Consider the following 72,089-nt stretch of genomic DNA (forward strand, 5'->3'; position numbering starts at 1 on the left):
TTTCTGTACAAGGCATATCAGAAACCAAACATTTGCAGTGTGGAGTGTCACAAAACCCTGTGCTTGGTCCACTCTTACACGCGTATGCTGTCTATACACATCACCACTTGGAAAGCTAATCCGACATCAAAATCTCAATATGCAACAACATGCAGACGACAACCAGATTTACCAATATATTTCCCCAATCACATACGTCAACTACAGTAACTAAGATGGAAACTGTTGCACATGATATTAAACGACCCAAAATAAGCTAGTTTAATGATGGCAAAACCGAGGTCCTCCTTATCACGTCTCAGTTCAACAGGCTTCCTCGTCTCATGAACCACATCAACATGGGATCGTCTTCTGTGCAGTTAGTGGATTCAGCATGTACCATTTGTGTAACAATTGATGACCGTTATAACCTCAAGAAGCACATCTCGTTGACATGTAGATCAGTTCTTTTTCACCCCCGAACAATAGGTCGCATCATTGACAGTGGAGGGGGCCCCTCCACTGTCTATGGAAACTGTTGCACATGATATTAAACGACCCAAAATAAGCTAGTTTAATGATGGCAAAACCGAGGTCCTCCTTATCACGTCTCAGTTCAACAGGCTTCCTCGTCTCATGAACCACATCAACATGGGATCGTCTTCTGTGCAGTTAGTGGATTCAGCATGTACCATTTGTGTAACAATTGATGACCGTTATAACCTCAAGAAGCACATCTCGTTGACATGTAGATCAGTTCTTTTTCACCCCCGAACAATAGGTCGCATCATTGACAGTGGAGGGGGCCCCTCCACTGTCTATGGTCGCATACGCCAGTATCTTACAAACGGAGTTTGTCAGAACCTTGGTCATGCACTTATATCATCGATACCTGACTACTGAATGGCCCTTCTGTATGGGCTGCCAGCTAAAAACATTGTCCCTCTTGAACATGCCCAAAATACAGCAGCTAGGATTGTGTCAGGTACAAAGAAAACAGATGACGTCACATCGGTTCTTTCAATAACACAGTTTAGTTAGAAATCACACTGGCGTCAAGTGCAGTTACATAATATACCAGTAGGTAGGGCCTACATGTACATGTAGTCTCAGGTCACTACATTGTGGTCTGAGATGTAGTTTACACCACTATGACCTAAGAACTTGAACCAGGGCTGAGGAGAAGTGGTCTGAGGTTAAAGTTTTGCAGCTCTCGTTCAGCAATCTCAAAACATTTCAGCCTACTTCCCGTAATGAACACTTGTCAAGCATTTTTGTAGCTCCCATACTCAAAGACTACATATATGTTTATATACGACTCAAAATATAACACTGAAATTTACTTTGAACACGTTCAGTTTCAGTAGACCTATTAAAACCCAAAATCTCCACTGTATAATTTAATATCGGTAATAGTTTACAGTCAAAAACTTTTAAATTTAGTTTTGACTAGGAGGTCCCCAAGTTTTGCAAGTTGACTCATGACCGCAATCATTGCTTTACTCGCTTGAGCTGCAAGCGCTAAATACCATAGACCACTGCTTGACATAATCACGCCTAGATATTCATAAAAAGCGAACAACGTCGAGTTTATGACCACCAATAACCACTTTTCAATTTTCTTAAGAATTTCATCTCTTAGTAAATACAATAATTTTAGTTTTGACATACATGTAATTTACTTTCAAAAGACAATGTTAGAAACCCCTACCCCATTGATTCCTGCCTTTCGTGAAGAAAAAATGGTTACATAACATGTCTACAAGAATTGTTGGAGAATGTCTATGTAGAATGCCACACTGATCCCATATCCACACCTTGAGTTTTATTTTTATTGTTCTTCAATGATCTCCTTCAAAGTAATAGTCTGGATGCCAATATGGTTTCTAACTAAACCACGTCTAGCCAAAAGCCCCTCAAATAGCACAAAAAGTTGTTCACCCAATCAGTGAAACCTAAATGTTTTGGTGATGTAAACAGTATATAAGTAGCATCATGGGCTGACAAATATACCACATTTGAACATTACTGTCCCAATAAACACTAACTTTATGAGGGACTGTGTTATTGGTTAGAGTTTTGTGATTTATTAACAAAGACATGATGTTAATGACTGTGTGGGTGGCTGTAAATGAATTTTAAATTGCATCTCATGCATTTCAAGACTTCTAGAGTAACGACTCTGACTATACTTTGAGTGGAGGTATAAATGGTAATGATACAGTATAGGAACTAGACTATCAAAGTAATTACCTTGTCCAAAAGACTACAGTCGGATATTAATCTCACCATTAATGCCTGAATTTATGTCTATCAAGGTGGATCTGATAAGATCATGGAAATCGAGAAACTTTCATCACTTTGGACTTGAGCATTGAATACATTTGTGAAGTACTCAGACCATGATTCATGTTTTTTTTTTAGAGATTAATTCCACTAGATCGCCCACTAAATCGTCCACGAAAACAAATACATTCTATCATTCCACCATGTCACTCAACAACGCGCATCGAATTCTATCACTTGAATTTCCGTTATTTAGTCGTCTGAAGATCGTAACGGCCTCCGTACCATAACTTGTGTACTTTGTGTAAATACAGCTCTACTTCTCAGTATTGAGCACTTTTCCTTCAGTTTATGACTTACCTCTTATATATATATATATATATATATATATATATATATATATATATATATATATATATATATATATATATATATATATATATATATATTACCATTGCTCGGTTGACGGCAACGCGGTCAAAGATATCGGGTTCTTTGCACAATACACGTGTATATAGAAATGATGTCCCTTAAATTTCCCCTCTTTTCATTCTTGCTCTTTTCAACTACAATATAGATTTTGATAATTTCCATAGGTCTCACGAGATATACTCTTCAAGGAAAAACAAGTTCGTGTCGGAGTTTGACACGAGAATAGTCTGTGCTTGGAGTAATTATACTGTCAGTATAATTTCTCAAAGGTATGTGTTATCGTGGAAGTTTAAACATTATTTATACTTTAATGGTGTTATAGATTTTGACCCAAGCTATGCATGCCACGGTCACAAGCTATATTGCGTCAGATCGATTTGCCAAACAAGTTTGCCAGAATTAACGCATCCCATCAAACCATGGACCCTCCACAAAGGTGGAGTGTCTATGGTCAAACAAATGACAGGTCGCAGAAACTATGGTCATGGAAGTATGAACGTCGTTTATACTTGTACGCCGTGACATACAATGAGCGCAGTGCCATGATTGACCGGATTATTCAGTGTCGACAATCCCAGTTAATATAATCCCAAAGGCAAACTTGTTTTATTTACCACCTTGCCAAGCAACACAGGGTGGTGGCGAGGCGAAGTTGTAATGTACTGTCGCTTTGATATTCACGATTTTGGAAAGGAAATAGATAACATCGGGTTAGATCTTGAGAGTAAATAAGAAGAAAAGAAGAGTTAATTTGAAATCAGTGATAAACGAGTTGTCTATTTTTAAGAAACTAAATATAAGGAAAGCTATGGGTCCTGATAACATATGTGGTAGGTTACTGAATGTCTATGCATCGCAGTTAGCTAGTGTTTCCAGTAGATTGTTCAATTGGTCGTACAATGATCATACGATATCAACCATTTGGAAAACATCTACCATCTGTCCGGTCCCTAAAAACTTCCAAGGCATCGTCCTGTAGCACTGACTTCCATTGTGATGAAATGCTTCGAGCGTATTTTACTTTGTCAAAACCCACAAAAACATTCACACCTTGACCCATACCAATTTACATATTAAAGTAATAGAGGTACTGATAATGCAACTCTCACATTACTTCACGATGCGTATACACATCTTGAAAAACCAAGTTCATTTGTAAGACTATTGGTTATTGATTTTTCATCAGTCGTTAACAGAAGTCAACCAAACATGATGGCTCATAAACTTAGTTATTTAAACGTTAACCCCAAACTCATCCTCTGGATAATGGATTTTCTTGTCAACCTTTCCCAGTTTGTTCGCTACCAAAAATTAAGTTCAGCCTTCCATTCAACATTTAGGGGTGCCTCACAGAGCACGATACTCTCACACAAACTATTTACACTTTACACAAATGACTGCTCATCAGGTACCGATACAAATCCACTTATCAAATATTCTGATAACTCTGCATTAGTTGACCTGTCAAATTCTGACCGTACTTATTTCGATGAATATATATTATAAAATATTATATATATATATATATATATATATATATATATATATATATATATATATATATATATATATATATATATATATATATATATATATATATATATATATATATATATATATATATATATATATATATATATATATATATTATATATATATATATATATATATATATATATATATATATATATATATATATATATATATATATATATATATATATATATAGGAACAGTCTTGGATAATAAATCAAATGTTAAGGCCAACACAGATTTCATTAACAAGAAATGTCAATCTAGAGTTTACTGTCTACAACAATTGAGGGGCCTAAAATTTTGTAAATGCCAAGGTATTACAGACATTCTATCGGAGTTTTGAGTCGGTTTAACATTTTCTTTTTTGTGCTGGTTTGGTAGTCTAGGGACTAGCTACAAGAGTGTCTTGAACAAAATTGTAAATGTGTTTAGTAAAGTATTGAGTGAAAAGTAGACTAATTTGAATGAAATGTTTACATCTCGTGTACAAAACAAAGCTGGGAAAATGGTAAATGACAAAGGCCACATTATGTCCCAACACTTTGAACTCCTGCCATCAGGGAGACGATTTCGTGTCCCTAAATTCAGAACAGTCAGAACCAAATCAAGTTTTGTGCCCACTTCAACTAAATTTTAAACCAAACTAAATAATTCTATTTCAAAGACATCTGCTCTGCATTCCAGATTGGAAGAACCGCGTTTTTTTATTGTCTTTTTTAAGTTGATGACCATTTCTGGCAAGACTTCACTCACAATTTTCTCGATTTTACTGATTTTTCTTCTTTATTAAAAAGGTTTAGGGTCGGCACCGGATTTCTAGAATGGAAGCGTTTGGGGAGTTATGTGTGATTTATTTGTTGAGAAAGGTTCAAAGACAATAAATATCGCCATAAGGTGGCACTTGCCGTTCCAGTGAGGAACGACTAGTGCCACCACGGTAGTACTCGACAATTCGATGGACCACGGCCAAGTCCGCCATTCACAATTTTCAAATCACTTGAAATAAAGCAATCTCGCAAAACTCGCCCATGTGCATTTACAATCTTGTCGCAACTAATTCTAGTAGGTAAAACCATAGACCCTCCACCCTGTCTATGGTAAAACCTAGTCGCATTCATAACTTTCATCGAGGGTAAGGTAATTTTAGTCATCAACTTCTATAAAGTCCAAAATGAAACGATAAAACATGTACATTTTGGAAATTATCCCATGTATAATGCCAGATTATAAAGTGACAAAGAGTGGTTCATCTGAGTGGATAGCTTAACCTCTTGACGATTTATAAACAATGGGAAATAGGCAGCTATCTTGATGTTCATTTTAACCTATTTTCCCGGAGAATATTTTCAGAACTGGTATCCAAATTACCAAGATCACGTTTTTCATATTTACTGATATGCCGCTTTAGTTATGGCCGGTTTTGTGGGATGTTTTGCGTGCACAATGTAAACCACAGACAAGGCATGTAAACTTCTACTTGCAAACCCGTCTATTTCAGGCTTGGCCTCTTACCACTCTTGGAGGAATTGTACTGACTCCTCCAAGACCACGTCTGACACAGTGGCCTGAAACCCATAGTCTACCGCGAGTATATTGTCTACCCTTCAAGAGACACACATTCTCTGCCAGTCACCCTTTTAAAAATACGCTTGTTAAACGTCTGCTCCTGGAGTTAAATTTGGTTCAACTCATGAGCAAAATATTTGTACGTGACTCCGGGCCCCTTTCAGACAATCCGAATTTTCACGCACGTCCCAATTCGTTTTTTTCCCGTGACAACAATTTTTCTCCTGAGCCTCCCCCTACCCTAATCTAGTTCCTGACGACCGTATTCCAATTTTACACTACATCTTTACATATTACGTATAGTCAATGTCATTACTCTCGTTGCCGATGTGTTGGCAATTATATACATGTATATATATAATATCCATAATCACAACATATTTCCTGCTCAAAGAAGAACTGTTTCAGCTTATTCCATTTCGATATAAACAGACAGAGAGTCCAGGGATAAAATACCCATGTACTACTCCTTATATTACTGGCTAGGTAATGTCAACCGTAAAATAATCCAAGCACCAGCGTCCCTAAAATCCGTGAAACAGTGTCGATATTACAGTATTTTGCTGACACTTATTACTTTCTGTAACTGGTCTATATTTGTGATATCATGGTAAATATGCTTGGAATTTATGGCCTAACAAACCAGACATTACGTAGATTTGAATATTGAAGAAAATCAAAAACAAAAACAAGGCCATGGCCATGGCCGGTCAGGTACTGATATTAGTACTTTAGACATCAGTGGGGGTCACACTTGGTCATTGAAACTATATTGACCGACCAAAATTCTAAACATCACGGATAAATAATTTCATATCGAAATGTATGTACGGAGATTCAGGTTTTTAGACCACGTGGCTTTGACATGACATCATCAGCTAAATTTGCAATACGAAAGTAACGTAAAACATGGATGTATCTAGTAGGGAGCAAAGTCCGCATGTCTGTATGGATGTTTGAAGATTTACTATCGGTATATGGGAGGCATAGAGGGAAATATTTGAATAGCGTTATTTAACGTTACATAATTCATAACTGACTACTAAACTACCGTCAAGAGGATTGTTTTTGCTTCCATTTATCTGTATTAATTTTTTTTAAAGGCAGTGATGGTGACTGCCAATGCCGGTAGTGAAAATATGGCCCGCACATTCTGAAGATTTTTGTATCATACAAGTTCAATGTTGTAGCTGAGAATGTGATTTATATTTATAACTCAGTAGAATGGGTACCGGTACTGATGCGAGGGATGTGAACCAACCTTTGTGTTGCGTGCTTTTTAATATCACCGTGTGTGTGTGTGTTGTTGTTTGTTTGTTTGTTTGTTTGTTTGTAATGTAGATTCGTCGTTGATATACTGCTACTAGATCAGACCGTGGGTTATACTTCCATGATCAGAACATGACCAGACACAACTCTCCACGGCACCATTTTGGTTTTACAACTTTGATTACTTTGTTTTGAATAGCTTTTGTCAAGTTCTTGACTTTCCTGATATGACAATAAAGCAAGGGCGGTGAAATATTATTATAGTAGTCCTTCAAAAAACAAGACAATTTTGAAACTTTTAGTGGAAAATGTTAGTGAAGACACAGTTTACCCGCATAAATTAACTAACAAAATACAAAAGAAATGTACACATGGTTCATTTTCTAGGTGTCGACCTCATGAATATGCACCAAGATTTAGAACCGAGTCAGCTTTAAATGCGTTCACACCTCCAAATCTGGTCTGGACAATATTGTCTGGGCTTAGTCACCCTTTTATGCGGACTACAGAGCGGCCCTGGTGCGGACTATTTCTGCCACCTATTAATGCCTGAAAGTCAAGTGGCATATGCTGAGGTTGTGTACAACCAGCAACCCATAACATTTTAGCAATCTACAGTTCTACCTCAGTATGGCTATTAGCCATGCTAGGTAGTTACTATAATGATTAATATAATGGTTGTCTTGGTAAAAGTTGTCGACCCCCCCCCCAAAAAAAAAAAAAGAAGAAAAAAAAAAGAAAAAAAGAAAAAAAAAGATCAACAAAACATTCTATGATATTGAAAGCGCTCCTGGCATGTAATTCCATAGAACAGTTCCCTGTAGGGAATGGCAGCGATTTCATTCAAACTCAAAGACAGAGATGTTGCTAACCAACGTGAACAGACATAAAAAATTGTATGTGAATGAGTATGACTCTGAGATCCCGCTAACGGTTTCATTGTTGTCGGTCTAACCAGAGACACTGGAGAACTTCACTGTCTATGATCTAATCGTATTGCTCAGTGTGAAAACCGTGCAAAGCGTTACTATTTTGGCGTTGTATTTTCGCACATTTTTGGTTCACAAGGGTCCAATAATTTAAGCTTGAGTTAGGAAATAGGCCTATTAAAAAAATTGTGTTGTTCCGATTAGGCAAAATAAATAAATAGGTGGGGTAGGTAGATTTATTTTTATTCATGTGCGAGTGTCTAATTCTGGTTTTCCATTTTTTCCAAATGATCTCTGTGTTATTGGCTTCTTTCCATTAGATGTACAACCATTACAGATTGGAGGAACAGTTTTATATTGTCTTTTTAAGTTGATGTCAGTTTCTGCATCCACTATGTCTCGTGAGACTTCACAATTGTTGCGATTTTGTTAGTTTTTCAAGAACACGTAAAAAAAAGTTAAGGGTCGGCAGTGAAAAACTAGGTGGGTCGGGTAACAGAAACCAAACAGTTATTTTTTAGGCCTAAGGCATAACGTAGCATATAAATCTACCCAACCTGCGCGAGCAAGATCTGCATCGGTCAATGTAATATTTACATGGTCTATTACAATTTGGTAAAGTGTACCATTGTATATGCTTGTGCGAGACGTAAAAAACATCATGCCGTCTAATTGTACGAAACGATTTAGTCACTATGGTTTTGAAGTCAGTGAGATAATGTTTGTGAAGTACCCGGTATCGTGATGTTATCGCTTGTATAGAAAAACCATCACTGAGGCAAAATCTCACTTTTATCATCATTCATTTTTTAAAGTCTTCAATCATGCCAATTAAAAATATGGATACTGCAGTCATTTATGTGACTTTTTTTCCAAAAATGTTTATCGTGCATCTCGATTATATTTTTTTTCGTCTTCGTAACATCTTTTTTTTTATTGTGCCAAAAGTAGTAGCTACCACATATAGAACAGTGGAAAAATACCGAATGAGACTCAGAAATGTAAAATCATTTACTTCAATGTCCAAATCAAATGCGGACATCAGAAAATGATGCATGCACGTTGTGATGGACTCGTGATTAGCTCTAGTCCAGATGCCAATTGGTATCTAACTAAACCATAGACAATAGAGAGGGTCCTCTCTATTTTCTATGACTAAACCAAGTTTAGTGAGTGGAGGTGTAAATGGTAACGATACTGTTTAGGAACACGGTGATAGGAACTAGACGAGATTAGCACTGACAACACACGCTCCGCGAACTCCAGCAAAGAGGCCTGGTGGGGTATATAGAGACTTGTCAGAGTTGTCGGAGCTACTGTTCATGTACATATAAGTTCCACGTATTCTCAATTTATTTCGTGCTGGATAGAAAACAGTCAGTATAGTCCTTGTGTTCTCCAGTGTATAGCCGATGGATTGGATAGTGAGAGTCATGATATGTGTGATACATTGTAGTTTATACACCAGAACTGAATTTTAGACTGATCCCGTCGGCATCTTCAGAGAAAGCATCAAGCGGGTACCACAATAAACTGAAAACGTAACGACTATAAGCATAACTATAAGTTTTAATTTACATGGAACTACGGTCATATTTGATAAGCTTATCCCCCACTTCCACATATGGTCTCATACCCCTTGGTCAGCGAAAAGCCAATCATGTTCATGTCCGGACATACGAGTTATAAATGGGGCGGTCATATGGGTTAAGTTAGGGTGGAATATAATATATGGAAAAAGTCTGATTGATACTGGCTGTGATGGGTAGTAGAGCATTTTTTAATTGTCAAAAACAGGGTTGGGGGCCGAATGATATGATTCAAAACGTCATGACTTTCTGGTATATCTTTGTTGTCATGGTGTGTTTCCAGTTGAGGATGGCTGTCTTTGACTGGCTACAACAGTAAGTGACTGATTTTGAAAGCAAAGAAAGTGGAAGAACATTGGTGTTAGTTAAAAAACTATTGTTATTAAAGATATACAAGTAAACGCAGCAAAACAATTGAGAGTCGGTACGGAAAGGAACAGATGACCACAGGAAGGTGTTCAGCTGTTCTTCATTGTTCTTTTCAATTTGACGACCGGGCGATCACATACTAGTAGTTGTCAGTGTTTTCGCTAAAGCAAAATACACGGAGATGGTTCAAAATCACTTGACTATCATTTCACTCTTATTTAAATCTACAAATATCTCATTAATATTTTCTCCCAGCTTACTTCAAACTATATGACATTTTCCATGAAAAAAAGGTGCGTATCTGGAGCAAAGAAGTGTTTCAGATATCAGAGTGTTCACGTTTGCGTGACCAAGACATAGACATAGACTGGCAAGCGACGCCATGAATTGTGATCGAATCCCAGGGTCGGATCGGTTGTAGATCAGTGTTCATGATAATTCATTTGCGTGTTCAATTACTAAGTCATCGATGTAGGGTTATAAATTCAGTGACTACACCATCAACAAAGTTACTTCTTACTATAAATCATGTTGAAAAAGACCCTAGGAAAATGTCTAAGCAACAATGACGGGTGTTACTTTTTTGCAGTGTTTATCCAAATAGTAATCGTCGAATAACGTGACCCTGGCTGAAAACTGCGACAGTGAGTGTACCATAAATTCCCAAAACAGACTGACCAGAACAGACATATTGACACACAAAAAGTGTGCAAGTTTACATCTTGTGACAGGTTTGGTTGGGGTCACCTCCATCGGCTAATGGTCGAAATCGTCATTGTAAAATATTTTTAATTACCCTCAACTACAAATCAGCGTATCGTTGACGATCATTTCAATCGTAAGTGTTTAGAACTGATTCAGAAGTAAAACGTAGAATTATTAATGACAATGGTATGCAAAGTTTTGTTGTTTAACAATCATCAGCGATTTGGCATGTTTGCACAAACCACAGATACTTGTTAGTGCATACACTTTTGATACTTCTATTCTATAAGGTAAAGGCTAAATTTAAAAAGACATGATCCCAGTATTAACTTTTTTGTTGCGGCTATATTTCCTAAGTGAGGTGTGCCAAAGAAAGTTTTCCCATGATACTTTGCGCCAGTGCGACTTTTTGACATTGTACGTTCGATGTTCCCAATGAGTAAATGGAATTTTATCGAGAAGTCTATTCATATTTGTTTATGACAGCAAGATATTTTCAATTTTCTGTTTTTGGTCATTTTTGGGGTCAAAAACTGTCATTTGTTTTGTAAATAAAAGAATTCAAAGTAAAAATGAATGACAGCCGCAAAACTAATCGATTGAATGGGCTGACATTTGGTGTGCAGGTATGTTAGAGTATCTTGATGAAGAATTCTTCAAGAAAATTTGAAGATGACATTGATATGCAAATACGTCTAAAACGTGCTGTGTAGTATCATATTATAGCCATGTTATTTTACAATACTCGTGAGAAAGTAGAATTTATTGGTGAAGTAAAGTTGCTCATACACCTAAGAAAATTTGACTACACTTGAATACATAATGAGCAAATGAAATGATCACAACAATCACATATCTTTGTAATGTTATGACTATACAAGATCTAATACAGGGACGAATGGGGTACTTATCAAATAATGCCCTCCGGAACTCAGAAATAAATGTAGATGCGCTGTACCATGCAGTTACGATCAGCGGTTTTGAACTATGGAGGTAGGAAGGAAGGAGGTAGGAAGGATTATAGTCCTACCACCATTTCTGAACAAAATCATTGTCCTTGAATTGGAATGGTATGCTTTTAATACAAAAGTTGCACAAACATATGTTCTTGCTTTCAAAAGTTTTAGAATTAACACCATGATTTCACCGTCGCCCATACTGAGGTTTTCCTGCATCTATTGCTATGGATTTTGTTGGTGGGACTTTGCTGTACTGTATGAACACTTGTTCAGACTCAGGCCACTAAAACACAATTGCAAAAAAAAAACGTAAAGACACGAAGTATCGTTTTGCACAACGTTCGGCTTGAAGCAGGTTTGAAGGGTAACCATGCACGACAGAGAAGATGGGTTTAGAGCCCCATTTACACCTAAAACAAAAAGCGATTCTAGTCTGTTCCTATTATAGTGGTCTGAGGTTCAGATCAAAGTGCCGCATTCATCCACAACATAAAAAATCATAGACCCTACACGACTGGCGTTTGTAAAAGTCAGTTTTAAACCATAATTACTACACCTCTTTATCTTCTCGGCAAGAACATGCAGTGCTGCAATCCAACGTGAGGACCTCTCACCAACTTTCAGATCACTTCACATTGGGAACGTTGGTGAGAGTTCTACTAATATAATTCAGACTGAGGCAAAAAATATAGCCTTTCTGAGTTGAAATCCGAGGTTTAAATCCTGATATCTGAAAATTCCCAATCAACCCAGATTACATTGAATAAAAAATAAGTCTAACAAACAATTTATGATTTTTCAGTCCCGAAACTTGCTATTATCCATACACTGTATACAAAGCTAAATACACGGTGATTGGTGTATCGCACTCCTTGACTGAGTGGGTCGGAAAAAAAATAGGTAGACTCACTTGTCATAAATCGATTTATAAATCCACAAAGGCACTGTGACAACTAAAGCAGTCCCTTTACAGACCATTTTTCTTTAGAAATAAATAGGCTAAAACAATACTGAATGACAGGCAGTCCAAGGTATGCGAAACCATAAGCGAGCGCGTACTCACGATGCTAGATTAACACACTATTTTACCTGCGCATTGAAGACGCACAGTAAAAAGACCAGTTTTCAACATTAATGCAGGAAATACAAAGCTAACAATTCAAAATTGTATAAAATGTAAGAAAACAAAAAACAGGCGACAGTCAGAGCATGCATGAACTTCGATTTACAATACCATTATTAAGTTCTTGCATTTTGGGGCTAATGAAGTCATAGAGACTAGAGTGGGCGAGTTTCATCACAGTTAGTATAATCAATGGCACCGTGATAATTCTGACTTTCACTTGAAACTGGACCAGAACAGTCTAGGTCGGACGAGTCGTCATCATCAATTCAAAGGCGACGTAACCAAATATACACCGTGAATTCATCTTAGATCGCACCGAGTTGAACAATCATGTCTGTCATTGTAGAATGTAGACCTTTACGCTGTTTGACCGACTATTGAAGTATAACCCACATAGGTGATATTTCATTGACCTACATGGAAATGCTTGTAAATACTTTTTGCAAGTAGTAGTAGCTCAGACCACTCTAGTATTTTAGTGGTCTGAGGTAGTAGTAAGAGTTTTTGCTAACGTTTACATGCTAGCGTAGTTGTACATGTACGTATACATGTCAGTTCGTATGTACATGTACATTAAATGTAGCTCTCATCATATCATACACTGTACATGTGTGTAACCCTTTTCTTTTGCACCCTCCCCCTCCGCCTTCATGTGGTCAAACACAGACAACTAACTAACTAAATAGTGTTACTGTTAGTTTTCTGTGGGTCAAACAATTAGTGTACACGCCTTGAATCACATGCAGGCGAGATAGATTTGAATATTCATTTGTTTACTGCCCGGTTATGGGGGTGAACTCATGAATATATTCTGAACTAAATGCAAATGTATTCAAATCACTTCCGACTCGCAATCTGAACTATTTTTCAGATCGAGTATAATCCGATTAGACAGGCGCTAATGGGAAAGTACAGAAACGTCCACCTCATCAGCATAAAAGTACAGAATTGAACTCAATCTGAACTATAGTACGGAAAGTGTCGTAAACTGTACTATTTTTTCTACTAGTGTATTCTGATTAATTGATATGTTTTTATCGCATGTAAGCATCAATCCCACCTAAATGAATGGTATCAACCGTTGGTGATAAAGTTCATTCCTCGTTGTAAACTGACATGACAGTGTGTGGTTGCAAACCTCATCAGAGCCAAGATAAACACAGGGGGGTGCCAACTACAATCAACAGTGGCCACTGAGAAAACCAATGTTTCTTTGTCTGTGTAGACATAAAACTTGTTTACTGCTACGTAGAGATCGCAACGCCGAGCTGCCCTACTCATACCCATCTGTGATTTGCAAGAAAAAGCTTGATTTTTGGAATTCTGACCAGAAGATCAGGGCCAAGGTAAAATTATATTATACTAACAGAAAGATCATATTTTATAATATAGGGGTAGACACTTGAATTGTGTCTCTATGTAGTATAGTTCACAAGAAACTTCCAATAACTGATATTTACAACAAACATGGCCGCCATTTCGTCTGTAAGAGCGCCCTCTATAGTTTGCACCTTGTAGTATGTCATAAAAATTGGCAATAGACAAAGAGTAATTCTTATTAGTGTAGGAAGTAATCAGAAAAAAACAACCTAAGTATTAGTGGTAGAGCCAAGGACCTAGAATATATAGTTGGAATTTTAATCATTGTGGTGTATTTATGCATAATATTAAAAAGTCGTATAATTTCCAAAAGCTACTCATTTGGAATGTCCACCAAGCATTTTTGATATTAGAATAGCATTATACATCACTGGTGAAAATATCGTTTGGTACCTCGTTTTGGTACCAATAACCTGTCTGGCTCATGGACTAAATGACATCTGCCCCACATACACACTTGCCTTGAAGTACTAAACAAAGGGAAGAGTAACTACCATAAATAGTACATTGAGTGACATGTTTGTTGAGGATAGTAAATAAAAATGTCCTCGCACCACTTTAGACGAATTCCCCTGATCACAAACAGTTCTTCTCTTGTTTGGCCTTAAATCAAGTTCATCTCTTCGATAAACAAACAAATAGGACACCATCGTTAATAAGAAACCAACAATTCTCCTCTCTGAGTGCTGTTGTATACATACAAGTCTTACCAAGTTTATTATCTAATCAGTTTATGCCGAGGTCATAGCTACCTGTGCATCACATACCTGTATCAGGTAGTTATCCATATTTTAGTGTTGTGATTTAAATTTAAGTGTCTATCTTACAAAACGGGAAGTTCAACTACCATGGTAATGTTTGCATAATTTTGTGCCATTTCCGCAACAAACTTAACGTGACACCCTTTTTCCTTACGACTCATCTTATTGTGCAGGAATTTCCGCTGAACAACACTTGGCTGACTAAACAAATTGTAAACTGCAGCTAATAACTAAATACATGTGCCAATTTCAATCAAACCTGTCACAACTGGAATATAGCATTGTCTGCATGTGTGTGCACTTCACTTTGTTTCACGTTCAATGTGTCCATATCACATTTGAAACGAGTGGGTTGCTGATAAACCCGAGTCAATTATAACCAAACATAGAAAAATGTCAAACATTGAGCACAGCGTTTGAGCATTTCACTTGGTTTCACAACTTTTTCGATAAAGTCAGAATGACAACCATACATATAGTAATAAGGTTTCATAATTTGCTCATACTGGACGTACATTATATAGCGATTTCATTGTGGTGTTTATGTCAACAGATTTCCTGTTAGTAAGAAAGTAAGTAGGGTGTTAATACGTTAACGTTGTGAAGTATATTTTTGAAGACATATATCATTATGTCAACTAGATGAGTAATGAATTACCTTCCTAAAAATAGCTACATTGCCGACGCCCTTTATGAGCACATGATAAAAGTGTCTGTTTTTTATTTCTATTGACGTTGTCGACATTATGACCCACTTGAAAGAATTCGAGCACATGCCATCGTAGAGTAAGTGTCCGTCTTCTTCGATTTTATAATAAGAAGAACGGTCTGACAAAGAAAAGACGGGGAGTGCAAATACACAAATAATGCTAAGAATTTCCGTGGTTGCAGAAGAACAAACTTCGTTTAAGGTGACCGTTATTGATTGCATACCTCGACCAGAGAGTCATAGTTGAGATAAGAGCAATGTGAAATGAATGAATTCAATAAACAGTACAAATATACAAAGTGATATAACATGACACATTTTGATGCGGATACTTCATATATATTGTTGGTTTATAAACAATGACTTGTCAGCTTTGAGGACACCTGTGTACTGATTAAGGACATAATGTAGGTTGCATAGATTACGGGTATAATTTGACGATATTTTTTATGAAATCATCTAATAAAGTTTGTAGTGGTGAGTCACCATTCTGCTTCGAGGTCAACATATCGTAATCTCAACAATGGCCGGCTTCACGTAACACCCGTACATGTACGGTATATGTAATCCTGTTTGTAAATGATTTAGGTCCATCATGTATATTATCCGTCATTTTTGTGCACTTATTTATTTTCATTATTTTTAAGAGCGCACGTGAATAGGTACTTTCCGCTTTTTACATATAGTAATATAAATTAACTGCATCTGAATGTTGTGAAGTACGTACTTAAAATCAATAAGATAGTTGCGTTGGCAAGTTGTGGTGAGCACCTAGCAACTAATCAATATCAAAGCATTTAAATGCAGAATATCATATACGTGTAAGTGCTGCTCTGCTCTGGCTACATTGCTATACGTACACCTGTATTGTAGTAATGTTTATAAAATGACATCCATTGTCTGTAACTTAATTTAGTGGCTGGAAGCTGTCTTTGTTTAGTTCTTGTACGTTCAGAATCCCTGGTGGGAGGTCGTTTATCGTTCTAGACTTTGTAGCGACCAACTTACTTTGTCCCCTGGAGACGCTACTGTCTAAGTGAGTTTTGTTCGTTTAATTTTCAAATCAGAATCTTACCAAGCAATGTATCTATGCATCTATGTGACCCAACCTGATTATATATATATATATATATATATATATATATATATATATATATATATATATATATATATATATATATATATATATATATATATATATATACTTAGTATATGTGAAATATCTATACTGGAGTAAACAATGCTCAATACAAATGTATGTAGAGGGGTGTAAATAACACAGCATCAAGTAAGATGCACAGGAGCCGTTCGCGCGATGTTGTGGTTATCAGAGACAATTAATAATATAGTTCTGTGAAGTTCCAAATTCTAAGTTCAAAAATTACATATCACGTGATACAGGTGCAACAGTAGAAGTTGGTCAGTATGTCAATATATATCTATTTTCATATATCCACACTTTGATATCAATTCTGAACGTTTATTTAACGAAGCTAATTTGTCAGTATTTATGATACATAGCTTTTCTGCCAGGCAAAGGTCACACTGCATTGTGTGCTGTTATGATGGATGATAAGTTCTCCATGCAGCTATAGCTCACTTTGATGTTACCCTTCTTGAATATTTTGTGCATATTTATATACACCCATATTCGCCCCAAGTTGTGACATCGAAGTACAGCATGATAATGAAGTCCATGCATTTCATGTTACTATACTGCTGACGTCAGAGGCATATGGCACAGTAATATGGTCAGAACTTCTTTTCATTGTTTAATATACTGTTGATAACTGTTGTTAAATATGGATATGACAATTTCGCAGTGAAAGTGTTGTTTTATAAATAATAAGACATCCAGGAAATAAGGTTTTATAATTTGTATTTTATCGAATATTGGGCATTTGCATCAAATAAACAACTGACAAAAACTCATCAGACTGTCAGTCACATCGCCTTCTATCTCAAGCATAGAATATGTTATAAAACAACATAGATATGGCGTCACATGACATTCACACTAAAACACCTTTGCAAACCTAACCTAATCAATTTAGGCTTGTATTAAGACCTTGGATCTGCGCTTTGGGAGTTGTTGAATTAAGCTCACGTTAATGAATACAAGCGCCCATGCCAGACAGAGGTACTCATTGCCTGTTAACTTCTACGCTTGCGCCCTCAGTAGCGACCTTCGATCACCCTTGAAGTAAATAGCCTATGTTGAGTTAATGAATGAATGAATGAATGAATTAATTAATTAATTAATTAATTAAGTAATTGATGTGCATAACATAAACAACTGCCATGGGACTTTTATGCTGCAATTTTGAGGATGCCTGTGCAACCCCATATTTGCTATAAATAAGTTTAAAGTTGTGTGTTTGATGATAGCATTTCATACATAAACGGGAAGCCCTTTAAGCTATACAAGGCTATGCATCCACATACAGGTGGTATACACAATAGAGACCAGCACCTCCACCTGGTATATCTCTCTGCCCTCTTCTTCTTTGGAATCTTTGTTGTTGAGGTGGCACACAGCTTGGTCCTACATTTCCAAGGTACTCACTGTGAAAAACAATTCAGGTGATGGAAAACCTGTCAATTTTACTCTTCGCAAACAGAAACTTCAAGAAATCATGCAGTTAACTTATGAAACAAGTATCTTCCATCAACAACATCCAAAACTATGTAAATGTTGATTGAAGTATTTGCATCCGTTTAAACAAGGCTGTCCATGATAGACAAGAGTGAACAAACATACCAGGTTCAGTCGTTGAGAACTCATTTACTACTATAATGTCGAAGCATTTCTTCCTGACATATCCTCCCCCTGCCCTTAAATTAACATGTTGGTTGTTTAAGCTGCCTCTCCTCCTTTCATACATGACAAACTTGTAAGAAAACAATTACTGGTACTTTCAAATACAACTTACCACTTTATCTTTTCAACTATATGAGAACAGAGAAAGAGATAGCCAGTCCCTGTGTTAATAACTCTTTAAATCTGCAGGTTGGCCGGCACACGAACAACCTGCTTTCAAGCACTTCCCCTCACAGTTTGTGCAGGCCCACGTCTATTTTCCTCCCTGGTGACTACATCATGGAGGCTGTCATGTATTTCCCCAAGCTTTGGGAACCACACCCCAACAGCAGTTGGGTCATGTGGGTTGCCCACTTCTGGATGCACATCCATCCATATAGTTGTTGAGGGACGAACACGAAAAGCATGATAGCTATATAAAAAAATTGTTTGGATCATAAGAAATTCATGGATCATAGCAAACTCAAACCATGCATGTAAAGTAGATAAAATTAATTAGAATAAATTATAGAAATAACAGAGATGACACAATGTACAAAATGACATTACTCAAAATAAACAAGATACTGGTAACTTTGGAACTCTAACAAATCTGGTAACATAATGTGCATGGTATGGTTAACAGTACGTTGCTGTTGTTGTTGTTGTTGTTGTTGTTGTTGTTGTTGTTGTTGTTAATACAATTATCATATCTTGGATTACTTTGCTTTATGTGTGTTCTGGTTTAGTAAGTTTATTATGAAGAAAAACAAGTTAAGCAAAGTTGTAATATTAAGATATTGAAATACGTGACTGTGATATCTGAAATATGTCTGACATACCCTCTTATGCTACTCTCAACTTGTATGTCTCCTGGTTCAATTAGCTTTGGCCCTGCGGATTGTGATTGTGAGATTGACGATGATGCTGTTGTGAGGGAAAAAACATAGACAAATATTGAAAGTAGTTGGAAAAAATGGACATAAATCATTTATTTGTAATAATATTACCAAGTGTCAACATAAATTTACATTTATGGTTGTGTACACATGCTTTGCATACAATGTACACCTTTTCTACCATCCGTTTATTCACACAGTGTGACAACCCATAGATACACGGGCAAACGTACCATCTTATGATATGTGAGGATTATAAACATGATAAACGTTTGTACAAGTCACGATCATTCCAAGGTATTGGTAAGATGTATGCGACGACTGACCACGATCACAACGAAGCTTTCAACCACTATCACGCATGTAAATACATTACCGTGATTACCGTTTTTACACTTTCAAGAAAGTCGATTTACAATGATTTGGAACTGTACTCGATTCGAGATAGATATTTTCTCATCGAAAAAAATCTACTCAAGGGAAGTTAACAGCTGACAGACTACGTGTACGTGTACACACGTAGTGTTGAATTTATAAGTAGACGCTCTCACTCCGATCTCCTAGAATTTACACTGCTCCCGAAAAAACGCGCCCCACCGCGCCCCATTGTCCACCAAAAAATTATGACCCCTCGTTGTAAAGCTTGGAAAATCCTCTTTCAGACTGACTACAGCGATATATGCAAAGAAAAACCTCTAAAAAGACATTTAGTCTTACATATGCACCCATGAACTTAGCCTGGACTTTTGAGTAAAATCTGACCTCGCTGTCAGATAGATCAATAGGTCAAAAAGGGGAGATAACTCGTACTTACCGCTTTCAGCAGCTGCCATCTTTCTTCGTACGTCGTATATAGTGGCACATGTGGCATGTTTACATCCGAAAACTGACGAATCTTATAAACAAAGGGCGAAACTTCTGCCGACAAGTTCCGAAGACTTGGGGGGGGGGGGTAGCGGTGAGCCGTGCTCATGAATATTCATGACATTTCGTGACGCTTAAAGATTCCAGTTCACTGAATGGTCGAGCGTGTGGCAGTGAACTGATGACATAACGGGAACTGCTTACGGGAGGTAAAAAAAGGCTACGTTATGTCTCAACACTTTGAACTGCTGCCACCAAAGAGACGATTTCGTGTCCCAAAATTCAGAACAGTTAGAACCAAAGGAAGTTTTGTGCCCGCTAAACCAAACTTGATGATTTTTTCAAATCAAATTTACTCTGCATTGCTTTATATATCTGACTTACAGAGGTCAAAGTTCGTATTTATATATGACATAAATATTCTTACATTGTATTTATTGTATCTATATTTTATTATGTGTGTAATGTATTGAACTTCGTCAGCGTAATTTCTCTACGTGAGATATTCAAGTGTTCTTGTATCTTGTATATTGTATCTTAATGTATAAGTTCATTAGTTTTGTATGCACACAAATAGTGTTGTGAGAGGCTTAGCGTTATTTCAGTTCAGCATACGTCTACATAAAATAAACAGAAACTCGCATAATGTCTACTGTGTTAATATTATTTTATTTGTGAAATTAAAAAAATAATACTGTATAAATAACAGCACCTCATCAGAACTAATTTAAATTTCTTCATTTCAATGCTAAGATTTACTTTACGCAAATAGTGTATATTGTGTAAGTATCGGCTTCTTCCTTATAATTAATAGACCTGTCCAATGGAATACAATTGTAACATTTACTTTAGCCGAAATACACTACTTAGGGCTAAACAAAGCAAGCAAATCCATGCAAAAATATCGCGAAAAGGATAATATATAACATGGATGAAGAGGTTACCAATCAAGAATATTTTCTGTCATTATTTATGTCTAGAGTCATTGAAGTATCTCACCAGGAATTGCATACTAATAATCAAGAGGATAAAACACTTTATCACTACAGAAACTTTAAGTCACTTTTAGAACCAGAGAAATACATTACAGATTTACCAGACAAATATCTTATTTCAGCTATTAGATGTGCACGTATTATATGTTCATGTGATAGTCAACTGGTATGTGTAAAAGGAAGACAATTGAATATAGAAAGAAATTAGTGGATTTGTAAATTGTGCACTAAAAGTGAGGTAGGTGATGAATTTCACTTTATTTTGACATGCCCCTACTCTGAGGAATTACGAACCAAATATATTTTACCCCATCATCTAGAAAACAGAACCTATTACACTTTTATTAAACTTATGCAGACAAAAGACAGATATGAAACCATTCGACTGGCTAAATTTATTTTCTAAAGCTTTAAGAAAAGACAAAATAATAGTGAAATGTAATTTTTGTTTTGTATTGCTACCTATTTGTACAGTGTTCTTATTTGTGAAATTTATTTTTTCTGTCAAGTAACATTTGAACCTATGAAGCTTATGAGGCTGTGAAATGTAGCGAAAGGTCAGTGGCCTAGTTTATGCAAATAACCCTTAACTAATTAATTAATTGAATATATAAACTCTTGAATAATAATGCAGACATTAAGACCTGTTAGCAATCCGGAGCCATATCGTAAATATTGACAATTTTTCAAATGTTTCCAAAGATATTATTATGTTTTGTTTTCACCTTTCACCGTTATATTTGTGTTAAATATACATATCCAAGTGAAGTCACGCGAGACAATTTGATATGCATAATTTTCTACGCTATTTAAGACATATTATTTTTCTTTTCATTGCCGCATATTACACGTTTTGACTTCATACTTTGTATTCTGGATAATATAATTCATTTTCTTGCTCACAGTTTAAACAGAACAGTGTAGAAAAACTTACTTTTATGATAACTATTACAATAGTAATGTGTATAGTTTTCCATTTAAATGATTACTGAGTCTCGGTTAAATAAATAGAGAGAGATAAGCAGACAATTACACATGACTACATGTAAATTGGGTATCTAATCTAAAGAACGCATCCCATGATGACCCATCGGTGCATATGTTTTGAGTTGATTGTTTTATACTATCCGAAATATGAATATTATCTGAATATTACATCGAAGAGATCTCCCTGAATGCTACATTATGACACGTCACTTAATAAGCTATAATCGATAAGCATGGCGTTTCTGTTTATTGCCATGTTTTATCATGGTTTCTTTTTTCGGGAGGGGGTGGTTGCCGTAATGTATAAATGTTATTCCCAATATTTTTCTTCGTTCAACCAAGGAATATATGAGTGACCTAGGGGAGCCTTTGGCACTACGAGTTGCTAGACTGAATGGGGAAAATTCTGGGAAAGTAGTGGCAACATTAAACGTCTTGATTCATATTTCAAACACAGCAAAACCAGTGACGTAGACACGCTTTGTCACGACATATACACGAGCTGTCGTGACTTTGAACGAACAGCATGTATATGCCATATTTGTGGCTTATGCATGGTACATTACACTATATAACTGGTTGATAAATTTGTTTAGTATATTCACGCTTCTATATCTCCCAATGGATAAATTAGCTTGTGTCAATAAACAACACAGCTATATTACTTTTATGACCACATTACCTTATACAATAGGAGAGATAAATAGTAAATCTAAACACAATCATAGTGAAATGTAGGTGCACAATTTGTTAGAGTTCAATATCAAGACGACTAAATCACCTTTTAATGATGTATAAATGGACACTCTGATTCTGCCTATACCATATTTGTTATGGGTTTTGATATTTCCAGGTTAGTACTCACATTTAAATGTGTACATGACGTAAAGTCAAAACTCAGATATAGAATAAAAGACCCCCTCCCCCATCCCTGACCTCCATATTTTTCTGGTACGATACGGTTGTTCATAAGGCGTCAGTATGTTAATTGTCTGTCACAGGTCAGCTGATAAAACTATCTTTTTATTTGCTATACCAGTTGAGAGAGAGAGAGAGAGAGAGAGAGAGAGAGAGAGAGAGAGAGAGAGACAGACAGACAGACAGACAGAGAGACAGAGAGAGACAAAGAGAGAGAGAGAGAGAGAGAGAGAGACAGACAGAGAGAGAGAGACAGAGAGACAGAGAGAGAGAGAGAGAGAGACAGAGAGAGACAGAGAGATTATTATTGACACATTTCATTTTGGTACATGTAGCACAGAATGCAATACAGTACAATGCAATTCAACCATTACCATCCCACACAATACAATACAATACAATACAATGCAATACAATACAATACAATACAATACAATACAATACAATACAATACAATACAATAGAAATCAAAACACTTTACAATGCAGTCAGTATAGAATGAACCAATACATTACAATGTATAGCGTTAGGATACACTGTGAGAAATAATCTATTCAAATACATTTGAAACGTTAATACAGACCAAGTAAGAGAAAGAGTCATAAATTGAACAATTTATATGAACATTCCTTACCTCGGTCGTACGTAGCTCGTTATTCAAAGTTTGCAGATGTTGCAAACGAGTCCAGATAGGCAAGAAGAGCGTCGTAGATATATTGATACTGGGCCTGAAAAGGAATAGTTTCCTTAGTGGCAGTGTTATTGATAAAAGTCAAAGGGTCACTCATGTCAATTATAATCCATCATGTTACACTACCTATTGGCTGACTATAAGATGTTACGTAACAGCTATTTCCCTGAAAAATATTTGTTAGGTAACATCGCGAGTGGCGTTGTGATATCTAATATTGTTCGAATTACTTCAGTTTAGATATACGGGCACTACAGCCGGTTGCGTTCTTTTGCCTTTGGGCAAAATGAAACCAGCAAACAAGTCATCCGTGTTTTTCTTCCTATATGGAATCAATATATGCCTAAAATTGATATGCGTTGTATAAACCATTCACTAATGGTATAAATGGTATATACCCTTGTGATGTTATAATATCAACTAATCCACTTGGCTTTCCACACAAGGGCAATAGTTACGACATAACACCCCTCATGGAAATTGGCTTTCCACACAAGGACAATAGTTATGACATAACATCCCTAATGGAAATTGGCATCTAGTGGACTGAGTGTCCTTGTAGCCAGTTGCTAAGTGTATAATGGCACATTACATTTCCACGCATGTATTGTTGCCATAGTTAAAGCAAATCACATGTAGGAATACAGCCCTACATCAATAGTGTCGTAGGGAAAATAGAAAATGAATAATGCCCTGTTTATGCAAAGTGTGGTCACGAGAGTCACTGGATTATACCATGTGACACGGTCTAATCATTAAATATTTTCTGAAAACGATATGTTAACTGACTTTATCACATAAACACGGGCAAATCTTCTGTGTGACATCAAACGGGGCACATAAAAAAAACCCATATCACCCCTGTTCTACCGAACTATTTTTTCTACCTACTGTTTCGAGTGTTCCTGCCATTCCTATGCTACGATCAAGTTATCGTATTAATTATGTGCTTTCACATCGTGAATGCACACACTACGTTACATATATCGTTGGGTGGTGTGAGTTTGATACATTGAGGTATTTTTATTTTTATTTGATAAATCTATAAACCATGTACATTATCGATGTACCAGCTGGCAAGCTTACCTACTTTTTTTCCGTCGAACTCATCAGAGCTCCGAACTTACACATTCCCAGCAAATATGAGTAAAATGACGGACCAGAAGTCGTATTCAGACAAATTCTACTTACGTTTTAAACTAAAATTGGTATCACATCCATGTACATCGCAAAGTTATAACAAATACTTTTGGTTGGGAAACTACAACACAGTATGACAGGTAGCGGGTAGGTAAGATTGCTCTCGCGATAGGTCACGCGATTACTAATTGGCAAGGCCGTGTGGCACCATTTCTTAAGCGATAGTGGATAGCGCGATGATGCGACGCAGTATTCGTAAAATTCGATTTAAAATTTCAGTATGGAGGAATACTTAGTTATGAGATAGATGTATAAGACCATGAAATCAATGTTACTTTAATTACGTCATAATGCTCCGCCTACCGGCTCGAATTTGTATTAGTCCGTGGAATCATACTTGGAGCATTATGATGTTAAACTAACCTTGATTTTACGGGATTATATATAAGAACGCCATGGCTCATTTTCGGGTCCACCGTGAATGTGTATTTCATGATATCATAATATTGTTACGTGATTGAAAAAGAAAAATATGTTCGTTATGATATTTTTACCAATCTATCAAAATTAGTTTTAATCGTGGAAAATTCAGAATTTCGAAAACTTACTACAGTCTCCACCATTTGAGGTCTGTTTTCTCTTATTGTCTTGACTGCCTGGAATACATTCACGATTTGTTCCATCTTAACCTGTCCATAGGCAGCGAAAAAAGCACAGAAGACACCACTGCGTCCAAGTCCATTTCTGTAGAAAATAAATACGAGTTTTAGAACTTAGATTTTCACCTCACTGACTGTGTCAATCTTGTTGATAAGTGACACGAAAGTGGACATTTGAAGTGGCTTGTTAGATGTATATTTGACACACGCATAAGTCTTTACAATCAAAACACTTACAGGCATTTACATAGTATCCATGGATACAGCATATTCCAAACTCAAAACATCTGGCCATGCCACTATGGGCGTTGCTTTTGCAGCTTCTGAGCTTTGATACTGATGAGACCTCCTTTGAAAAAGTATTTCTAGTTTAGAATATTGATTATGAATTTAGTCGGTGTAAACATTTCTGCTTATTTTGCTATCGATTATCTAATTAATTTGTAGCGAGTTATTGTATTCTTATACATTCGACCCACTATTTATTTTTGTGAATGGGATCTAGAAGCAATGTCTTAATAGTTATCACACTGCACTGTGTCTGACCAGATTATAATCCTGTTAAGTTCTTCTGTTAATAGTGGAATTTGTCCACCACGACTAATTCTTACAATGCCCATTCCATGCTTGTATATATATAAGAAATAATTATACATGAACCTGCAGTGAACTGTTATACGGTTGTCATCCGATTGTTGCTGTGCTTTCTCAACCAACGTTACCATTTCAGACAGAAAGGATGTAGAATAAGGTATTTCTCTGTTAGCTGGCCATGTCGTCAGTTGTAAATGTGTAATGGTACGTTTGACAACAGTTTGATGTCGCTGGTGACAGGGAAGTTTGTATGAAAAAAAAATAGTGGACATTAAGGAATGGTATATTATAACTGGGAGTTAATAGTCACGATATGTTTTGAATAACATATATATTTAGCTTCATATCATCTCACAGGTTACAAGTCAGTGACAGTTCTACAAAAAAGAGTCTTCTGTGGTACACATGTGATAGCATCTTAATAACATGAATATATAGATCGAAAACAAAGAAAATAAATCTTAAAATATAATTTTAAACGTATATAGACACTAACATGAATCTATTGTGTTGCGCAAAGTAAAACTGATTTGTTCAAATGATACCCGTGGGACAACAGGTCAAGGGTTTGTAATATGTGTGTAAATAAATATGATATATGTAACGTATACTTACAATAGCATGCTGTGTTCAATCTCATCACGTTTTCGTGTAACAGTGTGCAATTTTTCATTTACTGTCATTAAATAGCAAACGATTTATGGTAAACCAGTCAATCATTTAACAATATTAACAGCAAATGGTATAGGGACTAGTTGATAATGGGTTTTATTAGAATACGTTAGTTTTTATCATATGTGCAAATAAGGCAACACTTAAAAATTCACCTTGCTAGAATGGTTGGACAAAGTAATAATTCTCTCAATAATATCATCATTATCTTGAATTTGAGTAACTTCTACTTCAAATGGACCATATCTCATATTTTTCTCGTCACACCAGTATTGTCCTTTTCTCTATCAAGACAAACAAAATATATTTGAAGAATGATTGATTGGTTTGGTGTTTGAAATTATATCGATATATATGTCTTTATCTTTATGTATGTATGTATGTATGTATGTATGTATGTATGTATGTATGTATGTATGTGTGTATGTACGTGTGAATGTATGTATGTATATACAGGTTCCATATGCATTTCTATGTATGTATGTATGTATGTATGTATGTATGTATGTAGTATGTATGTATGTATGTATGTATGTATGTATGTATGTATGTATGTATGTATGTATGTATGTATGTATGTAGTGTATGTGTGTACGTGTGAATGTATGTATGTATGTATGTATGTATGTATGTATGTATGTATGTATGTACAGGTTCCATATGTATTTCTATGTATGTATGTATGTATGTATGTATGTATGTATGTATGTATGTATGTATGTATGTAGTGTATGTATGCATGTATGTATGTCTGCACCTGATTAATAAATCTATCTACTTACCTACCTATCCATCTATCTATTTAATCACTTTCTATTTGTAAATATATACACACACACACATATATATATATATATATATATATATATATATATATATATATATATATATATGTGTGTGTGTGTGTGTGTGTGTATATATATTTACATATATATGCGATATATATAATATATATATATAGAAAGAGTTCCAGTACTACCAAAACTACTGCGCTCTGCCACTGCGGTATAGAGCACTTTCTTAGGAGATTGATACTCACCGAGTTATATATATATATATATATATATATATATATATATATATATATCGCGCAATGCGTGAAACTCCGAGTTACAACCAAGAAAGAGTTCCAGTACTACCAAAACTATATATATATATATACATCAACATCTCCTGACAAGTGATTTACTCATGAAACAGGCTTGTAGACACGAAAAACCCGACTTGATTTTCTTCTACCCTCAACACATATATATATATATATATATATATATATATATATATATATATATATATATATATATATATATATACAGTAGACCCTCGCTAACTCGAGGGTGTCCGGGTCCATCAAGAAACCCGCGACTTACATATCCATCTATAACAATACCAATGCAATGTGATTAAAATGCGATATATATGTCGGCTAATCGTTCATTGCTATTTTACCTGCGAGGTACATGTTTACGTTCTTATTCTAATCGAGGATGCGAGGATAAAAAGTAAACATATACCACGAAGGGCAATTCAGGCAAAATAACGAAGGTAAAATAGCAATAGATTGAATACCAATGGTGACTGTTTTCATGTGCTGTTACTTACCATGTATCCACTGTCAATTTCATTTAATATATCAATGGTCTTTGTATTATAGCATTACTTACCATATCTTCACTATCCATATCATTTAGCATAACAATGGTATTTGTCATGTAATCATACACCATTCTCCAGAAATCAACAATCGTGTGTGACATCGGCATTTGTGTGGCTATGAGGGCATCTTTACGTGTGTATGCCTGGAATTGAAACAAATAACACAGGATGCAAGAAATAAACGTTTAAATACAAGAAGAAAATTCGGCCATATACCCACTTATAGTGTAGTTCAGATTTAGATACAACTATATGACTTTAACTAGTGTTCTTAAAGTCCAAGCTTGGGTTTAACATTATCATCCGTTGTCTGGCTGGCAGTCGACGTCTGTGTCTGAGGACAGATGACACTTTAACCTTCTTAACAGCCGTCTGTACTTATTCAGTTTTGGAAATGAAGTTTATATGTCATATCATCAAGTACTTTATCTAAATATTTTAATTGGATACGACTAACTGCATTGAGCTTATTGTTCACACATCATGTTGCATAATCACAACTGAATTGATTGCTAAAGCCTTAAATTTCATAAATGTAATACAGTAGAAACCGTGAGCAATACATATCCGATTCGTCAGTAAAAATTAAATAAATCAACAAGGTACTGGCAAAATAATCCTCGAAGCAAAATTTACCATGTAATTACAAGTTACTAAAAGGTACTCTTACTAACACATTTAGAAAATCACTTACGGTGAGAAAGCTGGCATTGATATAGTCAGTGGAACCATCGATGTATACGGGTGTTGTCAGCCGTGGTCTACATCGATCAACTGTAGGTAAACAATTTGAGAAAAAAGTTTTTAACTGAATATCGTCATTTCCTTCTTCACACCAATCTCAACAGATGCGTTATTACTCTTGTTGTAATTGTCGTCCTGTTGTTTTTTCAAGTCAGTTTGTCAAGGAGAAATATAACATATAGTCTAGTAACAATAGTAGCTAATCAGTCAATACAAATTTTATTTTGCCTTCAAGGTTAACATTTTGTTCTAGCTGCATGAAAATGTGCATACTAGTGTGATATTGTATGTGTGGGTGTACTTACTTGGTATTACGTCTGTGTATCTATTTTTACTCTTGTTTTTAGCTTGCCTCCCATCAGAACATTCACTGTCATTTGGTAGACAACATACCTCATTAAGGACCTTATCAAAATGGGACAAAAATAGAGAATGATTCCAAGCATTCGCATATGTCTGCTTCTGCAACACTGTGTCTAACTATTAACTATAGACTATAGACACCATGCACAGCGCGTGACATGAAATTGTACTTTCAAAGATAAAGATAAAGAGAGAGAGAGAGAGAGAGAGAGAGAGAGAGAGAGAGAGAGAGAGAGAGAGAGAGAGAGAGAGAGAGAGAGAGAGAGAGAGAGAGAGAGAGAGAGAGAGAGAGAGAGAGAGAGAGAGAGAGAGAGAGAGAGAGAGAGGGGGTAGGCAAGCAGTCGGGTATGTAGGCTAGCTCAGACAGACTATTAAGCGTGGAATTAAACGTGCTTTAGTTATATTCAGGATTTACTTACTCGGAATTCTTTATCTAAAGCAGACAAGTTTGTCCCTTTATCCTTTATCTTCAACACAGTTAGCTTCATTCTGAGATCTGCTGTCGGTATTTCCTTGTTTCCAAAAACAATTGCCTCTAATACTGCAGTGTAGGCAAATTTATATTGGTCCTATATATGAACGATGAAGAGGAAACGGCTATATATGCATCTAATATTGACACAAACAATTCAACGATAATCATATCGAAAATTCGTAGATAATCGTTTGGTATTTTTATAGTGTACTACCTTTTGTTCAATTAATGTAAACGAGACTATATAAGTTGATCCCATAGAAAATCCTTCTTTGATAAACCAGTTACTTCTGTCTGTAAAGAGACAGTTATTATAAAATGAACGTTAAGTTAAAAAGATGTTTCTCCTTAGGTACAATTTTACATACAAGTGTCTGCACAAAATGCATCCGGTCTTGCCTGGCTTGATATACGAAATTGAAAATGTCGACTTTGCCTTCGGCCTCAGCCATCTCTAACATGGAATCAATTGTAATAAATGTCCCAGTACGCCCAACACCAGCACTAGGTAAGTATGTGAGACGAGAATGCATTAGATTTCTAGTTAGCGAATATATAATAATAATAATAATAATAATAATAATAATAATAATAATAATAATAATAATAATAATAATAATAGTTTTAAGATTGATCAGATGTCATTTGCATCCGCCATTACGACATTCGTAGGCGGCAGCAAACTAAATGCCTCCCGTAAAGATGCAAATATCGCAATGTTAACACTACTAAATAAAAGTGTCTTTTTCCAGAAGTTAGTTATGTAATATAATCTATAGAGAAATTATACTGATGAACATGCTTTAAAGGCCATGTATATGCCTTGTCACTATCTATGTATTTATTGTATTATATTGAATGTGCAAATTCTTTATGTTGAATTTGGTAAGTTCAAATTATGATAATAAAGGTCATGTGTCCAGTAAATCATGTTTATTGATGTAGTCTTTCACTTCCATGAGTCACATATGTACTTTATTTCATGTACCACATCTCAATATTATTAACCCTGAAATAACATAGATAAGAATGTGTTATGCATGTTTTTGTTCCCAGATGGATTTTGACAATTATGAATAAAATGTCAGTATTTTAGTTTATACTCACCTGCAGTGAACTACTAATGGACCAGCATTAGATGGATTGTAGGCTCTGATACGCCGAAGAAATGACAACACAGCAGACGGATATTGTGGAACACCCATGTCAGGCCATACGGTGAAGTGAAATTGCTTTATTTCACGAACTTTAGTTTGGTCCACCTAAAGAATCACACAGGTAAAACAAAATTATTATATATTTTAGTCATACATTCGAAACGCTGGGTGCATGGTTAGAAATGAGTCTCCTTTCTTTTGCTAAGTCTGTATGTTTTTGGAGGTTTTTTAATGCTAGAGACAGAAAAACAAAAAAGTATGGTTGTTGTAAATCGATGCGTTGATTAATGACATTAAAGTAAATTCACAATTAGATACCACAACTAATAATACAAATCTAGCGTGCCATTTCATCGACTAATTTTGATGTGTACCTAGAAGTTTGGCGATCACAATACACCAAATGTGTCATTACTACTAATGATCGACGTGATAATATATAATTAATCTCTCTGATATGAATCATTATCACATAAATACGTGCATATCTGCTACTGTGTGACGTCAAACGGGGTGATTTCGGAGCATATCACCCCTGTTTTACCGAACAATTTTCTCTCCGTACTGTTCGAATGTTCGTGCCAATCCTCCACTACGATCAAGTTTATCGTAATAATTACGTGCTTTCAAAACGTAAATGCATACATTACGTTACACATATCCAAGTTGGATGGCATGAGTTTGAAACGTAGAGGTACTTTTATTATTTTTATTTGATAAATTTTATTCTATTTAAAAATCACGGAGATTATCGATGTAGTACTAGCAGCCGGCAAGCTTACTTCCGATTCTTCGTCGAGCTCAGATCTCCGAACTTACTCAACCCGAGAAAATATGATTAAAATGACGGCATAAAAGTCGTATTCAGACAAATTCTACTTACTTTTTAAACTAAATTCGATATAACATGTACATCGCAAGGTTATAACCGATAATTTTGTTTGAGAAACCACAGAACACTATGACTGCGACCGAAGCTTGACCTCGCAACAGGTCACGCGATAATGTAATTTGCATAGCCATCGGGCGCCATTTTTTAATATGTGATGAAGAATATAGTGCGATGAAATGATACAGTATTCGTAAAATACGATTTAAAATTTTAGAAAAATATGAGGAAATACTAGTTATGTGATAAATATATAATTCCATGAAATCAATGTTAGTTTTACGTCATAATGCTCCGAGTATGATTCCGCGGAGTAATACAAATTCGAGCCGGTAGGAGCATATTATGACGTAAACCTAACATTGATTTCATGGGATTATATATACGTGTCGCCGTGCCATAGAATAAACTAATTTGACTCAGTCATATATAATTTACAGTTTACCTTTTTCACATGCAGAGTTCGGATCATTGAATCTACAAACACTTCTTCACAGACATTCTTTACTGATATATCACCATACAGTTTTTCACCTTCAGGTTGGTCTGGCCAATACTTAACACATTTCTCCTGAAAGTAAACAAGTATTTCTTTTCTAATAGCGTAACCCGAACTGCATTGACTAGCGCATCCTCCTCAAAAAGTCTTCATCTTTTAAAAATACTTGTCAATGGGGTTTGGCTTTAGACATGTAACGAACTATTTTAACAAATTGAGGGGGCCTCTAATGTTAAGTAAACCTCCTTCAATGTTACTCTCTCTCTCTCTCTCGCTCTCCACTCTGTACACGGGACCGACTTGGACTTTTAGGGAATTAGCTCAGACTATACACAATGTTCATGGTTAACCTGGATCATTTGGAAGTGGCCACGGAGCAGATCGAAGCTCCTCACCTCAGACCGTCTCTTCCAAAGACTGAATCCATCATTTTATTATTCCATCAAATTCTTATAAACATAAAATATACAATACTCAAATGATTGGGTAATAAAGTAATCAGCACCATAAATGACTAAGACGGAAGTATTGCCGTCGCCTTAATTCAATGCAAATGATATTGACAAATATGAAAACTAGCCAAACAATGTGATCACGTCATTGTTCTTCCAACTGTCTGTAATCAGTCATTATTTGGCACTGTTGATCTTTTAATAACTTAATGTTGTCATCTTAGAAGAATACTATTCGCGCAATGCAAACATATTGTTCTAAGTGTTAATTCATGACAGCTGAGAGTTCACGGTGACCTCGCAAAACATCAAAACTTAGCGAATATCAAAAAGTTGTATTCTGTCTTCCGTAACACTATCACCTTTTCCCAAAGTATGGCGTCCCCGCCACACATTAAAATATTCAAAATAATTGCCTTTCATAAATGAAACATTTTTATGATTTTGTAAATCGATAGAAAAGGAGAAAAGTACAAACAATTAAAGAAATTAAACTTGGAATATTATGGATGTGTGCTCATTTCTTGAACAGCAGTCTGATTTCGAGACAGGCAGTTTAATTTCTAAGATTGGAATTGCAGCGATTATCTTTTTCAACATTGACGATAATGCGAGTGGTTATTCAACAAGTACCTTTAGAGTCCTCGTCATACAGTGTCTAGCCAGACTATACAATCACTCACACAGCCGTGCCTATATATCTTTTACCCAGCTAAATATGAAACCCTTTTGAATTTTGACTTGTAAAATCTATCATACAGGTACTCTTCAATGACAACTCATAATCGTGAAATAGATGATATTTTCATTAAACAAGTTATGTCATTCTTTTTTGTGAAAAAAACAACAACTTTACGTCGTGTATGATTGAAAAAAAGTTGGACTAGCATTTATCATACGGGTTTTTAGCATTTGAGGAATTTCAGAAATCCCTGCGGAATTTGAAAGGAATTTTTGCATAAGACAATAATACAACTCATTTCGGTCGAATCTCTGTTTTACACTCAAATTCGAATTCAAATGTTTATCTTGTACTGTAGATTCAATAAAGCACTATATCAACATGGTTCCTTCCTTTACTGTAGGAACTTTAAAACACAAAACCAGATTCAACTTGTGAGCAACGCATTCATCTGTAGCGTTTCGGCTCACTACAACTCAGAGTCAAAAAAACTTCGAGGAGTTTCCAATACTCCATACTACTAATACTTTAAGAAATATCCTTATTAAAACTAAAATGTTCTCCATAGATAAATCATCAATAATATTCTTTCTGCTTGTACGCGACTGTTGAGATGTAAAACAGCATCACTGAAATGGTTCTGTTAAGAACACAGATTTCAAAAAGTGTTCATCGTCAAACTAAATCGAGCATACAATTATTATTTCTTACATATTTCTCTGTACACACAGTAAAAAAAATTGCTGATCATGAATAGAAATGAATTCGAGGAATAAAATAATGTCAATCTTTAGCAAATCTCTACAACCGTATGATTAACGAGTTATTTGTCCTTCAAAAGTCTTAAACATGTAGTTCACATGCGAACTGCTTGGGTCTGCATCAGCGTCGGATACGCGATATCTCCAATCGCCTGTCAGCTGTTCGGTCCTCGTTGAAGGTTTCACTGCTACGTTTGTCAAAGTCTCTATCGTTGTCTATTTATTCACAAGTCCACGTTTTGAAACACAATTCCTCCTTCTGAGATGTCTTAGTCTGTCACTGCAATATTTACGAGTTCTAGTTCGAGTTGAATTCCCACCATTGTAACATAATCATTAAAAGTTTCCTTTCGAAAAGTTCTCGAGTCATCGATTTGTCACTCACCCAGCGGCGTTGTGTTTTCTTCTTCTCAAAGGTTGTCAATTATTTTTCATAAAGTTTACATTTGTCTCATTACGCGCACAATGGTCCTTCTAGTCCAAGGCCGGTTCTTCCACCAATTTAACAAATTGGTAGATGGGTTACCTCTACTGTTAAGGTAACCCTCCTCCATGTTACTCTCTCTCTCTCCACTCTGTACACGGGATCGACTTGGACTTTTAGGGAATTAGCTCAGACTACACACAATGTTCATGGTTAACCTGGATCATTTGGAGGTGGCCACGGAGCAGATCGAGGCTCCTCACCTCCGACCGTCTCTTCCAAAGACTGAATCCATCATTTTATTATTCCATCAAATTCTTATAAACATAAAATATACAATACTCAAATGATTGGGTAATAAAGTAATCAGCACCATAAATGACTAAGACGGAAGTATTGCCGTCGCCTTAATTCAATGCAAATGATATTGACAAATATGAAAACTAGCCAAACAATGTGATCACGTCATTGTTCTTCCAACTGTCTGTAATCAGTCATTATTTGACACTGTTGATCTTTTAATAACTTAATGTTGTCATCTTAGAAGAATACTATTCGCGCAAAGCAAACATTTGTTCTAAGTGTTAATTCATGACAGCTGAGAGTTCACGGTGACCTCGCAAAACATCAAAACTTAGCGAATATTAAAATGTTGTATTCTGTCATCCGTAACACTATATTTAGATAATTGTAGATAGTTTATTCGATTATCATTCGTTACAATAAAATTTCATTTCTACCTCACCTTGTTATTTTCCATTAAGTTTGTAGCCATCAGTATGCAAGCACTCTTCTCCTGCCATACCATTCTCCATAAATCAGCCACTGTCGTTGTCTTCGGACCTGAGATTAAATGTGATACTTATAATTACATGTATTTATTTAATTAATTCTTTTTCAGTATAACAATAAGGCAGTCTACACACATAACGAAAACGTATGAGCGTGGGCCACAAAAAACAAATGTACACATATATAAAAGACAACTGGCAACAAGTAGCAATACAAGATTAATGAAAACACCTACATTAGAATATAGACCACACTTTGTACAACGACAAACTGACACTCAGGTACATAACAGGGTTTGTTATGATAAAACGTGTTCACGAGCAGCTCATAGTAATGGTTTGTAATTAGAGTATTTAAATTCTTTAAATATCAATTGACGAGGAGTTCAAAATAGAATACATAAAAGAAGAATATCTAAATTTCTCAATTTTAAAATAAGCAACATACATTGCTCATCACAGCTGAAATACGATTCAATATCGCACTTTATTGCCATTTGAAAAAAAATACATAAAAATTGGTTTTCCATGTGCACTCATAAAAAGAGGTGATAAAATTGAAAACAAAAGATTGGAAAGAAAAGCTGAGTATATAATATTTGTTTAAGATATGTATCTCACATATGTGCAACTTCAATTTGTTCGGCTTCCTTCTGTTAAATAGTTAAATTTAAAATCCATTCCTTGAATCACAATAGGAATATGATAGAAATACATGCATAATGTAGGTTCTCTATACAATCAAGAATGTTGTTCTTTAGTTACATGATAGATACTTACCCTGAGTAGCTATGTAAGCCTTCTTTTTCGTGTAGCCCTGTAAAATGTGTAAACGATAACTGTAAACATTATAAAGTATACGACGACCACTTATAAACTACATCACGTGTTTTATTGAACATATTTGGCTATAGACTCAAATATCATTGCAAATTAGAGGTTCCTATCAACCATGACCCCAAACAACATAATTTACAAAATGGTATAAATTAATGGATTCAGATGTTACTAAGATTAAGAGATAAAGAGAATTGCCTACATTGATATACGATGCATTGATGTAGTCAGACGTAAGTTCTTCACTTTCATCACCCAGTATAACCCTTGAGTGATCATCTGCAAATAGAGATGCAGACATTCTAAAGTACATGTAGATAGTAACATACATATTATAGCTAAAATGTCTTCTACCAGATAGTTGTTAAATATGCATTTAGGAAATATCCAAATGACAATTTAACTATAGTTTAAGCACAAGTTTACTGTAATCAGAATAAGATCACTTAGCAGCTTATTACATCACTAGAACATAATATTACCAAACAGTTATCAACTCCTTGTCACATTTATTTATGAAGTTGTTTACATAGATGATACTATTATAGTTGGATAGGACAAATTTAGAAATATGACATACTATGTTTCTGTTTGGGAATACAGTCTATTTTCAAACTTGTAAGTACATTTCACCAGTTGTATATGGCGACAATAATACAGACGAACACAACTTTAAAATCTGCACATGTCAAACTGAAAAAAAAATATATGGAAAGTTAACTTACATGCCATTATATTCGTGAAACGGTTCTTTAGTTTATTGACATCCGTCAACGCAAATGTATATGGTGCAATATCATCTGATGGCAACGACTTTTAATAAATTTGAAAATAAAAGTAAAATATAAAACATGACAAAACGTTATATATAATGTTCGTAATTTTCAAATTACCAATTTTCTATGGAATAGCTATGGAATAAACAATATATACATTTGTAAGAACTACGTACGTGTACCAGGAAACAGGCTTGGTAATAATTGCCAAATCAGAAAAACACCAAAATCAACAATAGCAAAACCAACAATGGCATTGTTTCACTCATCAAGAAAACGATTGCTCTTAAAGATCACGGTACATTAATGAACTACTAGTAAATATTAGGTATAATTATAAGGATGGTGAAGTAAAACGGGTATCCTTTCAATCACATGCCTCTTACGTACTCTGTTGTTTCTATGAATTAATAAATTTTACTTTGAGGTCAAATTCAAGATCACAATCAAATATGATGACACTGTTAAAAAGGTAAGGTATGTTGAAAAAAGAGCCAAATGTCTGGCACCTTGACCATTTCAAAAAAATTATTAATTTTCTCAGGAATATGACTGTTGTTTATGGAAAAGTTATTAATGGACAACATTAATGTACATGTAAATTAAGCCTGTTTTGCATGAACACAAGGTGTAATGGAATTTACTCAGAATCAAATACCACAAAGTGAATGAAATGTGCAGAAAATGGCACAGTTGCGGTGATTGATCGTTAAAGGGGCAACGTCCACCTCGCAAAATATCAATATGTTAAAAGACAGGTTGGTTTTGACAATATAGGAGCAGATACTAAGATAGGTTTGTGTCTATTTGGCTTTGTAGTTTGGAAGCAAAGGGTTATTTTTTCATCTATAGTATATTTAACTGTCATTCATTCATTAAACCTGAAGACCAGTGTCACCAATGATGACACCAGCTACAAAAAAAACATACGGACTTAGTCCTCGTTTTTGTGGTTTTGGGCTATTTTAAATATTATGGCTCCAGTTATAATAAACATATGGTATGAGCTATACAGATGGTGCAAGGTTATACCTAAATTATTATATATCACGTATGCACAATGTCTAAAGGGGAATTGGACTGACATATCATGTAAGACGATAAGATCAATGTTCTCCCACCAGGTAAACTTAAGGAAGACACTTCAATGGAGGAACATTGCACTTCTTGTGTTATTAGATTAAATATTGATATTTCGACAAACATACTGCCGACATTCGACCAAATTTAATATTGATTCGGAGTACAATGTCATATCCGGAAGGCGATATTGAAGGAAATCGGCTTTTGTATATGTTAGCTATATGGTTGTACAGATAGAGACGATCGCATGGATATATATATATATATATATATATATATATATATATATATATATATATATATATATATATATATATATATATTGAGGGTAGAAGAAAATCAAGTCGGGTTTTTCGTCTCTACAAGCCTGTTTCGTGAGTAAATCACTCGTCTCCTGACGAGTGATTTACTCACGAAACAGGCTTGTAGAGACGAAAAACCCGACTTGATTTTCTTCTACCCTCAAAATATACTCCACTCTGCGTGCAGACGTATCGAGCACTGTACTACGGAAATATCTTACCACTGACTATCCACAAGATGTATCTGAAAAGGGGAAGGGTTCAACATTTACTGGAACCATTATTTACCTCATATTCTGCTTTAAATCCGTCAGCATCACTCGCTTTCTTTCTTTTTATGTTGGATACTAGATCTTGTATTTTGATTGGTTTTATACACAGTCCCTCTGCTGCAACAGGAACAATTGGTATGCATTCTGTAAAATATAGTTAACTGCTTATGAGTTGAGGTGGGGGTAGGGGTGTTCTTGGTTATATGAGCAGTGTCATATAACGCATCAATCAAACAATGTGAGAAAAACATAAGAAGTATTGTGTCTCCTTTCCAGAATGAAATGTAATTAAATCAATCATTGAAAACATCGAAATGAATAGAATATAGCAATTACCTTGTGCATTAGGCCTTTTTTTCGATCTGCAAACATCACTCAATGACTTATCAGTTCTAAAAAGAATACAGAGCTTATTAAGGATTTTTTGACGTAGTACAAAGCTTAACTTTAAACTATTACGATAACAATTTGTTACATTTCCCCGATACGCGACTATATTTTACATACATAGCCTAAATTATACAGTCAGTGCCAAAATTAAATAAGTCTGTAAGATCAATGAATACACCCAGCAATCCATTCAAAAAAGCTATCAATTACTCAGAGATGAAGCCGCTCAATCAATAAAGGAATTCGTTCATTCATATATACATTACAACATTAACCTCACTCATAAATTCACTACAAATCCACCACACTCGCTAGCTAGCTAGCACTCTCAATCACTCACTCACTCACTCATTCACTCACTCACTCACAAATCTTTTCAGTGGCTGACGAACTGAAACATTGAATTTCATAGCTGGTGAAACCTATGCTTAGTTACTTTTAGAAAATCAACAATAGAAATAGGCAAACAAAATCTATATCATTATATTTCAACATTAATGTCGTATTCAATACACGTTTTGCATATTATTTTCCGTTAAGACAATGACGCTTTTGAATATCGAAGTGATTATGTTACCGTTTTAAGTAGAGAAACCCAAGTAATACCAACAACAGGAGGACGACGACCAATCCACCTACAACCCCAGATACCATCATTGCAACAGGTGTACTTGTAGGAGGACTTGATATGGCTGAAAAATGGGAGTAGAGAGAATTGTAAGTGTGAAATATCAGTTACAAAAACATAAGGATACCGTTACAAATTGTAGTGTTGTCAAAAGCAGTAATTAATGGTCGGCAGAAATTATTGGTTCTCGAACTGTAACAATTATCGAGAGTGTCATGCGTTGGTGTAATTTATGAGGTGTTTTGTCCACAGGTATTTGTGCTAACACCACATCAAACGAATTTAAGATTATGGGTATGATTATGCTGCTCAAACCAACTTTAATTCAAATATATATAACTGTTACAATTAAAATTAAAATCCACATTTGTGTTGGATAAAGGTACTTCCTCTGGATAACAAGGCAATTTAGATATCCAAACATTACAATAACTCTGTATACAGAAAAGTGCACTAGAATGTTACCATACAATATTCACTTACGCTTTGTAGCGGCTGTTGCTGCATCACTTCTGTTGCCGGTACAACAACTGTTTTCAGCAGTAACCTAATAGTTAAACATGATTCAGATGTCAATATGTTTACATGGTTATCAAATGTAGGTTATTGTTATGCATTCATCTTAAATTCAAAATGACCCAAAATAATTCAGCGAACGTGATGAAGACCAAGACTCTAGAATATGTATGAAAAGATATAACTGTGATCATACCTGTACTGTGTAATTAGTTCCCGGATTCAGGCCATCAATCACATCTGACATATTTTTACTCCCTTCACTCTCGATACCGGAATCCACATTATATCTCAGCTGTTTACCAGTAGTTTCGTCCTTGAGAGTTTCCCAATAAAATAACACGTATGTCTTTAGAATACCATTTGGACACTGTGGGGGATACCATGTTGCTTGTACTTCCGTGGCTGATACACCAATTGTTTGAAGGTTTAATGGCTGGGAAGGAACTGCAATATAAAATACACGGTACATTAATCATTCCGTTATTGGATTACATAGGCATATCACCAGTAAACCTTCATATTGATTTAGGCATAAACCAACTAATATACAAACATGTATCAACCAAAGAAATAATGATATGCAAGTATTTTTAAATACAATGATACAATTATAATTGTAAATGTGTTTAGGCATAGACTAACTATGTACAAGCATACCTCAATCAACGACAAATCGCATATTTTTCATATCATAAATCAAACACATGTATCTACTGCAATTCTATGTAGACCTCTTAGTAGTTCCATAAACAACGCATAACATTATATTCAAATATTAGTGTGTATATGACGAAGAGTATTGCTATATCAGGATTACAAACTCACTCGCTTCACTGGTTGTTTCTGTAGCCACACTGGTTGTTCCTATAACACTGCTAATAAATGCTGTGACTCTAACAGAATATTCAGTGTTGGCATAGAGGCCGTTAACATTGTGTTCATAGGTGTCGGGGTTGAAAACATGAGAGGTAAACTTCTTCGTCGGGCCACAATCATACTCTGATATCTGTTCGTATACCAATTCATATCCTTCCAATGGACAATCCGGATTAGTGTTTTCGGGATGAGACCATGTCGATTGAATAATATACGATGACACAACATTTGCTGTAAGGTCTTTAACTTTTGGTGCTGTTGTAAACAATCGAGATACAACAATTAAAGAAAAAGGGGAAAAGGGTAGATTAGCTTAGCTCAATTGTGTGCTAATGTTCCACTTTTAACATCTGATAATAAAAAAGAAATATTTAAAAAAAAATTAATGTTATTTATAAGATTGTGGTTAAGGGTTTAAATGGCATCATGTAGGTCTCAGACTGGTCACGCGCTGCTCCACCTAATAAAACGCAATGTGGCAGAACCCATACGACGCGCAAGTACAAGGGTAGCGTACTCGGGTTATTTGGACGAGTGCTTACAGTGTACCCAGTCTAGTTCCTACACAGCATCTTTACCATTTACACCTGTACACACAGTATTGTCAAAGTCGTTACTCTAGATGCCCTGAGATGCATCAGATGAAATTTAACAGCCACCCACACAGTTATTAACATCATGTCTTTGTTTATAATCTATCACAAAATGCTAACCAATAACACAGTCCCTCATAAAGTTAGTATTTACTGAGGCGTTTTGTAATGTCCAAATATGGTATATTCATAGCTCAAAATGCTACTCACACTCTATTTATGTCACTGTAACCGTTGGGGTTGACTGGTTAGATGAACAGCATCTTGTGCTGATTACGGGAATTTGACCAGACGTGGTTTAGTTAGAAACCACACTGGCATCCAGGCTGCAGATGTCACTACAAGCACGAGTGCAAATACCACTCAGTACCCACACTTGCACTCACGCAGCAGCATGGGGTTCTATTTATCCGAAGCAGCAAATTTCAGTAAAAATGATACTATGCCTCAAGCGAAAGCATGTTCATCTGCTTATCATTTCCATGCAGGTATATTTATGGTGTTTTCGGTATTGCACTGCAGTGCCTATGCCATTAGTATTCGAGCGCAATATTCTCGTCGTTAGTATTGTTTAATTGAGCATTTTCCCCCTAATATACCATTTCATTAATTAACAATAAGGGAAATTAAGGCCTGGGCAAAGACAATGTATGTAATGGCAACTTTTGGTCCATGTCAAGAGATAAAAGACTGATATACTTACGTGAAGGCATTGTTTTGTTGATTACTGGGTTACTGTAAGGACCACCTCCTGCTTCATTATTCATGGTAACTGTTACTTCATAAGTTGTGCAAGGATTGAGTTTTGTGAGTATCTCACTTGTGACGTCAGAGTCAGCCGTTATAGATTTATACTCTGTATTACTTCCATTCACTCGGTAGTGTACTGTGTATGACGTCACTTCATCACATTTAAGTCTGTGGGGTTCCAGATCAGCCTCGTTTAACTGAAAACAGAGGATAGCATATTACACGTCAAATATTGCCCTAAAACAGGTTTTGTGATATGTCATAAGAATGCACTAAATGTTCACAAATTAAACGTAAAAATGCAACAAACTCAATTTTAAACCTGTAAGAAAAAATAAGTCTATTCATAACACCAGGTAAACCCGTCTGTAAGTATAGATTATCAAAACAAGATTTTTCCATTATAGTATGATAGATGGATATTATACACTTAACTTCCATTTAATCACAACTAGTTTCAATCAACTTACAAAAAAGTAGATTAAGAATATAAATACTTACCTCCCAGATAACTTCCATCTCTGACGATGTGGGTGTATTAGCTTCAAGGAGAACTGGTGAACCTAGTGGGTCTGTGTATTAAATAACAAACACTTATTTCAACATCAGGTGTTTAAATAACATCAGTTACTGTTTTCGTTTTTTACACAAAAAGGTTGCTTTGCATGAAATACCATGTTATCTGCTTGAAAGGAAAGTTTGTCAGTTGCCTGTGAAAACCTATATTATCATAATGCACTGCTACATTTGCAAAGTAGAATTCAGTGATTTAATTGGATAAGTCGTCTCTATTTAGCCAATTTGTGGTGAAACTTACTACCACATGGTGTTCTCCCTGTTGTATGTGGACCTAAATCACCGCCACCTCCTACACCAGGCCTGTAGGTCTTTACAGCAAACATGTAGTCGGTGTAGGGTAATAAACCGTCGACTGCTAAAGAGGTTTGATTTGGATTGACATCTTGGGGATATGAAGTAAAGCTGTTCTCACTGGTGTTCTTATACCATACTTCGTACTTTTCTATCATACCATCACCAATATCAAAACCACTTTGCCAGGTATTCCAATTCACGATCATTTGCATTTTGTTGACATAAGTTATCCATGGTTCGGTTTTTAATTGTGGTTGTACTGGAGGGGTAACGAAAAGTCATGTCAGTGTATTTTATCAAGGTAAATAAATATTATAGTTAAGTTGGATATTAATTAATTTGATTTGAAATTGTATGTGAAATAACAATATTTTTTCATGAACAATTAAACCCTTAGCTCTTATCCTAGCCAATTGTAGTAAAAGGGATATGTAGTGGCTGTTGACACCATTTTATATTTATAGAAACGAGCTAACAAAACCACATCGGTTGACACTTCTGTGTCAATTTTATAGACATGTAATTATTGGTTGTGCAATTAAATTATTGCTGACGTTATCCAATGACAATACTTCTAAGGAAGTCGTTGTAAAAAACCATTAAAATGTAAAGTGCAAGAAACGTATTCTACTTATCGCCTGTTTTCGATGTTGATGTAATATATATATATATATATATATATATATATATATATATATATATATATATATATATATATATATATATATATATATATATATATATAATGGCTCTCGTATACTCAGCATGGAATGACAAGTCGTCATTATCTAATTCAAACTGATCAGTTATAGACAATACTTTTTTTTACATATTACAGTTGGACAAACTCCAATCTTTGACGAGTCAGATCGCTTATATAGATAGCTAAATAGATAGATAGATAGATAGATAGGGTTTCAGGGTTTCACGCTTCGAGCGATCTTCAGACAACTACATTGGGATTGTCAAAGTCGGTACATACACATAATATTTGTATGTATATATTGCGTAACAAGATGGTCGGACTAAACTATTGTAGTTTTTTTAGTTGGAAGGCGAGTATTTGCCTTCGTGGCGACATTTCGAGACCAGTTCGGATTTTTTTGTTCAGTAACATACTCTTTTCAGCATTGCACCGTTTCGTCTCACTTGTATAAGCCGCCGCTTGGGTGATGATATCCCACTGGATATTATAAGGCTGGTTCCTTCCTTCAAATTCCAAACTTATATATATATATATATATATATAGTTTTGGTAGTACTGGAACTCTTTCTTGGGTGTAACTCGGAGTTTCACGCATATTGCGATCATCAGACACTCAGAGTGTCTGATGATCGCAATATGCGTGAAACTCCGAGTTACACCCAAGAAAGAGTTCCAGTACTACCAAAACTATTACGCTCTGCCACTGCGGTATAGAGCACTGTCTTATAGCAGATTGATACTCACCGAGTTATATATATATATATATATATATATATATATATATGTATATATATATATATATATATATATATATATATATATATATATATATATATATATATATATATATATATATATATATATATATACACGTAGCCAAACAAACAAAACAAACACACACAATAGCAGTCTGGAATTTTATTAACTTACCAAATGACACGGCCTCAATTACTTTAATCTTTGGTGTCCCACCACTATATGTAGCATTGCATGTCACGTTTTCACCTTTAGTTACAGACACGTCATTAAAAGTATGTTTGTGAACATAGTTAGGATGTACACCGTTTGTAGTTGATGTAGAAGTATATGAATTTGATTCAGTTTCTATAGTGACATGTACAGTTTCCCGTATATTGGCTTGTACTGAACATGTGAAATTAGTCGGTTGACCGGAATTGACTGTCATGTCTTGAGTTATGCTGGATACAGACGGAAGACCATCTAAAAGAAATATACAACAATGACGAAGTTAATACAATCGGATTGAACTACAGAGATTAAGCATATTTGTGAACACACAGCTTTGGTATAGTCTAGTTAGCACAAAGGGTAGTGGATAGCAACAAGTTTATGATAGAATTCCAACAACGCATATCCGATGTCTATAAACAGGAATGGTTTAGTGAAGTATGTCTCAGGGATATGTTAAAATTATATTGTAATTTCAAAAGCGTGTTAGAAGCAGAAAAATATATGAAGGAAATTAAAGAGTTGAAATACAAGCATGTCTTGATAAGAATGAAATGTTTATGTCTTAGTCTGAGAATTCAGGAGGGGCCCTATACTGGTATAGACATTGATAATAGGATTTGTGAAATATGTTTAGATGGTATCGAAGACGAATATCATATCATACTTGTGTGTCCATTATATCAAAATTTAAGATGTCTCCTAACAAATTACTATAGACATTTTCAAACCCGTGTTAACTTCTATAATAGTAAATTTGTTAATAAAGCAATGGATTTAAGACAAGATTTTCATATGGACCCTTGATATTGCTTGGTAAGTTTTGGAACATGTTACAACCAGTTATACTGTATTCTGTTTTTCTTTAAGTTATGTAATTGTTGTTTTGGCCTATGACCTAAAGACGAATAAACATTATCTCATTGTAACTCAATGAGTCATAAAACATCATTGTGCGTGAAGAGGTCCGATCCCTATATACAGCACGTAAGAATATATTCATCAAATTATGTCGTCATGAATGAGTTTGTAAGCGTCTACCAAAACATGCACATTTATTTGGTGCAAGAATACCGCAGAGACAGACAAGCAGAGAGACACTCAGACATGTAATTAACAATCAACATTCTAAATCTAAGTAATAGAGTCTGAACGACTACGACATACGATGAACAAGTCTAGAAAACAAATGGTACACTTAAATTATGCGTACCAATTAAGTGCATATACACATTGTACGGATTTTCATTGGCTATCGTTACCCTTCTTGCAATGGGTGAGTTCATGATAAAAACAAATTGTAATCTGTTAGATAGAATGTCGACGTTGTTTGCGCTTTGACTGCAATATCTTTCGTAGAGAGGGCTAGGCGCAGCACAAGTGTACTGCTACAGTGACCCGGGGTGCGTTTCTAAGGGCGTCCAAATGTAATCCTAATACATCTATAGACGTTTCGCTTGCGGTGCCACCATCGATATCGTCAAAGCAAAGGACAGGGGAAACCGAAAACAGTAAGTTACAGATGACGTCAAAATATGGACATATCCTGGTTTAATCTTACCTGTTTGGCAGTTCAGCCCAATAAACCTGTTAACACACATCGATGAACATTCACCAGTAGTCCTGTCACACGGTTGCAAACAGTTACAATTGGTACATATACCATCCTGTTTAAATGTGTTGTAATCACAACCTTACAAAAAGACGGGAACATTTGCTGTCAGTTAAATTTAAAAACAAAAACTATCCCGTAACGGTAGCCAATTGACAATAAACAAACAGACTAGACACCAAACCATAATAATTTCATTCAGCAACAGCATCCTGAACTATGTTTGTATAGTATATAACGCATGGTTTTAATTCCTCAGTAAATTGATAATAAGATTACAAATTTATCACAATTCCAGAGTGCAGAATGTCCTATTATAGTTGGTTTTGTTGCCAAACTGTATTACACATTGTAAATCATACATCAAGTGAATGGCCAGTATTGTAATGTTAGTGTAAATGTAAATAATTATTAACAAGTATAACTATTTTCTTCCTCAAAAACTAAAGCTCATTTGACAAACTACTAACACGAACAACAATACTACTTACCATTAGCCTGGTAACAGTTTGGTACATCACTAGGTGTACGATCATCAAAACAACAACCTCTTGCAAGACAGTGAGCCATATTGTTTGATTCACAACTTACGCGATTTGCAGCTGTTATATCACATTCAACTTGTTGATAGAGGAACCACAAGAGAAGAATCAATACATGTGTGAGGAAACAGTATGTAAGGTAAATATGTATGACATTTCGTTTTAATCATGCATAAACCGGTTAAACTTCCACCTCCATATACACACCACGTGCATGGTTGTAGTTATTTTTAATAAACACTATACATAAGTATACATACCATAAATATAAAGCTTACCATAGTATAATAAAATGGAAGTGTGAAAATAAGTTTATTAAAGTGAGCTGTGTTTTAAACAGTCAGGTAATTTATTTCACATTTGATATATACCGAAATATTGTAAAAGGATATCAGATTTTTTCGTTTACGTAATTAATTTTGGGACTGACTTTCAAGCAATAAAAAAATGACGTGTGGTTCGTCTGCACTGTGAATACACATACAAGACAGAATAACAAAACAAGGAAAAGTAAATTATACGTACGAGCTAAAAAACAAATACGCGGTTCATCCACAGCTCCATGGAACCAACAACAACCCCTTGCGAGACAGTCTATTCTCCAAATTTCGGGACTGGTACGACCGCACCTATTTCGATCTGATTCTGCCATAGAACACCTTTCTAAGTAATGTATATAAAGTAATAATGTAAGTTTTATATGAAAATGTAACTATATACACACAAAATACCAGACAATTATCCATTTAGAAATCACTGTGTTGATGTGCAGACATCAGAAGACGTCAAAGTCATAGCTTTTCTGCATGGTGATTCATAAAACGCGTCACTGGCGCTGTACACTTGTGCTACGCCTAGCTCTCTTCTACGACGAAAGATATTGCAGTCAAAGCAACCTGAACATTTTATCTAACTAACAGATTGCACAAGTTGTAAGGACAGAAACATAAAATGTAAATGAGTATATATATCTACATTAAAACTAATACCTTGATATCACCATATGTAAACTGAATGCCTGAATACACATTTTTTGAAAAGCAAAATTCTGAACTATACCTATCATTCATGCTGTACCCCTTAATAGTAAAAATAATTTTATGAATCTATATGAAATTCAAAACTTGCCTATTCAAATTGCCCAATTATGATTATAAGCTATATCAACAAGCTTTAAATGACGCATTCGCTTCTTTACCATAAATGCACTCAAAGCTTGTATTCTAGAGATATTGCATAGTTATCATAAATGATCAAAAAGGCAAATTTAATATCACAATTAGAAAAGATACATAAAACTACATCGACCACGTACTATGTGATGTACGTACCACATTATATTGAATTTTAAGAATTCATTCTTAAGATATAGTCTAGTTACATTATTTATGCAGAGTTCTCGTTAAAATTAAAAAGCTTCATCAACCACCTTTGTAGTAAATGTGTGCTTTGTTATTTTTAATGTATAATGTACCAGTACATATAAAATTTGAAGCTTGTATTATGAGATATGCCCTAGCCTAATGATCAAAATTATTTATTTGTTTAAAACTCAACAAATATAATAAACTTACACAATGTTATCATAAATGAATAAAGAATATGAAACCTTGAGCTTGAAATCTTACGACACAGTTTAATTACGGAAAACCATTAATTAATTCATTCAAATGGATCAGTAAACCTAGAAATGTGTCAACTAACTACATAGAATATGTACATGTGTGCATTTTTATGGTTGATATAAGTACCAAATTATATTATTTTTAGGGTATAGCCTAAATATGACAAAAATATTAAATCATGCAAATCAGTCATTGGAACTAAATTGACTATGCCAATGGGCTTTACAAGATATGTGTACTTTATTATGGTGAATATGTGTGCCACATTATATGGAATTTGCAGCGTGCACTCTTAAGATATAGCTTGATTACTTGTCATCATTAAGTATTATAATTACTCATTAATAGCAAATACATGTCAATAAACTTCATAAAGCATATGAACAATATTATGATTGATATATTAGCAAATTATATGAAATTTGAAACTTGCTGAAATGAATGGAAATTACATCAAAACTAAATTTGTGCCAGTTATTATTCTTATTATGGTTGGCGTTTGTACAAAATGTTGCATAATTTGAAATGTGAATTCTTTATATACGGCTTTATTACTGAAAAATCGTTGATTATATACTAATTACATAGTGTCTTTTCTTTTTTCTTTTTAGATTTTGCTTAATTACTAAAAATCATGAATTATGAAAGCAACTTATTAAAACCAAAAGCTATATCAACAAAATCTATAGTATATGCGCTTTGTTCTACTAAATATATGTGTAACGACACATTCTCACGACAAAATCTAATTACTAAAAAAATGTATTGTGCAAATTACTTAATAACATTTACTTGATGTATACCAAACCGTACTTATTATCGTACCCAATTTCATTCAAATCGATGCAGTAGTTTGTGATATATCGTGTCCACTGACAAACATACATACATACATACATACATACATACATACATACATACATACATACATACATACATACATTTATAAATTGGTCATTTATTGCAGTCCATGGCTATTGGCCCAAAATGCAATCCAATTACATAATAATATTCACATATTAAAAGCAATAAAAGTTGCTACGCTACAAACAATCTGCTTCTCTTCTCAAAGAAAGAGCATGGAAAAGAAATAGAGCTAGTGTTTGTAATATATCAATGTCCCCTGTATGCATTATTTCAATAAACCTTTCGTAGGATGGTGGAGAATGACCAGGGATATATTTGTTACTGTATTGGTTGAAAAAAAATTACATTTCAGAAGAAAGTGGAATTCATCCTCAACTTCTTCTAAGTCACAAAGATTACAAATACGATCTTGTCTCTCAATGTCATATTTTCTCTCAGTTTCGAATTGCAAGTGATGGGAAGAACATCTGAAACGTGCTAACATTTGTTAATGCTAATAGAGAACAACTAATACATACATACATACATACATACATACATACATACATACATACATACAAACGCCGAGAGACATACAGATAGACATGGACAGAAAGAAAGAAAGAAAGAAAGAAAGAAAGAAAGAAAGAAAGAAAGAAAGAAAGAAAGAAAGAAAGAAAGAAAGAAAGAAAGAAAGAAAGAAAAGAAAGAAGTATAGCATAACATCCCCTATCAGGAGGTAAAAGTGAAAGATATTTAATTATAAATCAAGGACATCAAAATGTACCCGGGTATACTTACTTGGCAGACTACACAGTGGTACACCACTGTTAACATTACTGTCATAACAACAACCAGCACCAACACACGTAGTTTCATTATCATTCACTTCATTACATTCGAAGCGATTGCTTTCCACTTCAACCTTGTCGCAAACCTGACCTATAGATTTGTAACAGATGCATGATTTATCGTGTAGAGTGTAAGAGATACCTTATAGTGAAAATGAAAATAAAGGGAGCGAAAAAAGTGAAAACAACCAGCCTATACATATAAACTGTTCGCAATTTTAACTCATATACTATATATTATATTATTATATTACATAAACGTACAAACACACATTCATGTACAACAAATATAAAACTGGTTGTCTAACCTTGTGCATTCCAATGCTTCTCCTTTTTTATTACTAAAATTTTGTTTTCAAGATTGTTTGCTCTTTTGATCTCGACAGTGCTCCACGGCATATTTCAATTTACGTGTAATAATCAGGAACGTAAGCGATCACATAAGCAAGTCACTAGAGCCGGCAGATGAGGTGGGGTTTCGACATATGTGGATTTCCCTCAGCATTGTTCGTATTTACCTACATCGCTTACTGTCATGCGCCCTCAACGTTACACATTGCTAACTAGTACATACATGTATGTAGCAAAACGTTGTACGTTTTGAACCGTACGTAGATAGTGCGGGGGCATATGGCAGATTTTTGGGTTTCGTGTGAAATTCATGTTAATTTTTGCCAACATATATCATTGTGTTCCCCATCATCTGAGCAATTAAAAAATATATGTTGGCAATTTTTATTTCAATATTAAGGGTAATTTTTGCAGCAATTTCATAAATGATGTAAAATCATGGTTTTTCTGTATATTGATGGCACATTAAAATATGTGAACTGTACGATTGCTTTATATCTGTATAAATGTACTTATGGACATCCTGTTGACGATAAACTTGTAGACTGTTGTATAATTTTGCATTTTAATCACAATATTATAAATTCTGGCTTATTTATTTGCATAGCATTTGCATATTATGTATGATGCTTCAGGTTTATTTGATTTCCTGTATTGTTTGATGTTGCTGATTGCTATTCTTTCAAAAATGTACGCCAACCATGAATTATTTCAGTTACTTTGAATACTCTGGTTGGTTTAGGGAGCCTTCAGTATTTACAGGGGGCGGAGGAAATCACACATGGTCTGTTAAGAAAAACAGGACCCTCCCCCCCCCATTCTCCATTCGTAAAAAGTGACCCTCCCCTTTGTCCCATTTTGTAAAACATGACCCTCCCCATGACAACTGCATATACTGAACGTTAATCAATATTCCCGTTATATGTATACATACACATTAAATCATTTTGACGCTGTATATTTGTACATATACTACCATTGCAGGAGTTATATAGAAACGCCTGTGATCAGAACGAAATAAAAAGTCTACTTCTTATCACTATCAAACTGACAAATATTGGTACAAAAACAACACCGGGCACGCCCCTCTGTTGTAGGTTCATGCACATACATGTACTTGTCTGTGGTTCACGCGACTCTTTTATCGGTTTGTCTGTGCCTGTGAACGTTTGTCATGTTGTAACATAACATTTGAGTGTAAGCTTATATAATGCGACGTAATAGTCTGTCTGGTCCTAAAAATAAACTTTCAGTGTATAGATTATATGTTGAGTTTTGGGCGAAAAATCGCCAACACACATGACAGTACAACAAAACATATACTAGTACACGACATTCAAATCTGCAATGAATACTTACAACAGATGTGATCGTGGAGTTTAGCAACTCCGCTTGTGTACGGTCCTTTTCGAAATCTCTTGAACTGATTTTGAAATCTAAACGACAGAAGTCGCTTGTTATCAAGTGTACATACACACATTAAAAATATTCCTTTTCAGATCTGGCATCTGGTTTTAATACGTATCTAACACATGTAGTATTGAATGCTGGACAGGTACATTCTACACAGGATATAGAGTCCAAGTTTAGGTCTACACAAAATTTGAAATTTTACCTCAATATTAGCATACAAGTTACATAAATTGGACCTCCTGCAAATATTAGATAGAAAAGAAACATCACTCAGTAAAACACCTTTAGAAACCTTCAGAATGTTTCACCCCCACTTTTGATCAATTGAGATACATTCTAGAGCAATGGAAAAAGTCAATATGGCAGCTACTTTAGAACGTTTTTGTTATTTGTTCTGTATTCTATGTTCTGTAGAAATATCATGTTAAAAAGTAAATGAATCGCTGTTAAAGGCATTTCATGAGGGCTCATTAATTTCCCACTTTGCAATGGTGTCAAAATGAGATAGACTTAGTCATCAAGTTGGCATGTGACTACTTATTCCCAGCAATAAAGGTTATTTGTGTATGAGAATTACCAAAATATGTAGAAGGGTACATTCCATGTTGTTTATGTTGAGGATTTGAATGTCAGATTTTATTTGAGTAATAAAAAACTTGGAATGATGGCTAACAATGCAATAAAATTTGATTTAAGATACTATTTTCTGGTGGGTTGGTGGTTGGGGTTGGGTGGTACATTAGAATGTGTCTCTGCTGTTACTTTCAACCTTTATTCATGACTGACCAAGAGAAAGTTCGTTGCGTAATCGAATGTAAGAGTGCCTTCACGCTGAATAACTAAACTAAATATGTATATATTCATATTGTTCCTTTGAAATATTAGAAAAAATATTCTTCAGATACTGAATTTATCATCTTTATTTTATGCTGTTTATCCTGTTTTATTTTAGAATTTCGATGAAATAACGTAATCAAATGTAACAGCGGAGAACACATCTTTTCATGTTGTTCCCTTGAATTGACATGTAACTCCAACCAAATAGCTACACTAGTAGAAACGTAGACAATGCATACGACATAATGGCGTGAGTGAGAGACTAGACAGTAGTTTTGAATAAAAATAATTGGGTCTATTCACTCGAATACATAACTTTGTATAGTAACGATTCAATTGATGCTATGCTATTGATCAAAAAATATGTTTATATCAGATGTAAACTGAATGCCTTCAATAAAGGCAAAACTTTAGATTGCTGTTCCTTCACGCCTTGTCGAAAGAAAAATTCTGCGCTACCAGACATGATATTGCATATCCATTAGTTACTACATCAATAAATAAAACGTAGCTTTGGAACTTATTGTTCATATCCTCTTTTGTAAAAGTTGAGTTTGGTGTATTTTTAACCCGCTGTAAATTTCACTAGAGTCCACCATTTTAGTTTCACTATACGAAAAGTCATATTTGACCATGTCTTTCCACCGGGGTAAATCTTTAGCAGAGGATGTGTAAATGTGGTGAGTATGACTTAATTCACCCCCGGTGACCTCTCCCCTGGGGGCTGTGAACAGTCAAAAGTGTCACTTTGTATCGTACTACCCCTTGACAGAGATGGTAGTTAGGTGGGTCACAGGTATGGTAAAGGTTGGGTCGTGCCAGTAAAATCAATTTAATACTAGACAATAATTAAAAAAAAAAAATAATCAGGTCTACCACTCAAGTAGTTGTTTTGTCAACAATTTTTTTCCTTGTTACCACGTCTACTCAAATACAACCTACCTAAGAGTACCCATTCATTCTCATTCAGGCTACCAGCCTACCATCCACAGACACCACCACACGATCTAGGTTAGTGTAATCTGTTCACCTTAAGCTTATGAGATTCGCCAAGTTTTATTACAAAAGGGCGATGGATATATTCACTTGTTTCAAAGATGGTAGACTGTAATTTGCTAGTTAAATTTCAGTAATTGTACGTGTATTACCCCCACCGGCTACCTATTCCGAATATATGCATGAACCGTTTATTGTTTCGATACTGAGAGGTATGACATGCCAAAATATACATGTACTAGTATAGTGATATTTTCTCTATTTTATCGATTAAGTATAATATCTATTGCGATCAGAAGTGCATATTTTTAATCAGCTCACACATCCATATAACACCAGATGATGAGTGCATTCTTAAGATCTAGCGTAATTACTGAAAATCACTAATTATGCAAATAACTCATTAAAATTACAAGCTATACGGTATTATCAAACTTTATGACACATGCACTTTGTTATCATTAATGTATGTACTAAATTACTTCGATTCATAATCATATTTTAACATTCTGAATGACTTAGAAATGGCAAGTAAAGTCAGAAGGAACATTTGAACTGTTTGTTTTATTGAATTTGCCCAAATTTCAGCGATAAAAAATAATTTTCATTCACTCATGGTTTTCCTAACCCTGCCATATAGGGCGTCGATTTAAATTTGTTTCATCTAATTGAAGACATTTAGGGTCGTTTGGGTCATGAGAAACAGAATTAAAGCTGCCCTTATATATACCTACCAATTACTGTTGTTATCTTTACAATATACATAATGTTCTGACTGTTGCTATGGACATGGTCTTGTTGATAGGCATATTTCATACATGTTTTGATATTTTTTTTGGCCTGACTAACCAAAAATGTTGTTATCTTTGCAAAATATACTGGCATTAATGGCTGTTGCTAAGGCCATATCAATGGAAGTTGACTATAATCACATGGATTCACGGGTTTTCATTGCCTAACCAATGGTTAAGAATAGGGTCTTGGGGCCACATTTTATTTTAGCCCCCTAAGACTAATTTTGAAGATAAAAATTGCCAACATGTATTTTTTTATATGTGGTCCTATAATGAACGTAACCATATATGTTTCATAAAATTAACATGCATTTCACACGAAAACCCATATGCCCCTGCACTAAGACTGTCGACAGTCGCTCGCGCTTTTTTTTCCCATAAGTTTTATCTAAACTGAAGTCGTTGCATGGCGCTCCGATCCGGCGCAATACTACTATAATCGCATACCTTCGGCCCTCGATATCAGTATGCGATTATAGTAGTGTTGCGCCGGATCGGAGCGCGGCGACGACTTAAGTTTAGATAAAACGTAGGGAAAAAAAGGCGCGAGCGACTGTCGACAGTCTAAACCGTACGTAGCGAGCGTAGTAACCCACAGGCCTGGCTCTCTGGCCATATCCTGAAAACGCCGTTCATAAGAACATAAATATACTAGTAAATGTCAAAACAGTATATCGGGTCAATAAGACAGTCATATATAACCTGTACAGTGGTACGCTATCCATGTACAAATGCAAAAGATGACATATACGGCCCCGAACTTTGAAGTGAGCAAATGTATATGCCTAAAAACATTGCTTGGTTCGGTTCCGGTTACCCAACTCCAGCTAGTTTTTCAATGCCGACCCTGATTTTTTCGCGAAAATCATGGAGTCTCTCGCAAGAAATAGTGAACTGACATAGCAATAGGGAACTGACATCAACTTAAAAAGAAAATATAAAACTGTTCTTCCAATCTGTAATGGCAGTATATCTGATGGGAAGAAAGCAATAACACAGAGACTATTGAAAACAACGGAAAACATAACTTAATGAACGAGACACTGAGGCTCGTACATTAATATAAACCATTTACATCAGGTGATACCCAGCTAAACCATAATTGTTACACTGTGATGTTAATTGGATCATATAAACTTATACATACCGTTGATAAACTCATTAAAAAACCCACTCAGCGTCAACGAAACCATAAGGATTACAATCGCCATGGGCTTCGCCATTTCTACCAACTAGAGCAAGTTTCTCTAAACACATCAACAACCTTTATTGCTTTATCTTCAAACTCCCTAAATGATAAAAAAAACGTTTGTGATAATTTCATAGATGCATAGAATGATAAGTAGTCCACACACACACACACACACACACACACACACACACACACACACACACACATTTAAGTTTGCATTTACAAAAAACATACAAATCGGAACATGTATCTCTACCAAATACAGAAAAGATCAGATACATTTCTACTACATGTAATGAGTCATGAATATTTGCCTGGAGTAATAATTTACAAGCCACTGGAAATGTTTACAACATGTATCTCTGTCGTAGTAAGTAAGGATGGTAATAAGTCGGGGATTATAGCAACACAAGAACGTTATTAAAACTAGACCGACTTGAAATTACTTTTTGAATTATTTAGACTATCGATATGATTTAGTCTCAGTGTATTCGTTTATTTTAACACTTATGATAAGTTGATCATGAACACGTAATTTAATGGCAGCGTAAATGCATAATTAAGTCACCTGAAACTTGACAATAACATAACTTTGTTTTTTTCAATGTACTCTTGTTAACAGCATCAATATAGCAACGTTCCAATATAGGAGTATAATGCCCGTTAACTGTGTATTGATGTGAATACCCTTAAATACATACATACCTTTAAAACTTGTTCTATAAAGTACAATTACTTATAATTTATAAAGAAATGAGACAATACCGACAAATTCATCTTTTTGTACCGCGCATCCTTAAAACTTACAGACGTTAGATTTTCGGTAGTGAACCACATTTTTTATATGAAACCAACAAGTTTCTAGAATTGAACACACCTAAAAATAAACATTTGAAATACGTGTGGTATAAAAGATAAATCATCGTGCCACGGACTTCGATCATCCAAAATCTAGTAGAGCTGTAATATTCACTTAGCTATTCATATGCTGACGGGCACAATCAAAGGTCTTCGTTTGAATACATGTACGTGCGACGTTTAACTGACCACATACGTTAGCTCGCCTAGTCTAGGTCCCAGCATGCAGTTTGTTTTAGGTAAAGTACTGATAATGTTTGCTGTATAAAGAGAATGAGACGCCTAGCAAAAATCGTTTATCGTATTAGCGCACTTCTTGATCTCGCTAATGACACTTTCAAAAATACTGGGTCCTCACTCGTATCGATTATAATGAGCACTGTGATTTCTTGCTAAGGGAGTGTGTTGGGTAGTTACCTAGGTTCTTGAAGATTGCAAAGTGAGTGGCAAAGTAACGTAATGTTTTACCATTGTCTTCTAGTAGAAATTGGCAGGATTTAAGAACATTTTCACTGTAAAGGACTTACCTTTCAAATATCTGAGCTTCACTTTTTTTACCTAAATATGTGACATCAGATTGTTTCAATATTAATACTGATATACGACAGTCCCTCTGTGGTGTGTATCCCTAAGAATGAAGGGAGAGATGAACATAGAGTTTACGTTAACGCTGTAGGTCTAGAGTCAGGTCAAGCAACCTGTCATATGGCTACTTAGACATAAATCACTGTCATGTGTGTGGAATATATTTTGTTATTGTGACACTAAACAACCAGATTTAAATTGAATGCCTTCCGTAAGGATTTTTGCAAGAAATTTAGCTCTATATCTGTGATTCGTCAAGTCCCAATGAAAGTTAGTTGTCAAAAATATTGTTCAAATGCCCGCCACGCCTCCTATTCTCAGCACAGGAAAGCTTGCCATCCTCGAATTCACTCGGCTTTCGTGATCCCCTACATACCCAGGATATGGCATGTGCGTGTTGAACTTCCTTCTGTCCCACCACGAGTTTACACATTTTGTTGAGTGGCGAGCACTCACTGTACACTAATTATATAGAGGTCAATGTATAGGTCACCATTATTGATACATTGTCGCGAAATTGTCTTCGTAGGCTGTAGGCGAGGCTTGGTCTATTTTCCATTTTGACCACACACATTTGTGTATAAATTATAGATTATTACACTTGATAAATATGTTAGAGTGTATTTATATCCTGAGATACAGAGCTAGATAAATGATTATGTACAAGCCTTGTATCAAACAGTGGTAGTTTGTTATCGAGAGAAATGGGAAAAGAACACAGTAAAAAGGAGATGGTTTGAGGTCAATATAATACTTCCTAAACTACTAATTGAAAATCTAAAAACACACGATTTCTCTTTATTCATCTGCGAAATTTGAAAATGATAAGTCCATATTTGACGAAATTGAAATGATGATAAATATTTCACCTGTTTGTGAACTCCGTGCTCATTGTAAACTTATTTTAAGGCCAAGAAAAAAATTGTTTTCTGGTGAGTTTGAATCACTTAAATACCCTGTCTCGGCCTTCTTTTTTCTCATGTTTGTGCAGCCAATGCAGAGTGCAGATCCAAGGGAAATGCAACATAAGGTTGGCAAGAAACCCCTGAAAACTGAGTCTTTCTCTGTAGTGTTGAGCACGAGTATAAAGTTGGCGTCAGATTCAGAATCGGATCTGAGCCAATCTGATGCACAATATAACGTTCGTAAGATAACGCTGCCTGAATCTGAATCTGAATCTGATGCCAATTTTATACTCGTTCGATCGATTAATTACTCAAATTGGTCATTAATATTCACCGGATTATTACCAAAACCTAATCTGTTCTTGCCATTACCCTACGGAACATGTCTATGAAATTTCGTTTGAATTGATGCAGCCGTTTTTCGGAAATCGTGATACACACACACACACACACAGACTTCATCGGTATATTATAACCTTCCTTATGGAAGGTAAAAAGTCATACATTTCATCATTGCCCCAATGAAGGTATTTGCCGACGTTTTTGACCTCACTTTTGTAATCAGGACGTTCAATAAAACTGGTAATGAATGTAGTCGGAAGGATGCGATTTTGCATATGACTGTTTCCATGGAAATATCTGTCAACCGATATCATTGCATATCTGGTTTTGACAAATCAGTCTAAAGCTGACAAAAGACTGGAGTTAACGTTGTTTCTGTTTGAGTCACTCAATCACTTGTATGTTTGGATGTCTTTCAGAAAGGAAATACCAACGCAAGGGAAATACTGACCGTTGCTTCAAGTGTTAGATTAATAGTCAAATGACAGTAAAACTGCCAAGTGTATCCTGTAATTTATGACACGTCCAACACATTAAATGCTTAAGAGTTTAATTATTGTTAAAAGTAGGTTACTGCTGCCATACTTGTAGTTTAATTTAAATTGCTCAGTTACTCAGCTTGTGGAACGACACGGAAAACCTGTATACGGTATTTGTTACATGTGTCATATATAACTATTTCAAACCATGACGAGTCAGATACAACGTAAAACTTCTCTTCTAGGACTTATATTCCAGAAGTAGACAGTACGTAAATTAATGATATATTCACAATAGTAGACTTGATTGATATTGTTTGTCACTCAGCATGTCCGAGATTGCAATTTGGGATATGAACCTGAAGAATGGCTTCAATAGCTGGGTAGCTTTCTCACTTTATATATTTTGTGTCAGTTTTTAATGTCTACTGAAGACGGACACTTATTATTGACTTCAGTACACCTATATCGATTACAGCTATCAACTTACAAATAGTGTTGGGTGGTAAAATAGCACCTTGCAATTGGTAACTTACTCGACTTTGAAATAATGTAGCTAATGTGCTGTCTAACATGTATTCTGCAAGTTTGAAGATTTCAGGCTATGCGTAATAAAGATATGTTTAAACAGACATACACCTGACTGGACTTTACCTTTATGTAATTAAAATAATTTTGATTTATGATTTCTTTTTTTTTATGCGTGACGGCGTTTGATCTGCAACCTATACAAAATACACAATAGGATATCGCAAGTACATCAACATAAATAAATTACTGAAAATAAAGTAGACATATTGGAATACAGTAATCTTGCTATGGTTGCTATCGCTACTCTAAATATTTTACTTTTTAAATTTATTTACATTATACACAAACCAAATTGTGCTGCAGTGACATGACATCTTACTTCCTGATTCAAAAGATTATAGCTATAATTACTTAATGATAATGTTGGTTTCTTATATAGTTCTTTCCCACTCCGTGCTCAAAGCGCTTTACAATTATTACCCCTGGCTCGGATCAGAACGGCACAACGGCCCTTTAGTCTTCCTCAACTCCCCGGGGAGCATACAATCCATTGCAGCCATTTAAGCGCATAGGATTAAAGCCTTCACATTGCAACCTACATCCTACCAGGTCCCCAGTTATACAGCTGGGTTGACTGAGGCACAGTCGTGGTTCAAATCTTGCCCAAGGACTTTAGCCACTCAGAAACAAACAGCAGGCAGCGACCTATAACCTGTAGATTCCAAGCCGGTCATGCTAACCATTCACCCATCATGACTCCACATGCTAACCATTCACCCATCATGACTTGTGCCCCAAACTAATTGCCTGGAATTATTGACGGAACAGAGGAGCTAATATATATTATATTTCGTTAATGGTCGATTGTTATATACAATTTATATTTAGTGAGCATCAGTTTTCCACCAATGTTTTTTTTTTCAAATTGAATGTTTGTGTACGAATGACTGTGTACGAATGAACTGTTTAGCATCTACAATGGTTTATTTTTCATGACTCCTTGGAGAACGTTATTCCCTCTAACTACATTCACCAATTAGTCATACTTTGCATCTAAATTTATGTAAAGCTATGCTTTGATGTATCATACATGGTTGTTTCGCATTTTTTACTTTTTTGTCGTTTTGCTACGGATGAACCCCGGATTTATATTTGCAAACAAAGAATAAATGTCCGTACGTGTCGTACAATACAATAACAGTTGGTTATGTTTTTTATCGGATTTAGATGTGGAACTCGAGTTGGTTAGCATGTTCATGTTTATGATAACCTATTGAAGTTAAATGTGTCGGACAAGATACAATGTAGTGTGTCGATTAAAGAGGTTTCATGAGTTTAGCGGTGGACAATGCAACATCTTTGTTCAAATTGTTTTATGTTACTGTACTTTCGGCCATATGTCTGATAACTTCTCTATGGGAGACACGATTCTCTACCTGTGCATTGAAATTATGCATGTTTTTATTCATGTATACATAAGTTATCAGTTCGGACTTTTTTGTATATTTTTGCCAAATTGAGTAAAGAAATGATTAATGATCCCTTCGTGCTACCTACACTTTGGGAATGAACTATTGCACGCAAACGTTTTATTATTTTTATTTAAAATTACAATGCTGTGGTAGAATAAATTATCAATCAATGTACAAATCGAAGACAGTAATCTAACTAAATCTAACTAAATCTGTCCATGTGTTGTCTGAATAATTCCATATCATGCACACACCACCTAAGATAAGAACTGATTAATGATATTGGTTGCTGTAGAGGTATCAGGCAGTGGTTTATTAGCTACACCAAATACTACATGGGCGAAATATGAATTATACCCGTCATTCAATACGCATAGGATGGCGCTTATACTTTGCTATGGCAAAATTGTAGCTGAAGACCTGTATGAACAATAGGCCGAGGCAAATTACCTGCTTTGATAAGTCAAATTAAAATTAGATGACTTGCCCGAATATCGTTTGACCTTAAACGTGGCCAAGATTAATCAGAACTCCATGTGATTTGTAATTACAAAGGAATATAAAAACAGAGACAACCTGCCGCTTGTTCTAATTTTTGTCGAATGAAGGCGTGACAGTGTATTGAAGACAGAGTGTAGAAGTGAATTTCATATTAATTTCAATATCAATATTTACGCTTGGTACAAGTAGTTTGTTTGTCCACTGGTCAATGTACACAATGGCGTGATGACACATTTGGTGAAAAGTATACGACCCGTGTACTTCCTTCAGCTATGTTTACCAAACACACCCCCAGTTATGTCATTGCATAGTACATAATATTTTTTTAATGTCTGACACCACGCAATTGTAAAAATAACACACAATATGTACTATGCTAGGGGTCATTAAATGGTTTTATGCCATGAATAAACACATGGGAATGAAGGGGAAATATGTATTCAGAGTATGTTTATACCAGGGGTTGTCATGCAATGTGGCGTATGATAAGTTATGTCTTTCCTAGATACGTCATACGGAAAGAAGAAATACTGATATGATACATTTCTAGAAAATATAGTTTGTGAAAGGTTAACAATTTGATGTTACATTTTGCTATGGGGGGTATTTCTCTTTAATTATTTGTGGACTTTGAAACCAAGTATATCGGAAGCTTCTTTAGAACATTACCAAGGCAGATAGTCACGATCCACCTAGCTAGTTAAAGCTTAGTCGAATTTGAACCAACTGTTTGTTTTATCTATTATTATATACATAGACCCTCATATTCCCAGGGTGTGACGTCATAGTATAGTAATATGAAAGCCATACATTTCATATTACTATACTTTGACGTCACACTATAGTAATATGGTCGGAACTAATTTGAATTATTTGTAAACATCATCAACCTGTACAGTTACGATTTTGATGTTGTTGTTGTTGTTGTTGTTTGAAAATGGTTTGAACATCGACCATCATCATCAGTGTAAACAGTGAACAAATACACCTCTTTTGGACACATCTGTCGCCTTTCGTACAGCCTACGACTAACGTACGTAGACATGCAAAAGGAGTGATCCTGTAACGTTATGCCATTGTCATATATTAGACATTGGCAAGATTTGAAAACATTTTCACTGCGAAGAACTTACCTTTTATTTTTTCAGAGCTTCACCAATATTTTAATGTATATATGACTTCAGCTTACGTCAATGTTGTTAAACATATGACTACCTAGACACATATGACTACCTGGACATAAATCACTGTCAGGACCTGCTTTTGTTCTCACCACAATCACTCTGAGACACTTGTTAAAAAGAGTTATACATTTTATTACTGCACTGTGCTTGGTTCGACCTTTGTAATCAGGATGTTAAATGAAACTGGTAATGAAAGTAGTCGGAAGGATACAATTTTGCATGTTACTGTATCTGTCCAGCGATATCTTTGTATCTCTGGTTTCGATAATTCAATTCAAAAGCCGGCAATTAATGATGCGAGTTGTTTCTGTTTCTGCCTAGCTGCATTCAAGATAAATATTATACCAAAAAATAAGAAATGCCAACTGTCAATATATCAATATTGTACCATGAACAGTCAAGTTGTTATTTTTATACAAGTAAAGCACATAAATTGCTGAATAGTCGAATGATTGTTCAGAGTAGGTTACTACTCATGGATAAACCTATGGTATATTGTGTCAGATGTATGCAACGAGTGCTCACAAAAGAACAAACGACAGTAAATGTAACAGCCAAAAAGAAATCGCTCCGCGTACACTACGTTGGATTTTAATCACATTGTCCTGAACCCAATCCCGTATTTACGAGGAGCTAACCAGAATCCGTCTTACAATAATGCAATTATTACTACTTTCGAAATTGAAAGAAATCGAACCACCAAACACACTGTGCCCGAGCCCTTCTCGAACAGAGTTTTCCGATCATGAAGCACTATACCCGCATGTTTTGGCACATAACACGTTTTAATTGGTTGAGTGAATTCACTCATCAGTACTATCATGTGGCTCTGTAAAACCTATATATGGTATTGTGTCAGATGTGTGTAACAGGCGCTCACAAAAGAACATATGATTGTAAACGTATATTTTACTATGACTAAAGTGTAGCTGAAGACCAGTACGAGCAATAGTAAACTTACCTGTGACTTATCCGAATTAGAGAAGACATTGAACTTGCCCAAGATTAATCAGATCTTGGCATGAGTTCTAGCTATTTAGGCATATAACAAACAGGGTCAACTTGTCTTTTGTAATAAATTTTCGAATGAAGGTGTGGCAGCGTATTGAATATAGAGTGTAGAAATAAGTGGACTTTCATATTAATTTGAATACAATATTTGCGCTTATCACAATAGTTTGGTTAGTCCACTTATGTTGTAAGTTCAATGTACACAATGGCGTGAGGCCAAATTTGGTGAAAAGCATACATGTAAGTCTGTTTACCAAACACACCGTCCCCAGTTATATGTCCTTGCATACTGCACAGTATTTTTTTGTGATGTATGGCGCCACGCAACTTAAAATAATAAACAAAATACGTAATTTACTGGGGTCATTGTTTGATGTTATGCTATACATAAACACATGTTTAACCGTAATGAAATATCTATTTAGAGTATATTAAGAGTATATATATATATATATATATATATATATATATATATATATATATATATATATATATATATATATATATATATATGTCAGGGTTTGTCTGCAGTGTGGCGTACGGTGATCCATGTTTTTCCTCCCTCATATGGAAAGAAGAAATACTGATATTTTACGTTTGTAAATAATAATAGAGTTTGTAAAAAGGTTAAACATCTAATGTTACATTTTTCGATGGGAGACATTTCTCTATTATTTTTGGATTCTGAAACCAAATATAGAGTTAGAACATTGTCCGACAGTTTACCTAGACAGTTGGTCACAATCGACCTAATTAAAGCATGGTCTGAATTTGAAGCAAATGGCGTGACAACAAAGAAGATCCGGGTGTAAGTAGAAGTGAAACATTCATCTATTCACCATATTTCATATACATTTTGTACATGTTGTTTGACTATATGCTAGTTTTTGATACACGAGATATTCTCTTCACCTCAGTATAACACATGCATGTATACTGGGTCCAGACTGGCCGTATTACGTACTTAATGTCCTCCTGGACTATTACTAATCCCATTTTAGCTCATCTCAACGTTCACACTGATTTTTGTGCTACCAACCAGTGTTCATATAAACATCATGATGTCCTGGCGTCCCAATATGATTTTAGTTTAAACAGATTAGAAAGGAGTCATTCTACAAACATCAGAAAGGTCGAAGACGTTTGGTGACGACAGCCTGTCAATTTGTGATGGATTAGTTCTTCACTAACCATGGGGGTTCAAACACAGTTGACACCTATCGTTGGGAACTGAACTAGACTGTGCATAGTACTGGAGTACATTGCAACTGAGTACGTAATACGGCCAGTCTGGACCTAGACTGTATGACACAGTACTGCGCATCAGCGTTGTTATATATAATGAAATGAATTTCTCTATCTCGAAAGAAAAAACAACAACAGTAATGTCTTCACAATGATGTCATACATCACATCAATAATAGACTTTCTAGATATGCCAGTTAGGCGAAAAAAAGGTCAGCGCGCGCATCACGTCGGTCTTTTATGTGTGTTTGTCCAGCCCGTGCAGTCTGCAGATCTGGGGGAAACAGAAAATTAACCTTCCCTACTTCAGTGAGGACAACTGCAGAGCCAATCGTGAACAAGCAAATGCCATCTGCCCCACATACACACTTGCTTTAAAGAACTAAACAAAAAGAAGAGTAACTAACTATCATAAATAGTAAATTGAGTGACTTGTTAGTTGAGGATAGTAAAAAAAATAAAGCAAAAAAAAGAAGAAAACACGTCCTCGTACCACTTTAGACAGAATCCCCTGACCACAAACAGTTCTTCTCTTTTTTGGCCTTAAATCAAGTTCCTTTCTTCGTTTAAACAAACAAATAGGACACCATCGTTAATAAGAAACCAACAATTCTCCTCTCTGAGTGCTGTTGTATACAAACAAATCTTACCGTTTATTATCTAATCAGTTTATGCCGAGCTCATAGCTACCTGTGCACCACATACAATAAAAGCAACATATAATGTAATATAACCTGTATCGTGTAGTTATCCATATTTTAGTGTTCTGATTTGAATTTAAGTGTCTATCTTACAAAACGGGAAGTTCAACTACCATGGTAATGTTTGCATAATTGTTGTGCCATTTCCGCAACAAATTTAACGTGACACCCCTTTTCCTTACGACTCATCTTATTGTGCGGGAATTTCCGCTGAACAACAACACTTGGCGGATTAAACAAATTGTTAACTGCAGCTAATAACTCAATACATGTGCCAATTTCAATCAGACCTGTCACAACTGGAATATAGAATTGTTTGCATTAATGTGTGCACGTCACTTTGTTTCACGTTCAATGTGTCCATATCACATTTGAAACGAGTGAGCTGTTGATAAACCCGAGTCAATTACAACCAAGCATAGCAAAAATGTCAGACATTGAGCACAGCGTTTGAGCATTTCACTTTGTTTCACAACTTTTTCGATAAAGTCAGAATGACAACCATACATATAGTAATATTATAAGGTTTCATAATATGCTCATACTGGACGTACATTATATAGCGATTTCATGTTGGTATTTATGTCAACAGATGTCTTGTAAGTAAGGAAGTAAGTAGGGTGTTAATACGCTAACGTTGTGAAGTATGTTATTGAAGACACATATCATTATGTCAAGTAGATGAATAATGAATTACCTTCGTAAAAATAGCTACATCGCCGACGCCCTTTATGAGCACATGATAAAAGTGTTAGTTTTTATTTCTATTGACGTTGTCGACATTATGGCCCACTTGAAAGAATTCAAGCACATGCCATCGTAGAGTAAGTATCCGTCTCCTTCGATTTTATAATAAAAAGAACGGTCTGACAAAGAAAAGAGGAGGAATGCAAATACACAAATAATGCTAAGAATTTCCGTGGTTGCAGAAGAACAAACTTCGTTTAAGGTGACCGTTATAGATTGTATACCTCGACCAGAGAGTCATAGTTGAGATAAGAGCATTCAATAAACAGTACAAATAAACTAAGTGAAATAACATGACACATTTTGATGCGGATACTTCCTATATGTCGTTGGTTAACCAATGACTTAGATGATTAAGGGTATAATGTAGGTTGCATAGATTACGGGTATAATTTGTCGATATTTTTATAAAATCATGTAATAAGGTTTGTAGTGGTGAGGTCAACAGATCGTAATCGCAACATTGGCCGGCTTCAAGTAACACCCGTACATGTACGGTATATGTACTCCTGCTTGCAAATTATTTAGGTCTATCATGTATATTCTCGGATGATGAAATGGGACATGTCAGAATTCGGGTAGAGTAAGTTATGTTATGTGGTAAATATTGATTTTAAGTACAAATATGGCCGCCATTTGGTCAAATTTGGATATATGGCAAAACAAAGTGATGTGTGTACCAATTCACAGGTCACCTATGTGCCAGGTATTTGATGAAATAGCATATTGCATTCCTCAGACATGAAATAATACGGACGGACATTGCACACATGAATGGCAGGCACGGATGGAGGCAAATATGAACGAAACTGTTAGAGCCATAAATAGCACTCCCTAGAGGTAGACACTGATACTGCAAATATATTTTGTAACTTCCGAAAATTAGAGGCAACCATAACAAATATAAAATTATACCTGTTCAGTTTTCAAATCGAATGATGCTTGCCCAGACATCATCGCCAAACAGCATTATGATGAAAAATCTATAACAATTCAAAGGCAAAGGACTCGTGAAGTCGAACCCAGTCGATGATAGTGCACGTGGTGTGTACATTCTCTCAGATACCTTGAACAATTTCTGCGCTCGTTTTGAGAAGAAGAATTTAGAATCTCCTTTTGGCCGAGAAATTAAGCAAGACACTTCACATTTACTATAACTGTTTGTTTCGGACGCATATATACAGAAGACCACAACTGTAAAAAATGCACGCAAAGTGACTGGCCCGAGTGATATTCAATTCCCGGGCCCTTAATTCATGTGCTACCCTGTTGTCATCGGTCTTTAAGGATATTTTTAATATTTCTCTTTCCGGGTCTACATGTCTAAAAACTGTTTTATCATACCAGTGGCAAAGAAGTCTCGAGTTTCTTGCCTTTAAGTAATAACAGACCCGTCCGCTTGAGTTGACATCTGTTGTTATGAAGTGTTTTGAACGACTTGTCCTAAATCATATTAGATCTGTGTTTACTACAGTCTCTAAACCCCTACCAATTTGTGTATTGTTCCAATAATCAGTAGAAGAGGACATTTCCTTGGCGCTACATTCGATTTTAACTCACCTCGATGGACGTGACTTGTATCATGTGTGGAGGCTCTTTGTTGACTTCAGTTCCGCACTCAGTACTATAACTCCATCAAAAATGTTTACTAAATTCACCATCTAGGAATCTGTTCTTCTATTTTCAGGTGTATCTTTATGATAGACCACAGACAATATAGATTCACAATCACATTTCCTCTTCGGTGTCCTTTGTTTTAAACATATTGGTGCGGTACTCTGTATTCACGTTTTACACATTATCAAATTGTACACCCAAGTAGGAGGACATTATAATTGTCATGCTTGTTTATAACACTTGCAATATATTGGTTTGCGTACGTATAGGGCAGAAGTTAAGAACGTGGTCCAAAGGTGTCAAGTGAACAATCTCGAACTCAATATCAATAAGACCAAGGAAGTGATTATTGGTTTAGGGAAATAGCATGTTGCATGTCTGAGACATGACGCATTACGGACTGACACACGCAAGCACGGATGGACGCACAGACAGATGGAACCTCATGCTCCAATGAATGTAAATGGGGCAGGTGTTGCAATTGTAAGAATTTTCAAATTTTTAGGCATCCACACATTTTGCCATGGTGTACCAGTTCCTTGTAAAGAAAACCAGCCCATTTATTTTCTCATACGCCCTGAAAAAAATCGGCACGGTCAAGATATTTCAGTCAGTTTTTATTACCCAACCATTGGAAGTGTGTTAACTAACTCTGTCATGGACTGGTTCCTGAATGAGTAAAGTGCACTCCAAAAAGAATTGTCTGCACCACAGAAAGAATCATGGCGCCGAAATGCCCTCGTGATCACCATACTCCATCTATCACTCAAGGAGTATCCTCAAGTCAACATCCATCGCACAAGATTCACGTCATCCGCATGTTTGTTTAAAACTTTTTAAACGCTTTGGTCGATACTTTCGTAGTATAAAAATGCCCTCTGAACGCTTAAGGAAAAGCATTGCCCCCTTCTGCAATCCGTTTTTTTTTTAACGAGTAACGTTTTTCACTTTTATGTTGTTTTTTTATCCGTCCTTTTAGTGCACTTATTTACATTGTTTTTAAGAGCGCTTGTGAATAGTTACATTCCGCTTTTTACATATAGTAATATAAATTAACTGCATCTGAATGTTGTGAAGTACGTATTTAAAATCAATAAGATAGTTGCGTTGGCAAGTTGTGGTGAGCACCTAGCAACTAATCAATATCGAAGCATTTAAATGCAGAATATCATATACGTGTAAGTGCTGCTCTGCTCTGGCTACATTGCTATAGGTACACCTGTATTGTAGTAATGTTTATAAAATGACCTCCATGTAACTTAATTTAGTGGCTGGAAGCTGTCTTTGTTTAGTTCTTGTACGTTCAGAATCCCTGGTGGGAGGTCTTTTATCGTTCTAGACTTTGTAGCGACCAAATTACTTTGTCTTTTTCAAATCAGAATCTTACCAAGCAATGTATCTATGCATCTAACGCACTTTCGATGTGACCCAACCTGATTAAAATCTGAAGTTGTATACATGGTGAGATCAATAGAATGATACCAGCGACTTTCAGGTAGGCAACAATTCCCCAATGGGAAGATTTTATTCAGGAGTAGTGACTACGTCTTTGACAACATTAAACTATAGACACTTTCAATGGGAAACAAATGTGAGAAATAATAGCCTTACCAACGAACGTCGGTTATTATGCTGCTCATATCCAAGACACATTTACACTGGTAAGTTACAATGTCAAAAACATAGTGAAATATTCAAAACCACAATGTGAAATGCCATTCAAAGTATATAAACCGATGAATTATAATGTTCAATCAGCAAACATTTCACTGCTGTGTAATTATCACAAATGTACGTATTTGATATTGACATTCTTACCAGGAAAGGAGATGTTTCTACACAAGCTGTATTTGTTCAATGTTTACACTGATGATGATGATGATGATGATGATGATGATGATGATCGACATTCGGTAGTCCATAAATTCAACATGCAGCCATTATTATTCTGGTATCAACACGAAGTCTACTTAATAGTAGTGTAACTGCTATGCTAGACGCTCCCCAGGATATTTTATTTACTGTAACGCGAAGGTCGCTACTGAGGGCGCTAGCCCGGAAGTTCACAGGTAACCAGTTCCTCTGTCTGGTATGGGCGAAGGTATTTATTAACGTGAGCTTTATTCAACAACCCCTAAAAGCGCAGATCCAAGGTCTTAATACAATTTTAATTGATACAGGTTAGGTTTGTAAAGGTGTTCTAGTGTGAATGTCATGTGACGCCATATCTAGGTTGTGTTTGACATATTCTGTGCTTGAGATAGAAGGCGATATGACTGACAATCTGATGGTTTTTTTGTCAATTGTTTACTTTGATGCAAATGCCCAATATTCGATAAAACACGAAGTATAAAACCTTATTTCCCGGATGTCTTATTAATTGTAAAGCAATGTTTTCACTGCAAAATTGTCATATGCATATTTAGCAACAGTTAATAACAGTATAGTAACTTGAAATGTATGAACTTCATTTTGCTGTACTTTGATGTCACAACCTCTGAATATGGGTGTATATATATATATATATATATATATATATATATATATATATATATATATATATATATATATATATATATATATATAACTTATGATATTATATATATATATATATATATATATATATATATATATATATATATATATATATATATATATATATATATATATCAAAGTGAGCTATAGCTACATGGGGAACTTATCATCCATCATAACAGCACAGACTGAAGTGTGACCTTTATACGTTTATTAGGGAGAAAATTCTTAATGTATCACCTCGAAGACGATTTTCATTATATATTAAAGTCCCGAAAAGCTCTCCAAACTTTGCCACGTGGAAGCAAACGTCCGGTCCATTTGAAAAAGCTAAATAAATGGGGTTCAGATCCTGTTTCGAAAGAAATTGACAATCTCTAATTTTACCATGGAGTTAATATAGTATTTGGCAGCCATATTGGATTCTAAAATGTCTCAATTTTGGTAACATTTTGACCTCTATTTCAAGAATTGGTATGGTGACCCCTGATTTTCTTTGAAATCAGAAGGGGTTGGAGTTTTTTGAAAGAAGTAACAGCACGCAAGAGTTTAAACAGTTTATTTCTGAGGGTTTTTTTTTACTTTAAGGCTTGCAGTATTCTTATAAGAGTTATCTGGCAGGCTTAATATCGGAAGGCAGTAATTATGTTCAGTGTGTGCGTCTCAAACACATAATTATCTCGTTCAAGATACACATGCAAGAACTATACTACGGATATGTTAAATTTCGCACATACCATTTGATACACTCATATTGCTAATTGTGAATGATGAGTGAGATGTCATCGATGACGAATGATTCCCTCATATCGATCGTAACTCTCAGAGCCTAGGTGAGGAACCATCTGGTAGACTTTCAAGAAGGGAATGATGCGTATGTTAGTACAACATTTGAATGAATGAATGAATTATTGAATGAATGAATGAATGAATGAATGAATGAATGAATGAATGAATGAATGAATGAATGGAGGAATGAATGGAGGAATGAATGGATGAATTGAAGTTTACACTATTCATAAGTTGATCAGAACTGA

General features: G+C 35.2%; 1 protein-coding gene across 1 annotated transcript; it reads right to left on the reverse strand.

Annotated features, from left to right (window-relative positions):
- Window positions 1–23,710: 23,710 nt before the first annotated feature.
- On the reverse strand, window positions 23,711–47,462 carry LOC144436789 (receptor-type tyrosine-protein phosphatase kappa-like). The gene is made up of 27 exons (XM_078125651.1): window positions 47,384–47,462; window positions 46,842–46,973; window positions 45,242–45,532; window positions 43,550–43,864; window positions 43,234–43,304; window positions 42,686–42,929; window positions 41,339–41,644; window positions 40,707–40,957; window positions 40,478–40,541; window positions 39,944–40,058; window positions 39,313–39,368; window positions 38,993–39,120; window positions 37,269–37,356; window positions 36,746–36,822; window positions 36,487–36,523; window positions 35,661–35,758; window positions 32,543–32,668; window positions 31,159–31,313; window positions 30,420–30,555; window positions 29,996–30,145; window positions 29,519–29,618; window positions 29,164–29,243; window positions 28,478–28,612; window positions 26,969–27,097; window positions 26,208–26,371; window positions 25,497–25,632; window positions 23,711–23,785 (listed from the first exon to the last, which is right to left on the reverse strand). The coding sequence occupies exons 1-27, from the start codon at window positions 47,460–47,462 to the stop codon at window positions 23,711–23,713; spliced, it is 3,738 nt and encodes a 1,245-aa protein (XP_077981777.1).
- Window positions 47,463–72,089: the final 24,627 nt, after the last annotated feature.

The sequence above is a fragment of the Glandiceps talaboti genome, chromosome 6 (genome assembly GCF_964340395.1).
Source record: "Glandiceps talaboti chromosome 6, keGlaTala1.1, whole genome shotgun sequence".
In the NCBI taxonomy this organism is placed as follows: Eukaryota; Metazoa; Hemichordata; class Enteropneusta; family Spengelidae; genus Glandiceps; species Glandiceps talaboti.

Coding starts and splice junctions, on each gene's coding strand:
- LOC144436789 (XM_078125651.1), bottom strand. CDS start 47,462: ATGGCTCACTGTCTTGCAAGAGGTTGTTGTTTTGATGATCGTACACCT. Junction 46,974..47,383: donor AAACTGTTACCAGGCTAATG/GTAAGTAGTATT, acceptor TCTTTTTGTAAG/GTTGTGATTACAACACATTT. Junction 26,372..26,968: donor TGTCCAACCATTCTAGCAAG/GTGAATTTTTAA, acceptor CCCTGTCACCAG/CGACATCAAACTGTTGTCAA.